The sequence below is a fragment of the Ruditapes philippinarum genome, unplaced genomic scaffold, assembly GCF_026571515.1.
Source record: "Ruditapes philippinarum isolate M1 unplaced genomic scaffold, ASM2657151v2 ctg4259_1_1_1_1, whole genome shotgun sequence".
Lineage (NCBI taxonomy): Eukaryota > Metazoa > Mollusca > Bivalvia > Venerida > Veneridae > Ruditapes > Ruditapes philippinarum.
Genome location: NW_026865087.1, coordinates 5964 through 78052, shown reverse-complemented (window position 1 = coordinate 78052; position 72089 = coordinate 5964). Strand labels below are relative to the sequence as shown.

General features: G+C 31.6%; 2 protein-coding genes across 2 annotated transcripts; both read right to left on the bottom strand.

Moving 5' to 3' along the window:
- Positions 1–36662: 36662 nt before the first annotated feature.
- LOC132727759 (uncharacterized) lies at positions 36663–48950 on the bottom strand. Its single transcript, XM_060713336.1, has 5 exons — positions 48869–48950; positions 46010–46075; positions 45115–45540; positions 44756–44873; positions 36663–37711 (listed from the first exon to the last, which is right to left on the bottom strand). The coding sequence occupies exons 2-5, from the start codon at positions 46050–46052 to the stop codon at positions 36856–36858; spliced, it is 1443 nt and encodes a 480-aa protein (XP_060569319.1). The 5' UTR covers positions 46053–46075; positions 48869–48950; the 3' UTR covers positions 36663–36855.
- A 432-nt stretch (positions 48951–49382) lies between these two features.
- LOC132727760 (uncharacterized) lies at positions 49383–64455 on the bottom strand. The gene is made up of 8 exons (XM_060713337.1): positions 64332–64455; positions 54349–54411; positions 53460–54091; positions 52070–52333; positions 51169–51438; positions 50396–50949; positions 50028–50201; positions 49383–49562 (listed from the first exon to the last, which is right to left on the bottom strand). The coding sequence occupies exons 2-8, from the start codon at positions 54363–54365 to the stop codon at positions 49383–49385; spliced, it is 2091 nt and encodes a 696-aa protein (XP_060569320.1). The 5' UTR covers positions 54366–54411; positions 64332–64455.
- Between the last annotated feature and the right edge of the window lie 7634 nt (positions 64456–72089).

Below are 72089 nucleotides of genomic sequence, written 5' to 3'. Positions count from 1 at the left end.
TTCATGTTTATTTTTATAAATTTAAAAAAAATAGGGAAATGTGTTTTGAAATCTTTGACTGTCCCAAGGAGATATAAAACGTTTTTCTTTTTTGGGGGAAAATTTTATTACAAAAAAAAAAATCCCAATAAAATTTTTCACCCTTCGATAAACCCAATTGTTTTTTAATTTTGCGGGTTGTTTGGAAATTCGCTCTATCTTGTAAAAACCCAAATTTTCGTCCAGTTTTTTTTAATAAAAAATCAAATGCCCTAAACTTTCTAAACCCCGAAAAATTAAATCTTTTTTACTTTTTCAAAAAATTTTAAAATACTTTTCAGGATTAAACATAGATTTGAAAAAAATTATAGGTGTCACATCGGGGGGAATTCTGAATTTCTTCCATCCAATTTTGTGTTTTACAATCAATAATCTTTTGTTTAAATTGACAAATAAATAGATTGATATCCCGAATTTCTTGACTTAGCCATACAAAGCCAAACCCATAAGTATACAATAAGTTTTTTACCGAAGTAGCTCAATTTTTCTTTCCAACATTATCTTGTCTAGTTAACATCAAATAACAATTTCTAGGGTATCCATGTGATGGCATACAAAGAAGTTTACACCAACATTTGATAATTTTTACATGATGATCAATACATAAAGGCATCCTTCCACATTCTCCCAGTGCAACATTATCATTAAGAGAATAATTTTAAACCTAGAAAATCTTTACAATATTGTATTTGATCTTGTTCAAGAATTTCAGAGATTTCGCTTTCATAAATTTCGGCACCATAGGTAAGTATAGGTTTTACCATAGAGTCAAATAATTTAAAATGATCAGAGTGTAAAAACTTTCCAAAATTTCTTTGATATGATTTAATAGCATAAATAGATTTCCTAGCTTGTGCAGCAAGTTTAGATTTTGCTTTTGTCCAAGATAATTTAGGTGTAAATAAAAGAATCATATATTTGTACATTGATGTGACATTTACTGAACTGCCGTTGTATAACCATGTTCATGTGATCTGAGCGGTCCCCCATTTCTAAATACAATAATTTCAGTTTTATTCTCATTTATAGTCATACCGGTATTATTACAAAATTCTGAAATTGAATTTAATTGAGACTGAAGTTCGATCGCAGTATCGGCGCAATTTGTAACATCATCAGCGAGAAGAATGCATATAATATCGGGAATTTAATCCGTAATGAATATACCGCGATGTCCCTTATTACGCAGAAAGGGAGATAACTCATTTATATACAGGTTAAACATAATTGTACTTGTTACGTCCCCTTGTCTTGTACCTATGTTACATTTAAAATATTCTGTAGTTTTGGTAGTACTTACTTGTTCACATCCACGCAGTTTTTAGTACTTTGATAAAAGAACACGAAATAAATTCCCCCTAACGCCACATCTGTTTATATTATTGAATAAATTAACATGTTTAAGTCCATCAAATGCTTTTTTAAAATCTACATAAAGAACATAAAATCGTCCGCCCGGTTTAATAATATATTTCTGTACCATACTTTGTAATTTAAAAACATTATCAATTGTAGAGTAACCGGCTCGAAATTCGGCTTGGGATTCTTCTATTTTATCAAATTTCTCAGTCCAATTATATAACCTATCATATATAATATTAGAAAGTATCTTATACATAACATTGTTTAAGGAAATTCCTCTATAATTAGAAGGGTCATCCTGAGGCCCAGACTTGTGCACGGGTACTATTATACTATCCCTCCAAATGTCTTGGAAAACCCCAGTACTAAATATCTTATTAAATAATTTACAAAGGCCAAGTGCGATTAATGACAAAGTTTCTTTTTTATAGAATTCTGCTCCGATGTCATCACTTCCCTGTGATTTTCCACATTTCAATTTATTTATACTTTTGATGACTTCATCAGGGGAAATTTCAGAATTTAAATACAAATTGTCCTCATCAGTATTAACTCTAAAGTCCCAATTATTTTCATATATATTAGGTTGGTTACTTTTAAATAATAACTCATGAAATTAATCAAACCAAGCTCCCGTATCCATAAATGAAGAGAGTTCATTTATATTACTATTTCTAGATTTTAACAGTTTCCAAAAGGCTTTGGAATTTGATCGTTACGTAATTAGTTGATCGCGCTTAGACTTTTGGTAAAGGTACTTTTTATAGCTGATGAAGATGCATATGGATATGGAGTATGAAGTCGACACAAAGAAAAATGAGATTGTTTTATCTATCAATATAAAACAGCGTAACACATCGATGTCATTATGAAATCTACACGGTAAACAAATGATTATAGATAACCTGGTGATAAAGGAGACCGTTACAATCGAGTTTTCCTATCTTTATTTCTTTTTGATTAATGATATTATTCTTTTTCAAAAGAATGTATGCACTTTTCAGATGAATGATGACGTTTGGTCTACTTGTCTTCTGCTTGAAACTGATGTTTCGTCAGTTTAGTAGATAGTATTGTACGATAAATAAAACATGCGAACACATTTGAATTGAAATTGTTTTGAATATCACAATTTCAATTTATAGAGGGAGCGTAAATTGTAATTTATTATAAATGGGCAAATAAAAAATATATATTTATCATTGTTAGAAATTGTACTATACTGACGAGATATTTTTGAAAGTATTCTTTATTCACTATAACAGATCTCAATTCTTATATATCTTTTCATTGTTCATTGTCCTTATTTGAGATAAATTACAGATTAAAGTCAATGCATATACATTTATCAATACAAATAAAAACGATTTTTAATTCTCTTCAATCTCTTGCAACAACAAAAGATGATACATTTGGACGGATGTTCTGAAACCGCTTAATCTTATTAACATAGACACCATAATAATTGTGTGGAACTCAACAGATTAAAATAGAGACTATTGCTTTTATATAAAGATTTGCTGCTCATGAGGTAAGTGCATCCATTTTGACTTTTTTCTTCAGCCATATGTATTTTGAGTTCAAAAATCTGACGTCAGATAAATTCCTCTTACAGACATAAATTTTGATAAATCAGAGTACTTTTATTTGTTAATATTACATGTACTAGATATAATCATCTAAATGTATATTTTGAATAGTTCTTTAGATCCGCGTCGGCCGATATTGTTGAATATAATACAGCGGTAACGATCGAAAGAATGTATGCACGTTTTAGATGAATGATGATGTTTAGTGTTTGAAACTGATAGTTGTTTCGTCAGTTTGATAGTTATAATTGTACGATAAATTAAATGTGCGAACACATTTGAATTTGTATTGAATTCCACAATTTCAATTTATTGTTGCAGCGATTTATTATAAACAGGCACATAATATGTCTTTAAGTTGTCTTATTAATTGTTATTCAGTTCTAAATAAGATATTTTGAGATTCACGAACTGCTAGGTAGACTGACTGGCCGTAATATAAGTACAGAAACTGCTTTAATCTATCACAGGAAAATCTTGACCGTAGACTATAATGAGTTTCTGAAAGCGTACCTTTACTCTTGTGGCAAATACAATAATCATGGCTGTATAAACTTCGATAAAATGGCGATTTATATATTTCAAGAAGCTTTAACATATTTCCTTTAAACCTTGCTTTTGGCCAATTAACTAATGAAAGGTATCACCAGAACCCACGAGCGCATATTCCATTAACTTTACATTCATCAGCCGTGAATAAAATCGGCTGAAAAAGTTTCGCAATTCTTGAACAGCAATGACATAATGTCCTACCCAATGATGTCAAGTGTAAAGGAAAAAAAAACAAGCTAAATTCTAAGTATTTTGAAAATGGCATTGACAATACTTATACAGTTTGTTGAACACGTTTAACCTACATACAAGGTCCCTAGAACCATACGTGTTTGTTCTCTCTATTAAAGGAAACAAACACGTATGTCCTGTAAAAATATTTTTATCTCTCTACATGCTCTACGTCAATACTGTTAAAATAGCATGAGCTCCATTCCTGTTATTTTCAATTTAAGGACGAACACGATTGTAACAGTAATATGATTTCATCATATCAATTATTTGTGACAAAATAATTTCCGAAGACTGCAAATGAAGTGGACGTAACAGGTGTCCCTTGGTTATATACTTCTTTTAATGTTACTTTTCTTTCCTGCATTACTTTTTAGTTGAAATATAGTTCTTAAACAGAACTTTTTAAAATTAAAAACAAAGTATATTTCTGAAACAGCACACCTTAAGGAAGAAAATCAGTCTGTTTATAATTTGAAATTCATAAATTGACGAAATATTACCTTTATCATTCGAACTTTGATCTTAAAATAAAATCCGAAAATATTTCCGATCTGTACAGATTTGCTTTTTAAATAGAGTAAACACTACATGCTGTTTGACAACTTCGTAATTAATGTTAAAATCATCGTGGTCTTTATTGACATTGTGATAACGATATCTAGCAGTAAAATCGTTTATTAGAATTTTAAAAAAAGTCATGTCATGGTCTATATTTTTACGATATTCACTTACAGTCTTGTTTAACTCTGTTTATTTTTTTTACGAACAAGTGGCAAACTTAAACAAAATACAGGTCTAGTTGCATAGATAGGTAGATTTCGTTATCATATTTTATTGTTCTTGAACAAAATGACTTCAATTTACCAGAAGAGGTTTTATCTGAAGTTTCCATGCTTGCTAAAAGACATTGGAAATGTAACTGGGCAAACTTGTTTTGTAGTCAAGTAACGAAACGTACGAGGATAACGGAAATGAAAAAAAAACGGATATCGAAAATGGTACTTATTGTTTTTAACAAAATCAAAGTCTTATCAGGAGCGATTCTGGTACGCAAATAGATTATTAATTGTCATGTTAACTTTGTGCCAGTCATGTTAGACTGATTGAAGGGTAACGTTATCTTAAAACTGTATTTATTGCAAATATTTACATAAACTCTTTTAACAAATTTTTCAGGGTGACACTTCTGCGTTGAGATGTTCTAATAGTTTTACTTTCTAGCAGGCTTAATAGCTATAAATTTGGTATTTTGTGTTCATGTAAAGACTCAAACCGAGTCTTCAATTTTCTTGTGTATTTTTTTTTTTTTTTTTTTTGATGGATCACATTTTGTCTAGAATTTTACAGTTTACAACAATAGGTGTCAAGTACTATGTGACAGCTTTTACAAGTTGTCCGTACTTCATTTAGTGTTGTTTTGTTCTTCTTGCCCGTCAGGATCATTGATTTCAACCCTTTTTAGAGTGCAAAATTTAGTACCGATTGTTTTTTTTCATAATCCCTCATATACAGACCCAAATCATACCGCGTCTTCAATTTTCATGTTATGCTGAGAAATGCTTCAAAGGGATAACACTTTGTCCAAATATTTAGACTTCACAACAGCAGGTACCGGTGTCAAGTGCTGTATTGAAACTGTTAAAATGTTGTCCGTACTTCTTTCAGTCTTGTAATATTTGTCTAGTATTTTCAGTTTTGAAAATCAAGTACCGCTTCACCCGGTGCTAGGGTCTTTCGGGTGCTGCTCTTTTTATTATGCTTTTGTCCAGATTCAATCTAACTAAGTCGGCAATTTTCATGTAATTTGGTTGTGATTAATGCTTCCGAGGGGTCTCACTTCGTCAATAGTTTTACACTTAACAACAGCAAATGTAGAGTAATGTGTGGCAGCTTTAAAAGCGGTCTAGATATTTACTTATGTCGGTAACTTTTGATAGACTTTTCTCAACGGTGATTGTAACAGTACGTGTGGCTTTTGTCTTGTTGTCACGCGGCGTCAGCCATTCTTGAAGAAAGGAAACAAACAAAAAATAAGAGCATGACCGGAATTAATCGAGATTGCAATCTTTTATTTACTTTGTCGGTAATACAAGTGCATAGTGTATTATAAGTTTTCAAGAAAAAAAATATTAAATGATCTTTATATACTTGTTTGATAATGACCGAGTAATAAATATATTTTAGATAAGTTTGCAAGAGGCGAGGGATGATTGAGAATACCCGTAATTCGTTTTTAAGTCTGATTATATTTCATGATGTCTTATTTGAATAAAACTATAGCGATAATCCAACAGCTTAAGCAATATGAAAAATCGTATATATGCCATCACTTTCAATTTCACTGTTACAGTCATGCGTCTGTCGGATTTAAAATCATATTTGACGGACTCAAGTCAGTATTTTAAATTTAATTTAATTTAAAATATTAGTATTCAGTTTTCATTTCTTGAATATTTTCTCAAGGCTCGTGTGTATTTCATTAAAAAAGTATTGAATAAATCTTTTCAAGGGTAAAATTTCACGACATTGAGCAAAGGGTTATCGGGATGTAGTTTAATAGACATTTACATATCGAACAACGCTTGTAATATAGTGTTTGTTAAATTATATTTGTTCATACAGTTTAAAATAAGACGTTATTTCAAGAATTTTTGGATCATCTGTAGTAAATTTGAGTATCTGTATTCCAAGGTTTCGTACCGGTATACTTTTAGAAGATAGTATGCAAAAAACAACATATTTTTATGTTCATAGAATACATAATATTCTTATGTTAAGTATACATTTTTTAGCTACACGTAAGCTACTTCTTCTGCTTTACATTCTACAACTTTCGAAATTTCCAACTATATATACTTACCGCAGCTTCTTCTATTATTTAATTATATCAATCCATAATTCAAAAGGTAATATACCGGAAGTGGAGACAAAACTGTATTCACACTTTTAATACGACAGGAAAAGATGAAACTGTTAACTTGTGCCGGACGTTAACCTTTATTTACATGATTTAGTCTATTCTAAAGAGAAAAAGCGGACATTTAAAAATATCTAAACAAGAGAAATGACAAATATGTGTTTAAGCGATCGCATGTTATCAGTCTCTAAAAGGTTGTTTAAAGATTTAATATAGCTTATCATTACTTTGTCCCTACAAAATGCAAACTGTTTAAAAAGGGTTTAAAACTTATCTCATTTAGTAGATAACCTTGTGTAAATGGAGTGGTTACGGCGAAGTCTTTTATTTGTATTTCGTCTGTCGTGAATGGAAAATAAATATATATAATATTATATCACTTAGATCGATACTCTGAAATAGTTATATCGTCTAGTATGCAGAGTTAGGAAAATCTCACTTGTAACTGTAATCAATAAACTTAAATTATTGGCTGCATGTAGCTTTTCATCATAAATTAATCAAAATGAAACGAAGAAATCAACTTATTTCTGAAAAATGATTCAATTTAATTATCCAATAAGTTCGACAAGAAGTTATTTTTGTTAAAAAGCAGATTCTTACCGATACTTCAAACACTGATTATTAACAAAAAAAACTATATATTTTTGATGTCCAAAAATAATTTTAAGTGAAATATGCATGCAAAGAACTATTTTAAAATGTGTAATATACCATTTGACGGACAGAAAAAAATATCGACCAGTCAAGTCGCGTTTTGCTTTCTCAAAATTATTATAACATGCTTAATCTGAAACGTATTATTCACGTATTGATTTAATGTCATCATCTTTTTTATTTTAAGAGATGGCCTTATCGAATATTCTGGCCCTTTTACAAATTTAAATGAAAAAATATGCAATGTTAGTTACTAATTTGTCATCAATAAAGAAATATTTGAGTTATTCATTTGCCTAAAGGTTTCCAGTTTTCAATAAACAACGATATGTCAAGTTCGGGCACGAAACAGGACATGATATTAAATAGAATTAAGTGGTTAATCGGGGAAATCTATATAATAAGATATACAAATTGTAAATAAGTTTATCAGTTGCGGCTCCGGTACAGAAATAGATATGATTTAATTGACGAAACAGCACAGGATATTAAGGTAGTAAATCTTTATACCCTTAATGCATAATCTCCGCTTTGAAGAATATTCAAATAGGCAAGGCTTACTGTAAAGTGCATTGAAACTGAGGGGCATGGGTTCAAACCCCAGAAATGCAACTTTTTTTCCCTCTTTTTATTTCTATTTAAGGTATTAGGACCCTAATGGGCACTATCAGGAACTAAAGAATTGACATCATAGGTCAGATGTATACCTTAAAGTACACCTGTATGCAAACTTTAAACAAAGTTTACCGTACGAAAATCAAGTTATGGCCACTTTTCTGAACTCAAGCTAGGATGTTATGAGGGCCCCTTTTTAGAAATGAGGAACCTTTAAATAATCTGCAATAACATTCTAATGAAAAATGTTTTCCCATGAATGTTTGGTAAGAAACAAATAGTACCATTCAGCTTACAATCCACATAAGCAAAATTATGGTTTCTACTTAAAATTTATGAAATCTGTATAAAAATGTTACCCTACCCCACCCATTTTACCACATGTCTGACCATTTTTCTACTTAGGTAGCCTAATTCAAAAAATTCTTAAAATTTACCCAAATGAGTGCCTGTTTTCAAAGTTTCGCTAAATTTTTAAAAAAGTATATTGGTTGATCTTGTAAAATATGAAATACTTTTACCGTCTAGTTTTGATTATATTACACTTTGAAAATATCAGGTACCATATTTATTACTAGATTTAGCATAACTTAGCCAATAAATACCTATATAAATTAAAAATTCAAAATTAAACACTTTTTTCTTTCCATATGGGACATGAGAGATACATAAATAATGTTAAAAGAAAAAAGGAAAGAAAAAAAAAGTTGAGTAAGACCCTTCTGGGGATTGAACCCATGACCCTCATTTTCAATGTAGTTAACAGTAATTCTAGCCTATTTGAATACTCTTCAAAGCGGGGGTAATGCATTAGGGTGCTAATACCTTAACATTATTTATGTATTTCTAAGATCCTTCATGGAAAGAAGAAAATGTTTGATTTTAATTATATAATTATTGTAGATATTTATTGACTAAATGCCAAATTTGATAGCAAATATGGTACCAGATATTTTCAAAGTCCAATAAAATAAATATGACAAGGTGACAAGTATTTTAGTATTTGCAAAATCAATTGATATACTTTTTAAAAAAATGCAAACTTTGAAACGATCCCTCATTGTGTTAGATTCAAGGGATATTTTGAATAAGGCTTTTAAATAAAGAAATAGTAAAATATGTGTTTAAAGTGGTAGGGTTACATTTCCAAAGATATCAAAAACAATTTGTGCAGACAAAATAACTGTTCGTGTGATTTATTCCCACAATTCTATTATTTGTTTCTTAACAATTATCAAAAAGAATCATTTCTGGAAAAGAGCCCTCTTATAGCAAAGTTTAAGTTCAGAAAAATGTCCATAACACATATTAAACAATACGTTTTTTTTCTAGGTTTGCAAACAGATGCCCATTTAGGGATATGATGTTCTTATGTTGTCAATTTAACAGTTCCTTTTAGTGCCCGTTACAAAAAAAAGATTATTTTTTAATTATTATTTAGTTACGGTTAATCATTATTCATATCCGTACACATATACTAATTGCATAACAATTGAAAGACGTGATTTAAAAAAAAGAGTTTTGTTAACCCATCCTGTTTTCAATTTCTTATGTCAACTCTTGATGCAGCCCTTAATTCCTTAATTTAAAGGAAGTGTAACTTTATTGTTTTATTCATTTCAAAAGTCTATTTTAACTGTCCTTTCGATGTCTTTGAAATTTTTTCTTTGTGTTCTTCGTGCATGTTGTAAGTCTATTATTTAGTCTTTATACATGTTAAACCTCTATTTCAGTTTAGGTCTTTAAAAGATAACGAATCAAAGTGAATTATGTGTAGTTCCTTTTTCGCTTGTGAAACAAGAAAGGATATCAAACATTAGCAACCGTTTTCAAATATGTTAATGTCAAACAAAATCATTAAAAGGAGAACATTAAGTAAGATGTGACTTTCACGTACAAACACTAGGGCAACATTGTCGCAAAATACGTCCGTCACAAAAGCTTTTGACAGAGATGTGGGTATTATAGATATGCATATAGGAGATATGCTCTGGGCAATATCCTGACAATATCTGAATATTTAATTCTCGCTAGTGACCTTGACCATACAAATAACAAACTTAAATTACATATGTCACACTTGTAGTAATAATAATTTATCATTTGTGTTACAATCCCTCAATAAATGATGACTAAATGATCCCTGTATACATCTTCTGTTTTATGGAATCTTTGACCTATGTGACATTGACATTGGTAGCATTATGCGTGCAATACTTGAATTATACGTGCAATAGTTAGTCTCACAATGGTGAACATTTATGCCAAGTTACATTAAATCCCCTGATGAATGTAGACGTTTTGCTCCGAGCAAGCATTTTTCAATGATCTCTAAGTCAGACCTTAACCTTTAACCTAGACACTTTGTCCATGCACACACACCACTGCTTCACATATTGTAAACATTTCTATAAAAGTTTAATTAAAATTCCTATATTTTATCATCTTAAGTGACCCTGACATTGCACATATTAACCTTAATTACACGTTTAATACACGCAGTCATAAAAATGACAATTTATGTTTCAATCTCTCAATGAATGATGGCTAAATGGTCAGAATACACATTTTAATATTTTTATCTGATGTCTGAACCCTATGTGTGACATTGACCTTGGCCACAGGGACCTCAATATTGCATGCAACACTTTGCCTACAATGGTGATCATTTTTGCCAAGTTATATTGAAATCCCTTTACGCATGTAGAAGTTTTGCGTTTTTCAATGACCTCTAAGTGTGAGCTTGACCATTAACCTAGAGACCTAGCTCATGCGCGATGAAACAGGTTTTCATAGTGATGAACATTTCTATGAAGTTACAGTACATGTATGAGATATGATCCGGACAAAATTTGACGCTGCTCGATTGTCCGCCCGTCAGGGGGGGGGGGGGTTAAAAGGGCGTAAAAAAAATCTGGAAAACGCGTAACCCCTCGAAAGCATAAATCACAACAAAATTACATGACATTACATACCGGTTTGATTGAGGGTGTCCATGAGGGATAATGATAAACTGTAACATCCCTCACGCCCCCTAGCACCGGCTTGAGCGGTACCCAATTTCCAACTAACTGTAAGCTTTAATTTATATCACAATTTATTGGTTTAAACTACAGCTTTTGATGTTATCTAAGATTAAACTACGTAAAAAAGCGTAAAAGTGAGTTTTCATAGACATATAAGTGTGTCTTATAGGACTAGTTGTATTAAGAACATCCAAAACATTAACTGTCTGCATTGCATATCATTCAGAATACTCTTTGGGCAAGTAAATATCTTGTATTTTAATAAAGGATCAAGGTATACCGTTGGAAATGTCGATTCTATGTATTTACAGCAATGTGACAAAAATGGAAACACTTTATAGCATTTAGACATGAATTCATTGTTTATTTAACAGCATATTTATCATGTTCAAAAAGTGAAAAATATTACCTTGTAAGAACGTCCAAAACAACAAAATTGAAAAAATGTTGTAGGCTAAGTTTGATTGAGCCAGTTCGGAAACGGTACTGGAAAATACAAGCAAACGTCCATGTTAACTTATTTCGACATTAAGCAGACAAACTATATCTTAAAATTATACTTATCATTACTTTCAATTTTCCCGAATTCAAGCTTAAATATTCAAAGGGCTTTCTAATGTACTTCACGAGTAATAAAACAAAAACAATGAGGACTTTTAGGAGATTTGATAACTAACGTCATTAACTTTAATTTAACTGGCATCCGAAATCAATTAGAAAAAAGTCTAAAATTGAAAATAATACAAAATTTACCTTTGAATCTACTAGACGAGAGTATCCAGTTAAATCAGCACGACCCTATTGCCGATCGACACATACTAATCAGAGCATAACTAAAAATATATAGATGTATGTGTGCAATATTGTAATGTAATAACCGTTTTTCGTTTTATTACTATTATCTGTACAGCTCATAATGTTTGAAGGAAGTTGAAAGGATACAAATTTAAACAGTAGGCCTGCGTAAGCTTACTTAAAGTGACCCTTAGATGGGTCTTTTTTTATTTTGGGTGCATGATATTTTTTATTTATTTTCCTGAAGAATCACAAGATACACAGTGTCAAATATCTTTATCATCTAAAATAAAGAATATTAAACATTTCATTTTAAAACAATTGTAAGAAATACTTTATGGTAGTCTTATGTTATCTATTCAATTAGTTTACAGTCTTTCACACAATTAGTCTCATTAGCATAGTCCTTTGATTTATTGTTCTCATAGGCTTGAATTCTTAGAGTGTATTGACCAATTTAAAAGCATTGAATAATAAAAATAATGCCACCTGTTGACAAACTGCACATGTGGTCACTTACTGTACATCGCAACTTTCAACCCTTACCGTTAATCTTCAGATAATGACATCAAAGTCTCCAAGGTACGAATACGGTATAAACATGCAAACAAAAAGTTTGTATTGTCTTGGCAATATTAACCTGGCCCCTTAAATTTTCTTGGGGGGTTTTTTGATTGGTTTACGTAATTCTTTAAAAAAATTTAAACCCAAAATTAAACATTTATTTTGAAAGCTAAAATTTCTCGATATTTTTAATTTGCAATTTTAAACAACCGGGGTTTCCCTTTTGTGGAAAAACCAGGGTTTTTTAAAATTTTCCCCTTCATCTTTAAAAGATACAAAACTTAAAACCCCCTTAATAAAAACCAAATCATTTTATTTGTTTCACTATTCCCTTTTTAATTTTTAAAACCCCTTTAAATTTGCCGGGAAAAAAAAAATCTTTTTGACTTTTTTCCCTTTTTTCTTTTTTTTTAATTTTGAAATCCCCCCTTTAATTTAAAAAACCAAATTTTAAAAAATTTTTCCAAAAATTGGAAAACAAAGTCTTTAAAAATTGTTAAACCTTAGGCTTTTTAGGGCCCCAATTTGTGTGTTTTTTTAAATTTAAAAGTTTAAACCATGAATTTAGACATTTACACATTATGCCTTTTACTGTTAAAATAAAAAATTTATACCAAGGGTCCGTTAATAAGCGAAAAAAATTCATTGACAAAAATCAAAATGTTTTTCCCCCAGGGTAAAATTTCCCCCATTTATAGATACTAATAAGTTGTATTTAAAAAAGTTTAAGGGTTTTTAATCCTTTAACCAATATCTTTTTTGAGTTTGTTTACCCCCAATTACTTTAAAAAATTGTTCCCGTTTTTTCAGATATTTTTTTAAAGGGGTTCTTTTTTCTTTTCCCTACCGGGCCAAAATTTGAAACCCCTAAACTCGGGGTTTTTACTTTTTTCATAATTTTTTCTCCCTTAAAAAAAAACCCAATTTTATTTAAAATTTAAACTAAATCAAATCATTTTAAATTTTTTCTTTCTTCTCTTTCTTTTTTTGTTTAAATTTAAAGATTCCTTCTTTCCCCTTTATCCTTCCCACTTGTATCCCAACCTTATTTTATATTTAAATGTTTGAATTAAATGAGGTGTACATCATCACGATATCAAACGTCATAATAAAGAAATTACTTTGATACAAAATTTCATCTAAAATTGCAAAGTTCTATCTCCGCTTTTAAAATATTTTGGCATATTTGAGAATACCTAATAAATTGTGAGACGGGTTTGTATATAACCTTTAGTAAACTTTAAGATTCGTAAGATGATACGGATGTTTACCAACATTCAACAACGTTTTTGCAGTATATATTTATACATCCATGATAACATTGATACTGTATATTAGTGATAAATCCTTGAAATATAGACTTAATTTAGTGATTTAAAAGGACGAGAAAATAAATACATTGTTGGACAGTAAACGAATTTTGCCATGTTAATTTCCTCACCTAGTACTGTTTGCGAGGAACGCTTTTTAGAAAAAACATATAACTGCAATGCATTGTAAAAATATGATTTTTCACTATTCAAAAGGTTTTTTTCCAACATCTTTTACACTCGATTTTAACGCATTAAAACCTTTTCTAGTTTGATTACAGTAGCACAGAATAACCAACAATATGTGAATATGTGATTTAAATTATTAATACCACTTCTGCCAAAAGGTAATTTGTCTGAATAATAATAATAATAATAATAATAATAATAATAATAATATTAATATCATAAACTCATTTTAAGCTAACAGTATGCTAGCGCTTGAGTTAGGTTACGTGTACTTACCTCGATTTGAGTTTGATACGTTTGGATACCTAAAACAAATCTGAGAAATATTATAAAATGTCCAAGTAAATTTTTTTTTGTAATTTCTTTATTCTATTCTAATCTATACATATGAATACAATACAACTTAGATACACAGACCATACCACACAATATATAGATTTATTTTTACATTATCGAGATGAGATGTATTTTTGGGTTTAAAATATTAGTATATTCTGTAAGTAAAACCTATACATACATGTACATTATCTAAGTTTTCTGATATTGAAATAAAAAACGAAAATCCTACTGTCTAACATCAAAACTGCGCACACGGGTACATGAATACATTAAGGAAGAAGAATGCATACATGAAGCGAATCTTATAACGCGTTGACTATGATCCATTACCTAGCAGTCAATTGCTTCTCGACCATGTATTATGACAGATAAATTATTTTAATGTTTGAAATAGTTAAAAAATATTGATTGCGTGCATTAGATCAAATATAGATAAAGATAAATGTCCATATAACTAAACCACTTTTAACCAATATATGTTTGTAAATGCTTTCTATCGAACTGTTTGAATTATTCTTTTTTATTGTTTCCCGTTCTATGCCTCTTATGATCGATACTATAATCCTTAGGTTGCAGAGTTTCTTAGGTAGAACCGATCCAGCCGAAACCCAACCTGACCTTTTGTTCGCATAAAAATGTGGTGTTTTTACTTGTAAGATGAAATGGGGAAGAAATAATTACATATTGAATACATTACAAAACTTAATATGTTAATACTTTTGGTTTGTTAACTACACCGTCCAGACAAACCGAGTCATGTAACCAGTAATAGGAAATCATACCCTCTGTTTCGAATCAAATATAATCTTGCTAAAATGTCTGAACAGGTGTTTTTCAAACAATTAGTTTCCAATGCATGAATTCCTTATAGAACGTTTACTACAATTTTTTTTTATTTTACTAAAATTGGAATACATAGAAGTATATTTTATACACATCAGTAATAGAGTAATTGCTATACCAACTAAACAACAACATAACATTTCTTTTTAATTGGATATCCTGTTAAAGTTAAATACCAAACATTTTTACAAATAAATAAGACATTCTTTTTATTTTGAAAAAAATAAAATTTTATAACCTCCTTCGAAATTATTAGCAATACCATTAAAATTTATTCAGACTCATTCCTATTGATAAATATGAATGGCTACGAAGTAAACAAGAAACCTGCAGCATCTGTAATATCTATCACAACAAGGGTGTCTCATAAAAGTGATTTGCTTGTCACAGCATTGTCAGAGAAAGGCGATAAATCACATGCCGAGACTCAAGTGGTGTACAGCTCTACTCATAACTGAAACATATCTTACCTTTATCTCAAACTAATTCTGAAGTACGTTTAAATTAGTTTTTTCAAATTATTACATCTGTTTGGTGTTTGTAATTAGCATTCAAAAACACGACAGTAACACAAAATTGAGTTTACCAGAACAAAGTTAGCCACAACATTCGTTCCTGCATAGTTGTCAAGCAGTTGACTAGTACTATTACTAATAACTTCTGTATGTGGCTGAACCCAACGCAGAGCTACAAGGCGAATGGCTGTGGAACGAGTTTCAGGATCGATCACAGCAAAAGCAACCTGCATCGTCTTCAAATCAAACAAGTGTAAGAAGGAATACACGATGGTTGCTCTAAAGGTGACATTCGCAAACATAATGAAAATTAATTTCAGTTTTTTTTTCATAATGACAAAGGGGCTATACGAATAAAAAAGGGATGGTTTAGTTTGCTACCAATCATGCGAAGTAAGACATATACTAATGTATTCTGGTGCAAGACCATTAATAAACATTTTCAGCCTGTGAATGTGTCGTTTCTCTTCTACAGATGGCCAACTCAATCCCTGTTGCAGTTTATGGAGAAAGACCAGCTTGGTTAGTATTGCCTAGCATGTCCTTTTCAGTTAAAGTGAAATTATTCCAAATTGTATCATAGTTTGGGGACCTCTCTGCTGAAAATGTGTGAGAGTAAAATCGTATACATATACATGCACAGTGCATAAACTGGAGTGCAGGTATTATTTACCCGCAGGTATTATTTACTGTATTATTGTAAATATTATCAAACCAAAAAATCATTTGAAGATGTTTTTGACGTTCTTCTTCCGCCATATTTTGACCATGCATATTTTGATATGGATGGATTTGCTGGTTAGCCATAGGCATTCGGACTTTGAACTGAATAGAAAAAATAAGAATCCCTAAAGAAAGTCCAAAACAACAAAATTGAAAATATTGCAGGCTCGGTTTGATTGAGTCTGTTCAGTGACAGTTATGTCAAGTAGTTTACTTTGCACGCCTTTAGCACCGGCTTGTGTAGAAGTCATTATTTGAACATGTAATGGTGAAATTTTGAATTTAGAAACATCCGCAGATGTGTTCATACGGCGGTAATCATGGAACCTTCAATGGGACACTTGAGTGGCATTCAATGAAAATCGGCGAATGTTTAAAGGGGATCAGATGTTATGGTACCCGAATTGAAGTCAACGTACCACACATTAGCCCATTCAGGAGTTTTAAGGACATCAGAATGCATGAGTTCTGTAGCAACAAGATATAAACTGGCATCGTCAGCACAAAACCGGATGTGAATACCAAATTAAACAAAAAGCAAAAAGTAGTAGTGTAAATGAAGTGCAGCCCATGTTGATTGAGAACCGGTAGGACACCGCGTTCACGTCTTTCGGAGAGATGAGAAATCAGTCTCATAATTTACCCGAAATTATCCAGTTTGACCAGTTTGACCAACAGACCTTTGTACCACACCTTAACAAATTCCCGTCTTATGTTAATGAAGCCCGTCCTTAATTCAAACCATTATCGAGCGTTTTATAAAAGGTATCGTAAAAGTGTTAGTTAATTAACTTTCGGGTCAGCTGGTCTGAGTCCAGACAACAAGCTGATGACTATTATGTTATTGAAAATGTCTTTGAAGACGACTTTTTAAAACACTCTTTTCTATGCAATTAGGTAATGCAAAATGTCAGTAGTTGGCAGGATGGCAAGTGTCACTCTTATTATGAGTGCCACGAGCATTTGTCTCCTTCCAATTTTCAGGGACGAAAAACAAGCGAAGGGAGTGATTAATTGTTTGTTTGTTTGTTTGATTGGCTTTTACGTCACACCGACACAGTAAAGGTAATTTGGCGACGTTCCAGCTTTACTGGTGGAGAAAGACCTCAGGTGCCCTTCCGTGCATTATTTTAGGCACGAACGGGCACCTGAGTAAAACCACCGACGTTCCGTAAGCTGGTTGTATAGCTTCCTCACATGAAAGAATCCAAAGTCCGTCGGGATTCGAACACACAGTGGTGAGGGGCAAGTGGTTTAAAGACTTGTTACTGCAATTGGTGCGGCATGACTCTTTAGAACAAATGCATATGGTTAAATAATGTGAATTATGATACATTATTAAACCCATTAATTTTTTTAATATCTTATCCTAGAATGCGTGCAACCCATTTATTATTTACAGTGCATCAGGAATAAACGTAAAACTAACTGTATTTAATTATTGTAAATGAGTTTTAAGAATCGATCATTTGACGAATATTAGCTTTTTATTTGAATGATTGCATTTGCGCACGGCTATGTATTCTAGGTACGGCTAGCTTCTCGAGGAGAATAATTGAATTGTAAAAGTTACAAATAAAATCAAGATTGAAAGTTCGATAAACTTAACTAGATATTTTGTTTCTGCACATCGAGATATTCCTGATACAACTCTTTTGTTCTTATCAGAAAACTAACAGAGCGATACATATACTTTCAAAGGTAGCGCAGTGTGAGGTTTACATATTTACATGCTTGATAACTTGACGGTAGAAAATCTACTCAAACAAAAAGTATGCATTGATAAGTTTAAAATTTTAACCTTTACATCATTCAGGCTTATAAAAAAATTTTGACTATAGAATAGAATATCATTTTTTCTATTTTTAAAACGTGACCTCATAACGGTTATATGTATCATGTTATTTTGATATAAAATCATATTATTTGTATTCTAGCATTGTTCGAAGTTGATCATAAGGCATTTCAACTTAACATTAAACTTTATATTGGTAATATAATGATTTATTTCAATTATCCTAGGATATGCTTTTTAAAATGCTCAAACTTATATTGAATGTTATACTAAAAGGTGTGCACATTAATACAATCATGCAAAGCTCAATTTAAAACACTGAACATTAGTTGTTCTTTGTTAGTTGTAAAACTCCACTATCTTCCTGAGTTTTTGCAAGGTTTTTACTCTCTTTTTTAATCATTATTTAACAAGAAAAAATAAATAAATTACAAAAGAATATAAAAAGTGAGAAAAATCTACTTTTCTAAATATACGTCGATGTATCTATAATACAAAATGAGCCGCGTCATGACGAAACCAACATAATAGGTTTGCGACCAGCATGGATCCAGACCAGCCTGTGCATCCGAAGCATGGATCCAGACCAGCCTGCGCATCCGCGCAGTCTGATCAGGATCCATGCTGTTCGCTTGCAAACCGTTACAGAGGTAACGCAAATTAAATAGAAAACTTAATAATATATTATGAATGTTCAAATGTGATTTTTCGAGATACTGATGCTAAATGTAATCGGTCTCTTTGAAATTTATAATAAACATCTGTTGAGTACACGCAGAGAAGATTCATTCCAGTTTAAGGTAAACACAGTGTCAGCACATAGTGTCATCACGAGAAAATGACAAGTGTTTTAAGAAATATCAAGTTATTTTCATCAGTACTAGAGAATGCAATTTCGTAAACAAAAAGTGTGCATTCATTAAAGTATTCATATTTAGTCAGAATTCCAAGATTTCAATTAAAAAAATGCAATAATCAAGATGAGAATACTAGTATATTTTAAGTAAAACCAAATTATAATTGAGTATTTAATCAAAATACTGAAACGCCGTATTTACGTTTAAAGTGAGAACAAAATATGTCAAAGTAGTAATTTGTAACAAATTTTATGCAATATGGCTGAAAGAGTTATCCACCTTAACAGTATGTAAAACCTTAGCGCTTATAGTATATTTATTATCACTTCCATCAACAGAACTTTGGAATGGTTTAAATTTTCTCAATATTCCTTAATAATAGAATGGAAACGACTTTACAAGGAATTAGATATAATAAACTTGTATAAACTATAAGTTAAATTTTTAACAAAAAATGAATATTCAACATATTGAAGATAAACCTGAAAAATAGATCCATGTTAGAATTTGGAAATATAATAAGGAAAACAGAAAAAAAAACATAAATGAAAAACAACTGCACATACATGTACACGTTTTTCCTAATTCTGTGTCTTTTTAAAATTTGTTTTTAAGTTGTTTGATGTTTGAAGTGACACTTTTGATTGAAACAATTAACAAGTTTCTTTCAGTAACATATTTGTTATTTTTAAATGAACTTATTATCATGATCTGTTTGTTTGAAGAACATGGTCTTGAGCATCAGTACTTTTTGTTTATCATGAATAGAATATTGTGTACAACTTAAGATAGACCATTGGCAATGGGAAGCGGTCAAATTTCAAGAGTGCAGAATAAAATCCACAAATAGTGAGTAGCTCAGACTCTCGGCATGATTAAAATTGCAAGTATAAATTGCTACTTTATAGCGAAAAGCAGATTTCGCAATAACAAAATAATGACTTAAATTTTTCCCATGCAGACCTCAAAACGCATGTGCACCACATCATTGCACAGTCCAGTGTCATTAAGTTTAACGCAACCTTTGTTTCACGTGTTGTCGTATACAAACCTGAATTCTAAAAGAAATAACGTTTTAAAGCGTTGTCTTTAGACGTCGCCCTGGCATGACGTTTAACAATAGGCTTATAGCTATCGGTATGCTCAACGATGGCTCAACCATTAACCACGTCACACACCATTTTCAAGTGCATGAGTGCACATTTTACCGTCGTCAGTCTAGGTACAGACAAAAACAGTGTTAAAGATAGACTGTGTTCTAGAATACCAAAACATAAACAATGCAACGTGAGGACAGGTACCTGGTGACGTCGTCGCGACGTTATAGGTTTTTGCCGAGCACTGAACTATTAAGCCGCTTACATACTACAAAAAGAGTTTTGTTCGGCACCGTAAGTAGCCATCTCAAAGATGCATGAATACGGCCCAGACGTTTGTTGGTTTGGGGCGCCGTGTTCATCAATGTATCAAGATTCAATCTGCAGGCAGCTGGCAGAAGACTGCGAATACGGAGGCGAAATTGAGAACGTTTCGACGTCTCAAACATTGTACAGCACGATCGGTATGGAGGCGGAAACGTGATGGTATGGGGTAGTATATCATGCACAGGGACTACACAGCTGGTAACAGTCAACGGTTATCTGAATGCTATTGGATACCGTAACGATATCATTGGGCCAGTGGTTTTGCAACTCATCTCATTGTCTACCACAGGGCAAGGCTGACGTCCAGCAGCATTATAACGTCAAACCACACACTGCTCGGGTAGCATGGGCCTTCCTGAGGTAGAACAACGTCACGGTGCTCAACTGGCCAGCCAGATCCCCGGATTTATCTTCAACAAAGTACCTCTGGAACAATCTTGGCCGCAATGTACGTCAACTTAATGACTTAAACAACCTGAGGGATCTATAAAGAGCGTTACCTGAGGAATGATTGCCATTCCATCCCATGGCATTAAACGGCTCATCAACAGCATGTGTAGGCGCTGTTTGGAAGTCATATATAAAGCAGGAGGCCACGTCCGCTACTGACACTCCAGAATTTCACTTTCAACCCCTAGATGCCAAAATTACTTTTAAAAAAATGTCTTCTAACAATTGATTAAATTTTGTTCTCGATGAAATGGAAGGAGATAATTTACTGATTTCGATAAAAATGTTTTCTGTTTTTTTTTTCTACAGAGCTTTTATGAAATAGTCCTATCATCTTTGCCTACTGACTTAACTATTTTTATTGAAAATACATGTATTGTATTGTTCAATAAGAAATAAAAACTATTTTCATGATATCAGAAAATGAATTTATTACATCATAATTGTATACAACAGAGTATCACATTTTAATAGTAATACTATTATAAATTGATGTAAGATAGCACAAAAAGCAACATTTACAGCGTTACAAAAGCACACACCTTTTAAATAACTTTTAAATAATTGAGCGTCTGTCTCAAAAATGTAATTCTTATGAATATAGAAACATTTTTTCATGCATCAGACATATACATGAAAGATTTATCTATGTTAACTTTAATATAAATAATTATATATGTATTTATGTATAGGCAACACTTCATTCAACTTATGAGAGAAATAAATCTTAAATGAAATGCGAGATGAAAACGTTAAAAATAAAGCATTTTGTAAATTAATCTTTACTTCTTAAATTAAGAATTATCATATAATGATAGACAAAACTATATCATTTTTCAGTTTATATAATTATGTATTACTATGATTCTTAATGTCATATTCATTGTTAAATATAGTTCTCGAAATACGTTAAGTTAAAAACATGAAAATTGTTTTATTTTCAAATAACAACCAATTAATCATTGATCGAATTGTATTTTAGTGTATGTTTTATAATGAAAATTACATAATTATATTAAATGAAAAAATCGCAATTTAGAACTACAGTGTAACTTCCGAATTCCGGAACTTCTGAAATCCGGAAACTTTTAAAAACCGAACAATTTTTTCGGTCCCGATTTTTTTCCTTCTATTTTCTATTAATATAATACTTCTGAATTCCGGAACTTCTAAATTCTGAATTCCGGACGATATTTTCGTAACATTAGAGTCAAATCAATGCAATTTTACCTCCAAAAACCGGAAATATCCAAAGGTGTGAAATACATTGTAAATTGAGAATGTTTACCCTGCAGGAAGATTTAATCTCCCTATCGATTGTTTACTAATTAGCGGTGATCGTGTAATTTTACACGCGTTAAAATCACAAACTGTGAAATGGTATGTTTGAAGTGATGGGGTTAATCAAAGTAATTTACAGCGGTCAGTTAATTTGAAGTGTTTATAAGCGGATTAAATGACAATTAATTGGACAATGTATGCATCAAACGTCTTTAGGGATTTTATTGCATTTGATGTGATAATTAATTAACTAGCATCGGACGATATGTAAGTTTATGCAATTAACAATAATTCTACCAACTGATAGAAATTCAAAAGCATTTGCAGGTAAGATAAAAATGTATTCTTTTCATTCACATCTTTATCTTGATTAAAAGACTATTATATATGATATTACAGTAATGGCCACATCTTCCTTGACATTTAGTGATATTAAGTGGCTTAGTCTTGTCCACATTATCATAAACCTCTGAATTCCGGAAACCTCTGAAATCCGAACTTTTTGACAAGTCCCATGGGTGTTCGGTTTTCGGAAGTTACACTGTACATACTAGTCAATTCAATATATACCATCAATTATGAACAGATTTATAAATATTCAATCATTGCAAATGTATTATAACTGCTGTCTAACAAAACATTAAATGAATAAAAAAATGTTAATTTATTTTACTTTTTTCAATATTTTGTCGCATCTTGTAAAGAAAATTTCACAAATATATGCCATCCCCTATAACTCATTTTTCAAAGTATCTTACTGAGTTTCTTACGTACAAAAAATAGTATACATGTATGGGTCGAAATGTCTCGCCCACTAGGGGTCGTAAAGGGGTCTATGAGCTGAGGGGTCTAGAAGATACCTTGATAACATAAGGGGTCGAGAAGTCAAAGTGTCTTACTTGCGTTTTGATTCATAATGATTTACCTTATTAGTAAATATGTTATAAAATTATATTCTCAGCTCTATTTTAGAAACCTATTTTATGAAATGCAGATTTTTTAAATATTCATCTTGTATAATGACTTCTTTCTTTCGAAACGGATGTCATGAAAAAGTGGTAATTTATCCGTTGTAGTAACTATATAAAAAAGTGTATGGTTATGACATATAAATATAAGTAACAACTTAAGTAAGAACACGAAATTCTCTTTTACTCCAGATTAATGAAAGGACTGATTAATTGAACGCAAATTCTCAACAAATATGCGCTAAAATATTACCTTTCCTGTTACAAAACCTTATCGTCACACAATTTTTTACCGCCGTGGAACTTTGTCAATAGCTGTTGATAAAGAAATATCGATACGAATTTGATTATATGTTTCGTGTTTGCCTAGACATCCGCGAAATGATGCATATTTGATAGAATAAGTGTAATGAAAAAAGCAATAATTATGTATTTAGGAAAAAATTGAACACAAATTAAATTTGAATGCCTCACATAAGTTACAATACAAATTTTTGAGCCACATTGATTGAAATTGAACCTCACTACATATCATATCAATGTAAGCGTTATTTACGGAATGCTGATGTCCTCAGTGCTTTCAATTTTGGTTTGCTTAGCAAATGTTGTCACCTATTCCAATGATTATAAGCACAAGTCCATCAAAACATATTGTACTAGCCTGAAAAATTGAGTAAAGCTAGATTAAATTACTATAATAATTTGAAATTTAACATGTTACCTTCGACATTGTTATCCCAAAATACGCTACCACTTCGCTCAACTTTTTAAATAGGTGCTAAAATTACTAATGGACTTTTAGCAATTCAATGGGCCCAATATAGATTTGTTTTTGGATATTTCAATCTTTAGCGATTGAACTGTATATAATATTAATACAAAAGCAAGAACATCAAATAAGCTTTCATGAGTTATTTAAGGTTCGGCCAAATTTTGCCAAAGGCTGGTGAAAAAGAAATATCGATACGTATTTAAATATATATATTTTTCATTTCATGAATGCTCCGAACCTGGCCACCTAATATTATGATAGAATATGCCAAAAAGGTTCAGAGGAAGCAACCCGGAGAGAATAAACCTTCTACCAAAATAAAGTGTTATATCATTATATACTACCATGGACAAATTTCCACCGTCTGTCGAATATCTGTTTAGCACTTTAAGTTAGTAAATATACAGCTATGTCTAAATAATTTTAGGATAAAGAGTAAACTGTTTAATTGGTATTTCCGATCGAATTAAACAGACAACTTGATTGATTGAAACAAAAGTATTAACTATCTCAGATTGTGAATGAAGACTAGCATAATTTAATATCGATACAAAGTCAAACCAATTAAGCATAGTAAAGCCCTAGGCCCTACATATTGAAATCCACTTGTATTCCGAAATATTTTAAATCCATTTCATCAATATTTAGATATGCTTAATTTCAAAGATAGATTGTGGCCGAAGATTTAGGTCCCAAAACATTCCGTTTTAAAAAACCTGCCTTGATGGGGTGGTAAATCACACGCAAAACACAGGTCCATCGCTCAAAGGTAGATTTCACATTGGGGGTCGGCCCAAAACTAAAACCAATTCTACATGGTGGTGAGATTTTGATATAATGTGGGATGAATGTACTCCATAGTGAGTCGCAGTGTTGCGCAAACAATTAAGGTGTCTGTTTCAAAGGTCAAGGTCTTACTATAGACCCTTTCATTTAAGACCGTATTCAAGTTGTCGCCCTTGGATGGCGTCATTGGGAGGATACGGTGGACAATGCCGATACGATTAAGGGATATAAAGATCTTAATCCTTTCTCTTGTAAGATTGGCGGATTGAAATTGCCAAAATTTTGTGTAATTGAATCAGATATTACATAAAAATGATGGTAAAATGAATAAATATGTTTACTATATAATATGGTTAACGATTTGTTTTAATAATTGACCATATTCCTAGGTAACTGATCATGATTACCATTCTCGTTAGACTCTTAATAATGAAAATTTTACCAGACAGTTAAATCGTACTAACTTGCTAATACCAGAGATATAGATAATGTTTCTATGTCTCTGCTAATATACAATACCCAAACGATATTTTGAGTTTCAAAAATGTAAGGATTCTGTAGTTTCGTTTAAAACAGTTGCGTAATTATTAATTGCAAGGTACTTGTTTATTAAAAATCATTTTGATTTAAGCATTACTAAGACACAGAAAAGAAAACAATATAAATCTATGTAATTTCAAAAAGAAATGTAAAGGCATAAAAAGTGAAAATTCTTTTGAATGTACATGACTGTATACTATTTGTGTCAGCAAAAAAGATGCACTCTCAAACAATCGTACATCACACCAATATATTTAAGCTGGTAACGTAATATTTTCAACTTGATACTTCTTAATTCATACTCTGCTTATCAAATATTTAAACAATCAAATAAAAAAAAAACAATAACAAAAATAAGCTGTGAAACACGTTCACAGAAATTCGTTATTAATTCAACTGAATTATAATTTTACGTATTTTTGACTGTGTCAGTTGGTAGGACTCTGGATCGAGTATCAAATCAGTAAGGCATGACCAATAAAGTCCCTAGGATGATCCATAACAAATTCGGACCATAAATATTTTGACAACTAACAAAAGTGACGTAATCTGATGTAATGATTATGTTATAACTCTAAAAAATGCACCCTGGTGATTTATGATATCACAGCCATGTGCCGCTTGTATATGCAACATATGTACCCTGTTAATTAATATGTTACGGCCCAGTGGTGCTTATATATACACATCTTTTTATCTATGAAATAAGTTACTGGGAAAAGGTCTTTAAAGAATAGATTTTTAATCAAAATTATTCTATTATCGTCTGTTACGAATCTAAAATTAATAAAGTCAATGCCACATGGTTTTCGTTCTTTCCGGAATATTTATAAAATTATATCCTTCACCGGTTCTTTGAAATATTTTTTATACGGCATAATAAAAAGAATCAGTAAGTATTGACATAATGCATTCTGTTATTGTTCTATTAAATCTTGAAAAACAATCATTAAAAGACATTGGCAATCTTATTTTCAGGTTTGTCACAAATACACCGGAATTTTCTGAATGACAGAAAATAACACAGAAAACTAGAAAATGGCCAATTAAATTTATAATAGGCAATTTCAGTGTGTATGGGTGTTTATAAAATATTAAAAATTGATAAAGTTACTAGCTTTTTATCCTGGTATTTAAGAAAATCTAGGTCTAGTAAATATATTAACTTTGAAATTTCGCTGTTTCTTTTTGTAGCGACACGGATTTAGCGAGAATTAATTTCAATCTTTGCTTTTGTATTTTTTCTATTGTCTTGATATTGAATTTATGTATGCATGGGATAATTTTTACATGTTATAATCATAATTGAACGATCAGCATTTACGCATTTAACTTTTCAATTAGTGAACTTTCTATGCGGCATGCATAGTTTTATCCCCCATTTACGTCACATCCGGTAAGGGAAGTAACTCTTCACTGACTGTTATCGCTTAAATGAAAGGGTCTATAGGGTCGAAGGTCACATTACAAATTAAAATAATCATTTCTGAGTATAACTTCTATAAACATGGAGGAATATTAGTATTACTTAGACAAATTAATCCCCATGGTGAGTTGAGTTGTCTTGGTCACACAAAAATATCAAAAATTGTTTCTCAATACAGCATCCTGCATATAAATGCTTTAAAGCATTATGCTAATTGGTCAAGATACTTCTGTCGAGCTCGCTTGCGCTAAGCTCGACTAATTTGTCAAAATGACTATTCAGTGCTTGGGTATGCTTGTGTGCGTTAAAACTTTTCCATCTCATAACTTCTTTGTGCATGGAGGAATTTTCAAATAACATGAATTAAGTGTTTAAGGAACACAAATGTTCATCATGAGACTTCGTGCCATGCACATTAACCGAGTCGCCGGGTCAGATGTCAAGGTCACCTAAGATGATGCACTGTCAATGTTTTGCCTTAACAATGAAGAGTATATGTTCCGCACAAATCACTTTTCTATACATCTTCTCTTTGATCTAAATCTTATTTAAAAAAGTTTTATACTCTCAAATTATCATGAAACCATATTCACTAATTTCATGTTCTAATGCCTTTTTAATACCTTGTATTGTAATCCCCGCCTTGTCTGTGTTTCTATTGCATTTTACAGTGGACTTTATTTTCTTTATTTGAGAATTCGGCCAGTCTGATCTCCGTTGTAAATCTTTGTATACATATATCATTATTTCAGTGATCATAATTCATTTTGTGAGCTTAGTGGCTACTTATAAAAAAATAATTTTCTCATCCTGATTATTGGAGAGGTCAGCAGACTGATTGCTGGCGGCATCCATTTTTGCGTATCTGATTTTAGTGTTAAAGCGTAAAATATTAAGGAGCAGTCTATAAATATTGTTTTGCGCATGCTCCGTTTCAAAACACGACTTAACTTAAACGAAAAATTAACATAAGTGTCAACAAATCGGTACATAGAAAAATCGGAAAATATCATTTACGTTACTTAATGCTACGTGGATGTTTCATTCCGTTTTAATCTGTTAAACTGTATAAATCGATTACCGTATTGTTTTCTGAATAGCGTTTTACTATATTATGTTCCGATGAATAGTAACAGTGAACATTATAGCTACGATATCACCATGCACTATTATATGACCGAGTGAACCGTGTACCGAAACTTTGCTGCTCCTTAAACTTTTGAACCGGTATGACTAACTAACGCAACGGATATTATTTGGCGCAAATGGTACAAATTTTACTCAAGTTTGATTTTCTTCAAATATTGTGGTTGAAGGCATGCAACTTGATATACTGTTCATTCCAATCAAATGATATAAACATTTGTTATTTAAATCCAAGACTTAAAATTGTTTGATTAACATACTTTATGCCCGTTTTGGAAAATGTAGAGGACATGTTTCCATATACTTACCAAAATATTAACCGAAAATTTGCTTATTGAATTTTGCAAGACATTTTTATTTTGATACTACTTTTAATATATATATCGTTTATTTTGAATTCAGTTTCCTTTGTAAAAAAACTATCACTAATGCGCCAAGAAAAGACTCCATTTCTCCGGCATATTATCTTTAAACAGACTTTCATTATGATACCATATTCAATATATTTAATAAATTATTTTTTGTTAAATACTGTAAGTTATAACCATTCATTGTGTCCTTTATGCAAAAATATCCCCAATTTTTTCGCATTTTATCTTCCATAGCAGCAAAAGAAGACCTCTCGCATGCTTCTTTTTAAATAAGCAAACTTGTAATGGCAGTGTATAAGGTATTAATGTTACCGGCATTGATATACATCTTCGTCATTACCAAGAATCAAAATCTTTTGCGTACAACGTTACTAGTACTTTTTAGTCACATTGTAATTTTATCCATTGCACAAATTAAGAAACATGGTACAGCGTACCGTGATATTAGTTATCCCTGAGCTCTTGCACTTGAAAACGTGGGCTGGAGTAAAATATGAAATGTGTTAAACAAGGCAGAGCGGCTTTCACAGAAGGCAAACACCCGACAAACTTAAAAATGAAGAAATAAGGCATTAGAAACCTAAATAAAGCCACGGAAATGAAAGTTGCTGGCCAGACGTTGAATGGAATAAAGACGACGCGGGATGAAAATTCTATAAGATATCGTTTGGATTGGGACATGAAAGTAATATTTTGTCCAAGCTTTAACGATTCACCAAACCCTCCCAATAAAAATGTGCAGTAATAAATGGGATATTATGGACAATTCAATGTGTGCGTTAGGGTATCAAAATGTAGTGTTTCATTGCATTTAAAATGATACTGAAATATACCAACGTGAATATAAGAATTATTTCTGCAAGATGCGACGTGTCATGGTTATTTTTTTTTTCCTACCTTAACGATATTATGTTACCGAAGTTGACCATTTTTGCTGGTATATTTTATAGTCGATCTGTTAAACATGCGCTGATATACATTGACATTATAATTCTACTAAATATAGTGAATATAAAATAACTGCTTTATTTTAGATATTATGAAAAATCTGATCCGTATAGCTCAATTGGTAGAGGATTTGACCCATAATCGGTTTGATTCCCGGACGGTGTAGCTCACTTTCGTTGCGGTTGATCATACAATCATTTCCATATTCAAGTGCATTGCATGTATAGAAGAAGTAGCAGTTCCAGAAGGCTATAGTAATGGTGAACTTCTTGATGGCTTGCTCAGTAACCATGCAGTTGCAGAAGTAAGATCTGGTAAATTCAGAGTGGCTTACGAACGTGATTCGGAGGGTTACGCCAAAAGCACCACAATGCAATTGTAAATTTGATTCGACATTGTCTATCTAAAATAAATAATGTTGAAATCGCCGAGTGATGAAATTGAAACCGTCTATTTATCAAAATGTAATCGTTTATTTGTAATTTTTTCATATAAATTGTTGTTTGAAATTGAGTTTTACGTCGCAAAAGGTATATCATAGGGAGATTTTTAAGCTTTACTGGTGGAGGAAGACGTTAGGCGCCCCTTTTTGCATTATTCAAGGAGGAGAAAAGGCACCTGAGTATAGGTAAGCTAGCTGGGTAGCCCTCCTCACATGAAACACTTTAAGTCTCTCTATTTTTAACAAGGAAAGTTCTACAGTGTTTACGGACTGCATAATGAACTATGGAACAATTATACATAATTCTACAGTAAACCTCAGCATTATCCATTTTAAGAATATTTCAAAACATTGCTTAGTAGTTTAGCTTTACTTGGTAATGGTTAATAGCAAAAATTAGATATCTTATGCTGTGACAATTTCATAAAATAAAAGATCATTAATTGCCTTGTACCATTACAGAGATTCAGGAGGGTGGTGTTGGGATTATTTACCATTATCAAAATTGTAGTACAACTGATATTGCAATGAATAATGAATGTATAGGTTAGTAGCTTGTTGATAATAACACATAATAAAATTGTGTTAAAAATAAAATACAATGATAACACAATTATTTTAATAATTACCTGACAAATATCTCAGTGAATACTTTTTTTTATATCATTACCGTCTCAGTTTGTCAAATTTTAGTTAACAAATATTTGAATCACGGACTAAAGCAAACATTATTTGTCTAATATAATCATTACTTACTTAGTAAACGAAACTATCTTTGACATCAACGGAAATCTTCCATACGCAAATAATCACTTCCGTTTCACGTCTTAAACAGTTCAGTTGATTTTAAACAACACCACTATCACCTATATATACGATTATATCTGAAAAGAGGTCCAAAACTTGAACTGAAATTTCCTTTTTAAAAATATTTTTCTACGATTTAAAACGTATTTTTACATTTTCATTAAAAAAACATAATACGTGTCTGTTCTTTAGTAGTAATGAAATTCAATATTGAAATCAGAATATTAGAAAACTAACAAAAGCAGCTGTATATAGTGGATAGCAATTATTCTAATTTTGTATTTTAAGCACAAGTAAAACAACTATATACATCTCTTTTCAACTCCAGTTAAAGTTCAAATACAGCGATAATCATAGTTGTAAAAGAACCATATTCATTGTCAAATAAATCTCCAACAAAAAAGACTAATTAAGATAATGTCGACGATTTCAGGATATTAGAAAATCAATAATTTAAGATCTAGTATTTACACTTTTGTCAAAAGCACAAATGTCTGAGTGTTCAATTATGAAAGCTTTAACCACAATCGAAGTCATTTTAGTTACATTTAAATACCGTCAATTTCAAAAGGGTTATAATTTTACTTTATTCTATCATACTGTATAATTACTGAATTTACTGCGCGAAATATACTTTCTCTGTGTGTATTTAGAATATGTTTAAATTTGTACCGTAACTTGTTGTATTTAATTCATTACCTCTTTTTATAAAAGCTTAGTAAACGGCGACATTAGCAAACGAATCGTTGTTGCAGCTTATGAAATATACTTTGCTTGCTTTTGCCACCGGAATAAACCAAATGATTTAAACATTGACATTTTTACTTAAATTCAAATTAATTACACACATGTTATGATGATGTCAATGAACATATTCATTTTCTGACAATGTTTAGATAATTATGAATAAACAATATGTTTATAAGAGTTATAATTTACTTAATTAATTATTGAAACTTATAATTACTTGTTATCTGATTAATTAAAAAAGGACATCAAATCAACATTCAGTTTATTGTGTGCTTAAATTCCAATCTTTTAACTATTTCTTACCTATTTCTAGATGCTGATTTCAATTGCATACTTTATTTATAAAAAAAGGTTAAAGTAAAGGTCTTCTTTATTTTAGTGTCACCCCTACTGAAAAAGCCAGTCACTTCTGACTTGAAACACGTTTTGCTTGCATACCCTGCACCTCCAAACTCATACTACTTTGCAAGGCGCCAGGCGGATAGAAATATGTTACCATTTATTTTATCTTCCTCGCGGCTCACGAAGCGGCAATGTCGGCACGAGTCCTACGAGAAACATACATCCATCAATTACCCCCCCCCCCCCCTGTTGGGCTCGAACCTTTGACCTCCTGATCCAAAGGCGGACGCGTTTACCACTGGGCCAACGGTACCGGTTTATAAGAAACTAAATGTGACGAGCACATGCTAAAATATCAGGAACTTACAAAAGATTTTATACAATCATTTCAAAAGAACAAAATGTTAACATACTGCTCGTATTAGCTTCAAAATTCTTCTACAAACAGAAATATAACACTTTAAGCAAAAATAACGGCAATAAGAATTCGTGCAAGTTATGAAATATATATTTATTATCATTTTGTAAGTGTAATAGCAACAAACAAGTTAAAATAATCAATGATTCCAAATATATCGGCATTTAGTTTTCTTTCCTCTAGCAGTTTACTTTTTGCTCGGATAACAATTACAATTGTCGTTGTGAATTCCATTATTATAGTTTTATGATCAGATCAGGTTGTCTAATCTATTCTCTAATTTACATTTCTTCTTTGAAAACATTGGTTTTAAAAGAAAAATATAGAGCAATTACTTGGGAAAAAATACTTATTTAAAATGTTGGAAGGGCGACAGTTCGATACCCACTTAAAATTTTCTGTTATGAAAAGTATGCTTTATTTTACCGATAGCTTTAGGTGGATAGATTTTATCATCAAGCATGAAATGTCATAATTGGATATATCAATTATAAACACATTAAAAAATATCGGTAACGTCGTCAAAAGAATATTTATAGACCACTTTATAATAGCCAATTCATGTAGGGGTTCAAATATAGAACACAAAAACATTTTAAGTTTAAAATTCTAATGACAATTTGCTTTATTCGGTTTTCCACTCGAAAGAGAGGGAGGCGTATATTATTTTATTCATGTGTTATCATAGCGGTTTGAACACAATTTTTTCACTTGACCACGATCACATGTAGTTTTCAAATAGAAGCGTAAATTCTGAAAAAAATATATTTAATTATATTTTTCTCAGATCTTGTGGAGTTTGGTATATCCATTCACACGTTTACTATTGTTTAGGAAAATCCGCAAAATTTGTTAGTAATTTTTCCATCTTTGCAAGCGCCGAATATGAAATTGTTTTACTTTATAATGGTTTTACTTTAACGGACGAATGCTTGTAGTATGTTTTCTTATGACAATTAACAAGCTTATTTCTTTTACATGCTACAAATCGATACTCATTTTTGTAATAGTGACCTTTTTTAAACTGTATGTTTTATTATGCAGGTTTTTCATACACATGTTTAATAAACGTAAGATAATAACGACGTTTGGAAATATTTTTTCTTTAACTGCAGTCATAATTAATGTTTTGTAATGATGACCAAAGATTTATACGCATATTCTTTGATGATATTTGATATGAATAATATTTTCAAAACATTATAATTTTATTCAAATTTTAGCCATACTGTTGAACGTGACGTGACTTAAAATAGTTGTTGTTTCCGTTGTTTATTATATTTTGGTAATTACTAATAAGCTTAAATGTTGTGTTATATCTTTAAAAAACTAGCTACCTTCTATTTTGAATGTAATATTATCACCAGGTCGTAGTTCAGATTCACTCAATGCAAATTCACCGGAATTAACGGGTTTCCATGTAGCGACAGCTTGAACATTGGTCACCTTGGGTAAAAAAATTAGGTCACTCTGGCGAAATATGGAAAATCTTGATAACACTCTATAGTTCACATTTGAGACTCAATTGTTATCAAACTTAGTCAGGATAACTGTCTAAGTAATTGCTTGGATGAGTTTGATGGGTTAGGGAAGCTATCTAGGGCCATCTTGTTTATTGAAAAATTTGAGGATTGCAAAAGTCGTGGCCCGTTGCTGATTCTGTCCAAAAAGTTTGGTTATTATATTTTTATAATTTCTGAATGGATTGTCTTTATACTTGTACACTACAATCCTTTAGACAAGACTTGAGTTGACTATCACTCATTACTGACATTGACCTTTAATTTCAAATTTATAATTTTTGCTTAATTTTTGCTTTTTGTGGCTAGTATTTTCATAAAATGGGTCATATTAAAGGAACGCAGTGTGAGGTGTCTTTTGTTTGTTCTGAGCACATCTCGTACATGCATGAAGGTATTTTAATGACATTTCATAGAAATGTTCACCACTATGTGAAGCTGTGTCGTGGGCATGGACAAGGTCTTTAGGGCAAAAGTCAAGGTCATACCGAGGTCATTGAAAAATGCTTGTCCAGAGCAAAACTGCTACTTGCATTAAAGGATTTCTATACTACTTTGAACGAATGTTCACCATTGTGCAGTGGACTGTTGCGCGCAAAATTTAGGTCCGAGAGGATTAGGTTAAGATCACATAAAAGGGTCAAAGTTCAAATATAAATATTAAAATGTGTATTGGGACCATTTTGTCATCATTTATAGAGGAATTATAACACACGTTCATCATCATGACAACATCTGTAATACTTGTAATTTAGGTAAATCTATTCAAGGTCAAGGTCACTAAAGATAATGAAATATCCATATTTTTCTGCAGAGCATATCTCCTACACGCCTAGAGGGATTTTAATGAAACATCATAGAAATGTAAATTTCTTTGAGAAGCTTTGACGTGCCCATCAGGTATGTAGGTCAAAGGTTAATGTCACACAGAGGTCATTGAATTGAAAAAGGCTTGTCCGGAGCAAAATCTCTACTTGCATAAAGGGATTTTAATTTAACTTGGTACAAATGTTCATCATCGCGAGGCAGAGTGTAAGGCGCATAAATTCAGGTCCCTGCAGCTAAGTCTATGTAACACATCGGGGTTAAAGTTTATATAAAAATGAAGATGAGTATATATACCATTAAGTCATCCTTTATTGGGGGATTGTAGCAAAAATATTGATTATCATGACAAACGCCAAGACACGTGTTTTTTAGGTCAATGTATGCAAGGTCAAGGTCACTTAAGATGATAAAAAATCCGGACTTGATCAAGTGCATATCTCCTATATAGAAGAATTTTTATGATAGTTTGTAGAAATGTTCACTGCCATTAAATGTATTATTTCATTAATTATCCAGTTCAAAAATCAAGAACACACTTGGAGCTATTGCTATGCATATCTATAATGCCATCATGTCTATCAAAATCTTTTATGACGGGCGTCTTGTTATTAAAATACTGAACACAATTATAACTCAGCGCAGCAATTTTGAATATATACATGTATACCAACGGGAACAGTTTAAAATTCCCAGAGATATTAGCAATACTCTTTGAAATCTGCGACATAAAATAGAAATACCTCCGTAGTTTAAATCTAAGACAATCTATGCTAATCAAGGTTTCGTTTGGGCATTACAACGGTGATTGACATAAAAGGGATATTTATTTTTTATGGCTGGTGGCATATACTGTAGTTTCCGTTCATGTTCATTATCTCTCCAATAGTTGTACACATTCAACTCAAATTTGGCATATGAATACGTCTAAGGAATGCCCAGGTCAAGATCCTATTCGGCCGATGAATTTTTACCCCATTAACTTTGAGAAAATAAGAGAAATTTTCTTTTCATTATCTCGCCAACAGTTGTACACTTTCAACATGAATGTCATAAGAATAAGCAGGTCAAGTCCGAATTTGGCCATGGTTCAATGATATTTTGACAGATTTATCCCATTTGACTTTTGGAAAAAAAAATAATTTGGAAGTTTCCGTTCATTATCTCTCCAACTGTTGTGCACATTCATCTCAAATTTGACATATGGATACGAAGGATAACGCCGGTCAAATTCGAATTTGGTCAAAGTTTGATGTTTTCTAGCAAAGTAATGCCCCTTTTACTTAAAAAAATCCTGTTATCTCGCAAACAGTTATACACGTTCTACTTAAATTTAATATATAGATATGTCATAGGAATACGCAGGTTGAGTTTGGTTATGGTTCGGTGATTTTGAACAAAGTTATTCCTCTTTAACGTTAGATTTTTTTCAGTTTTCGCACTCTCACTTTTGTAGAAAAGTATGTAGAAGCTTGAAATCGCATTTGCAGGTATTTGACCATAAAAGCCAAGTTCGAATTTGTTTTTTGTCCGATGAATTTTAACAGAGTTATCCTTTGTTAACTTGGAAAAAATGCAGTTTCTGCTCTTATTTTTGTAGGATTTTATGGATGAGGTTGACATTGCATATGCTGGTATTTAAAAAAGTCAAGTTTTAATTTAGTCATGGTCAGACGTTTCTTGACAGCTACCCTCATAAACTTGGAAAATATTTTAAAATTCACAATTTATTATCATTATCACAGCTACAAATATGCAATTTGCAAAAAAAACCATGAACAGTTATAAAGGCTTTGGAACCACAAGCTCGAGTATCAGACCTGGGAAGAACAAATATGAACGTATTGATGAAAAAATCCTGTGTTAATCTTAGTGTTTAAAAAAAAATAAGAGCCCCCTCAAAATATACTCTTAAACTTAGTATATTTTAAGGGGCTCATATTTCACAATTATTTTTTATTTTGGGGTTTTAAAACATTGAAGATGAATACAGGCATTTTGTTTATCAATCTGGTCATTTTTTTCTTCCTTAAGCATAAATCATAGACAAGGTCGTACATAAGAATATTTTTTTTCTTTTAAATGAAATTAAGTTCTTATTTTAGCTAGACGTTATCGGAGAAAAAACAGCAATTGTTACAGCTGTTGCCATTGCTGTAACCCTTGCCTTCCAAACAAATTAAGGTTGGTCACATATCTTTTTGCAATTTCCAAATGTATAACTTTCATACTTGGACACAATAGCACTTTGACAAGACAGTCAAGTTGACCAAACTGAAATTGACCTTCTCTTACAAATGACATTGATCTTGAAGGTCAAAACTTGAAAACATATTTTGAGTAGGAGCAAAATTGTTGGGTAGGTAGGCAGGAGGAAACAAATTAAATTTTATTTTAGGCCTTAGTAGAAATGACGATATGCGAGATAAATTCATTCGTTGGTCCTTCAACAAGTTTGTGTTAGTGTTAAATAGTCTCAATTTAAATTAAAAAAAGTTTCAAACTCGTAACTATTCAACCTTTATTATGCAAAAGTTATATAATATATACAAGTCCTTACAAATACATTCAAGGTACTTAAGTGCGATATCAAAATATTAAATAAATGACTCGATGAAGAAATAAGCAAACATACAAACTTATAAATTTAAATAAACAAAAGTAGATAAGCGATGCATTTTTCATTTGGTTCTTGGTTTATCAAAACAATTTTATTAACTAACTTGGCAAATATTCGCATTTGTAAACATGTATCTTGTCTTGACTACCACCAACAATAAGTCTACACCTTTTTCTGTCGAAACACATAGAATACGAAAAAAATATATTTAATGGCATGCTAACTACAGTCCGATGCTTTTCCCCATTATAATCCAGCTGATGAACTTTGTTTGTTAATACAAGAACAATACCTTCACCAGCAATACATATATCATGTAAGCAATAACCGTCAAATTGTGAACTGAATATATGATTTCCTTTGGCATCTATTGTAGTTAGACCTGTATCTGCACTGAAGTAGATTCGCTCACCATTGTCACTTACAGCAATGAAGGGACTGGAGATTGTGTTAGGATAATGATAGAGAACTTGCTTGTGTTTACAGTATTTGTCATATGTGTAAATTGTGTCTTTACTGCTAACATAGAGTGTGTCACCATGACAAGCTAGACCGAGACAATCATGATCTAGCTTCAATAATTGTCTTAGGCTTATATTACTCGACACATTAACGTACTGTATGGAATTGCATCTTAAAACAGCAACAACTGTATCGTTGCCTATATAACACACAGAAGTGGGACATTCAGGTACATCACAGTGATTTATTACCTTGTACGAACTGTTCAATTTCTTCAGTCTTTTATTCCTGAAGTCAGCAAGGAGACCTTCACTATTAGGTAGCATACACACACTAGTGATACCACACTTATATTGATCATTGTAGTCTCTATTTATTAAGGAATTACCTATCCAAACGTTATACGTTCCTTTTATACTTTTGATGTTGAGACGACGTTTCTGTTCAACGTAAGACCTTTCAGATATAACTTCTTTTATTCCAAGACATGTGCTGTATGAATAAAAAAAAAAACAATTATTTTTTTGACACAATTTCCATTTATGATTATGAAAACAAAATATATCACGAACAAAAATATCGAAAACACTAGCTATACAATCATCTAGCATAGTGCGGAAAGTTCTATGGACTTTTACACTAGTTTTAATGACATGACTTCAATTATAGACATTTAATAACATGGCTAACATTTCAATTTGACAATTGTGTGTGTATACGAGGGATTAACCAAAAATTCGTTGACTTTCTTTGTTGCTTAAAATATATATGAGATATTAATTTGAAATTCTAACACTGCTTAACAAATAAACATAGAAAAAATCATGTAAGTAGCTTCATATATAACAACAATATTTAATTTAACATAAACACAAAAGTCATGTCGGCGACAGCGGCGCACTCCAAAATAATTTTGAACGTTACGCAGTCAATGACCGTTACTGCTTCTCAAACTAATTTCCATCACTGAATTTCTTATGCCACTTACATCACTAATGATCGTGAAATTTTATTTTATCTTCCCGCCTGCTGATTGTAATGTTTTAGTAGGTATCATTCCCAAATTACAACAAAATTTTATGATTGCGCGATTTTCTAGTTTCTGCGTGTCCATTATTTTCCCGTTGTTAACAATAACGGCGTTTTGGCGTTTCTAGCGATATCAACAAAAATTAAAAGAAATGACGTCCATAATTTTAAAGAATTTTATTTAAATGACGTCCTAGAAGAAACATGCGATGTTGAGCGGGCGGCTTTCTACGTAAATTGTTAGTATTTAGCAAAACATATACGATGACTAACTGCACTTTTCTATCTTGCACCGAATGCCGAGTATGTGCTTATCAAAAGCAATATAAAATAATTATTTATTGACGCATTTAATTGTTCCTTTCAAAATGTGTCGATTATAATCTACAAGGTATGCTGATAAATTTTCATTACAGTACACGCTGACGTTCAAGTAATATTTTTTTGAATGACCCCTCGTACGTTGTGTTTATATGGTGTATATTTAAACTGTTTTTTCATTGTAATTATTGGAGAGGTCATCAGACCTCTCCATAGTGTTCAGACTGATTGCTGGCGGCATCCATTTTTGCGTATCTGATTGCAGTGAATGAATCTCATTTTAAGCGTAAAATCATTAGGAGCAGTCTACAAAAATTGTTTTGCGCATGCCCCGTTTCAAAACACGGCTTAACTTAAACGAAAAATTAACATCGAAGTGAACAAATCGGTACATAGAAAAATCGGAAAATATCATTTACGTTACTTAACACTACGTGCATGGACGCTTCATTCTGTTACTGTATAAATCGATTACCGTATTGTTTTCTGAATAACGTTTTACTATTTCATGTTCTGATCAATAGTAACAGTGAACATTATAGCTACAATATCACCATGCACAAGATATACCGCGTCCGTGGTCGAGGGGTTAATGACGATGACTTTTAATCCAGTAAACTCTCTGGCGTGGGTTCGATCCCCGGGATATGCTTTTTTTTGTTAGTTTAGCGCGGAGGAAGGTTGTCTAGTACTGGTGTAAGTCTCCAGGAACGATGGTTAGGAAACTACCCGCCTATATGACTAAAATACTGTTGGCAAAAGGCGTACAATGTTCAAAACAAACAAACATATTATATGACCGATTGAACCGGTATATCTAAATAACGCAAAGGGAGATTTTTTTGGCACAAATGGCACAAATTTCTCAAGTTTGATTTTCTTCTAATATTGTGGTTGGAGGCATGCAGCTTTATATACTGTTTATTCCAATAAACAGTATATAACAGTATAACAGTATATAACAGTATTTACTGTTTACTCCAATCAAATGATATCAACATTTTTTATGTAAACTTGTTTGATTAACATACTTTATACTCGTTTTGGAAAATGTAGAGGAAATGTTTAACAGTGGCCGAAAATTTGCTTATTGAACTTTACAAGAAACTTTTATTTGAAAATACTTTTAATATATATATGATTTTTCTACAAAGGGAACTGAATTTAAAATACAAATGTAAATGATATATATCATTTAATTTACATTAAGTAATTTTACATTTTTTTTTGTAGAAAAAGTATCCCTAATGCGCCAAGAAAAAAGTCCATTTCTCCGGCATATAATCTTTTAAAACATTAAAAAAGATGAAATGTAAAACAAACTTTCATTGCAATATATATAATAAATTCTATTTTGTTTAATAATTGTAATTGTGTCTGTTATGCAAAAATATCCCCAAATATTGTCGAATTAAACAAATTTCGACAGCAGCAAAAAGACCTCTCGCAGGCTTCTTTTAAAGAATCAAACTTGTGTACTTCAGCTGTGACCCACTTGGAAGATCGGGAAACCGAATGTGTAAGCCTCGTTGAATAAAGTCGTTACTTACAAACTAACAAACAACAGGTTAATTTCAAATTAAATTAACTATGAACAATAACTATTAATACAATATGAATTTAAAGGGCGCGTACGTTAAGATTTGAACATAGACAATAACTATGGAAGGGAATATTTTCCAGTATATTTAATATGCCTTGTGACATTACCACTGAATTCTTCCTATGATTTAAACTACTATTCGAATATCATTGTTGTTTCCTGAATAAGTAATGTATATCTATTAATTAAAATAGGTCGCTCATTGTTGCCGTATACAATGATTTCTCCCGCTTGAGAGGTAACGGTGCCATCGATAACTAGCACAGGCAGTCGGTGCGTGGCTTGGATAGTATACATGTACATGACCACGCCCACTTATTTTTATAATTTTTCTTTTCACTGATAATATATGTTTCACTTAAAATGTTCTTAAAATATCTTATTTTAAAGTTACTTTTAAAAATTCCATCCATAATATTTTATAAATATAGTAAAGGGAGAAAGGTTCGCCAGCGGAACCACCACCAGGCTTTATTTCACCTCCGTGATCTTTGTTGTCAACCCACCAATTTTCACCAAATGAAGTGCAATCTACGCAGAAATGATTTATATTTCGAAAATGTACAATATTAGACCAGTTGGTACGACAAAAGATGGAATTTAAAAGCGAAAATGCACTTTTTGTCTAAGTCGGACATCGCTTGACCGAGCCGAAAGAAGACGATTATGAACATAAATCAATCTTTTTCTTAATAACAAACTAATGTCAGTGCATGCAAACAGTTGAAACAGAAAATGCAGTTAGTTATTTGCAGTTAACTTTTTAAATTTTCCCACATTACATGTATACAAATCCTGACCGTGATATATCTGATGCGGGCCCCGTTTTGCATAGTCAGGATTGAGCGAAGGTCGGTACCGGCGTGAATATCCGGGTCAAGATTTGTATGCATGAAAAAGTTACAGCCCGGACATGAATGTGTGTACCTGTTTAATAAACTCTAATTGTGATTAAATGAACTTCAAAAATAGTAGTGTGACCTTGACCTTTAAGGTAGGGACGTGATTATTGGACGCGACACATCGTCTTGATGTTGTAGACATTTATGCCAAGTTATTTTAAAATCCTTCCAAGCATGACAAAGTTACAGCCCGGACACGATTAATTGTACCTAATAATTCTCATCGTGATAATGTGAAACCTCAAAATGTAACCTTGACCTTTAAGGTAGAGACTTAATTCTTAATCGCGACACATCGTCTTGATGTGTTAGACATTTATGCCTATTTATTTTAAAATCATTCAATGCATGACAAAGTTATAGTCCGGACACGAATGTGTGTACCTATTTACTCTAATTGCGATAATGTGAAATTTCAAAATGATAGTGTGACTTTGACCTTTGAGGCAGGGGTGTGGTTCTTAGACGCAACAAATTGTCTTGATGTGGTAGACATTTGTGCCAAGTTATTTCAAATCCCTCAATGTATGACAAATTTACAGTCCGGTGCGATTATATTATGCCTCCATTCGAGGACATAAAAATGAGTAGTCGTGTTCATGTACATGTATACTATCCAAGCCACGCATCGACTGCCTTTGGTAAGTATTAGTCCATTAGATCCAGCGTAAATCAGTTCATAATTATTATGTATCCGTCATTACTGGAAAGAATCAGGGCAATCTGTTCCACATTAAGAATGCTTCTATAACCAAGTTTATTAAACATTAAGTGTGCAATCAATTTTTGAATGTACATTGTTATACATGTACCCGAGATTAACAGACATTAAAAGTACATATACACTTGTTTGCAGTGATTTTTTTCCTGCATTTTACAACCGAATAAAGGCTGTTTCCCCTAGCCCTAAATAGGTATATTTACCCCTAAAATGCTACTATTTTTCCCCTTAAATTCCCTTTGCACATTTTTCACAAGAGCCATTACTTAACAGCAGCTGACTTATATCAGCTTATTATAAGTCAGAACACTGTCCCTACAGATAGGCCCTGTATGTATTATGGATTTTAAATTGAATTGAAATTAAACATTCTAAAACATGTGTTGGTTAACCATCCTCGGTTGTTAGAATTTGATCTTCCCCTTTCCTGATTTATCACGCTATATTTTCCCCTTCAGAAAGCCACAGGTTGTTTTGAAAATTGAAACAATAAATCACTGGTTTGAAATACAGGCAACGGTTATTATGGAAGCGTCCTGGTGCCAATTTAACATGTTCTATAAAAAAGATAACTCCTACGTAGGAATTTGTAACTCCTACGTGGGACTTTATAACTCCTATGTAGGAGAATAAAAAGCCTAATAAGGAGTTTGTAACTACTACGTAGGACTAATAAAGTCCTACGTAGGTTTTTATAACTCCTACGTAGGACTTTATAACTTCTACGTAGGAGATAAAAAAGCCTAATTAGGAGTTTATAACTCCAACGTAGGACTTTTAAACTCCAACGTAGACTTTTTAACTCCTACGTAGAACTTTATAACTCCTACGTAGGACTTTGTAAGTCCTACGTAGGACTTTGTAAGTCCTACGTAGGACTTTGTTACTCCTACGTAGGAGATAAAAAAGCTTAATTAGGAGTTTATAACACTTATAAAGTCCTACGTAGGAGTTATAAAGTCCTACGTAGGACTTTTAAACTCCTACGTAGGACTTTAAAACTCCTAATTAGGTTTTTTTTATCTCCTACGAAGGAGTTATAATTAGGTTTTTATATCTCCTACGTAGGAGTTATAAAGTCCTAATTAAGCTTTTTTATCTCCGTAGGTTATTGCAATTCTGTCCCACGAAGATTTAAAAGGTGTGTATTTCCGGGTTTATTCTATCAATTTATGTTGCACGTACAAAATTTGGGGAAAACTAGTTCCACACCTAATTTCGATTATTTTCTGCTATTGAATCATTTTTAAAGCGAGCAGAAATATGGGTTGAATTTGCCAAAAACTTGTGTATAAAAAGAAACCGGCCTCTGTTATAACCAAATGTATGTACACATTGTGTGTACCTATGATTCTGTAAGTTTCGTCTTTATTTATAAGCATATGTTCAAAAGGTCTGCACCCCTTTCTTCTATCAATTGTTAGTTTGTTTAACTAAATGACAGACATATTTGTATAAATTGACAGCATGTACGTTTCTTAAAAAATGCGACAACCAAGATAATCGGCGATATTTAAATGTAGGTAATTATGGAAAACCGTTAAGTCTACGTGATTATACGACACTGCGATAATGCGATGAGGACAGTACGAAAATGCGACAAAGCGATAGTGTGATGGCGACACTGTGATAATGCAATTACGACAGTGCGATAGTGCAATACGTTTAGCTAGTCATCATTATTTCGCATGACGTTCAGTACATTAAATCTGCTGACCACGATGACCTCAACGGTATTCCGGAGGTTATAAAGACGTTAATATTTAGTTGTTGTCCGCCGTGTGGTGATAATGGACACCGAGGGTTTGGATCCTCGGGTCATTATGAACATCGTCGGGCCATTATCGCACAATGGCGAGCAGCAACCAAGTATTCACCTCTAAGAAATGTGTTATACAAACTCGAAGTGAAAAAAATCCTCATGCTAAGAAAACGGTTGTTACATTCATAAGATGTACAAATTATCTTCCCTATAAATGAAGTGCCAATTACAGCGCAAACACATAATAACCAATGTATGAGTAACTAAATTACACAGAAGGGTGTTGATATGATGTTTGAATCATAGGTGCATCACATGATTTTAAAGAGCTTATTTTGATTACTGATAAGATAATAAATTTTAATAATAATAATCATGCAATAATAGTTTACAGGTTTACACAATAAAATGAATATGATCAGTTTCAAGACAAAAACATGTGTGATAACAGCAATTACAAGCTTAAAAATGCTATTTGGTAAATTATAAAGAATAGGCATGTCAGAATATCACAACACAAAAGACAAACCAGCGGGAAATCCCTTAAATAAATACCTGGAATTAAGGTATTATTCTAATTAAAAGTTAACTGGTTAATAAATATAAAAAACCTATAAGGAATGCTGGAATTTGCCGATATAATAATATTTTGTTAGTTTTGTTTGTCTGGTTTTGCGGCGTACTGGTCAACACAGTTTAGGTCATATTGCTCCGGAAACAGAAACGAATAATTTTGGCTAACCTCGGATGCTATTAACGTCAAAGCAACAGCGGGGTCAAAACCACATCACGGGATCAAAAGAAACTATATAGTCGCTCACTGTATCTGAGTGTAGACTAAATGTTTTATCGGCCAATCGCTATTATGAAAAGACTTATTATTCTGTCAACACTCGAATATTTATCAAAGGTGATGTCATTCGTCTTTCTTACCAAATAAATCTAAATTATTTCAATATGTAAAATGAGGAATAAAATTAAAGTGTCGGGTCAATAAAAGTATCAAATTATTATTTTTGTCAAACAATAAATTGTTTGAATTTGTTTACACATTTTTAAGTGAAATCAAACTTAAATGTTTCTGACAGATAAGTTGTCAGTCATTGTTGCACGATTTTAAAATTTGTTTCTTTAATTTGATACCTTTTGTACTATATTAATCACTATAAATTACTGATTGTAAGAAATGTATAATTACCTATGTCTTGATTCTCTGCATGCTGTACATATAAACGTGTTATGGTCAGGACAATAGAGAGTACATTGTGTATTTTGATGCTCGGCACAAGTCAAAGTTTTGGTTACGTCAGTAAAGTCTGAAGACAGTAGTTTTACGTTTTCAAATATCTGTACATATTTTTGTGTTTACAGAATAAAAGTATTAAGTTTTTCAATAATCCTTACATATCTTAACGATATATAGCAAACATTCTTTTAATTAATTTTGATTAATAAATTACTATTAATATGCACTGATTGCAAATGCACCGACAGGAGCAGAATACACTGTTAAATATAAAATATATCAAATATCATTATTATCCATATTTAACTTACGCAGACGTTGTTTTGCTTTATCTATGCCATTTGATGAGCAACTGGCAATTATGTCATTCGATTCGATGTTATATTGCACTTGTAGCCATCGTCTAAGGTCAAACAGTTCTTGTTGAAATTCGTTACTGATGATGGACTTCAAAACATCCTCCATGGTCTTCGAACTGGGGCAGTTGATTTGTATGTCTGTTGACGATTGGTCAGTGGTAGAAATACCAACGATACGGCATTTCTTTATGGCCTTGATGAAATCTACGAGGTGATAGACTGGTGTATCAGTTGATCTTCCATCAATAGACGAACAAGTCATACTATCGTTATCTTTAATATAGTCCCTCATTACTTCATAAATTCGTTGATTCCCTTCAGCAGATTTTTCACCGTTTTTAGCAATAACTTTTATCTGTAGATCAGGCAAGTAGTGCTCTGGAAAAAAACATAACACGGTTTGACTTGCACAAAAATATGCATCTTTTAATTTACGCAAACATTGTGTATAAGCGCCATTCTTAAATAAGTTACAATTGCGATTCGTTATTTTTTTGTCTTATAAATGTATCACAGATTTCTCTATACACGTTTTCCATGGCGCCCTGAGTCATGCATATCATATTGAGTGATTATATCTGTTATAGCATGTTCCGTATTCGTTAATATTTACCTACGTGCGCAGTTCTTATGCAAGAACAACAAGGAACAGATTTTGACCATGAAATATTGATGTTTTTTAAATATAGCTAGTTCAACTCCATTTAAGTTTTCAAACAAGAAAATGTATTAAATAACAAGAATGTTCTTAATTTGTTTTCTTTTTGTCTTCTTTTTAATGTTCACAAATCTTTATTGATTAGAGTGGAGAATTCGCAGATATTTAAGTATTATTTTCATTAAGTACCTTTAAGATTCTCTTGTTTTCCAGCAGATTTAAGATTTAGCATAAGCCGAAGCTCATTTTCTTTATCTGTAAATGAAAACACAACTAGAGCAATTACGGAAATTTATGTAAATAATATTCAATAATGCTTAACAGAATATATTCGTGTCCTATTTTAAGTAATTCGGTATGTATATGAATGGAAAGTATATATCTTTAGACCAAATATTTTACAGCTTAGTTTCTAAATGACCAACACTTGTTTGTAACTTTAAAACACCCAAACTGTTCAATATTTATTGAATATTCTTCAACAAGCAATACTTTATTTTATAGAAATTTGATGTTCTTTTTTCTTAAAGGAATAGGAATGGATAGATTAATATCTGTCTTATATAAATATTGATCATTTGAAAAGAGGTACCATGACAGTTTTTCTGTTGAAATCAACCGTATAACTGAGAAATTCATGTTTTAGACACTACTTTTTACTTGATAAATAAGTTCATGGGCGCCGCCATTTTGGCGTTTTTTTACTCTCGCGTGTCAGACGAGACTTATTATTACGTATTACACCCACTTACAGTATAGGTGTACACGCTGGTACAACAGAAATATATCTTGATGAAGAACTTATTACTCTTATTACGTACATTATTATCACATACATGCATGTATTAAAATGATTTTACAAAAGTGCGATGACAATAGTATAAATAAGTAGTATAATTATGTAGATATCGATATTGAAATTATTGCATGTTTAAGACTTCGTTAAACTAAAAGTTTTCTCCGATAATGGATGGTTGTTACATGTACGTTTACTTAAAAAATTATCATTATCTTCAATTCAAGTTTTTCTTTATATGTTATAATCAATCAAGTTATGAAAACATCGTATTGAACTGAATTGCTTTTATTTAATTAATAAATATTAACATTTGTCCGATGACCAAGCTTGCTGATGATCCTTGACCACATAATTTTAGCAATGACTGCTTAATTTTCAAAGATAAACCATTTTATTCATTTGGTCAATTTAATTCTGTACTTTAAGTAAAATGGGGGAGAAACACATTCAAATTGACGATAAATCCTTTTATTTTGTACTTAATTTTCGCTAGACAAGCTGTCGTTTGTATGTGTGAATCGGGTAATACATCGTCGGTCAAGTATCTTTTTTTCAGTAAATCAAATATGCAGAGATCTGCTGAGGACTCGATTTTGCGCCATTGTCGCTAAAAAAACGAGAATGGCGCAGGAAAATCGGCAGCCAGACTAATATCGTATGAAAACAAAACTGTCCGTCGGGTTATTTAGTCATCCAGTCAAAACTGGTACCAACAGATTTCCCTGTAATTACGCATATTCTCGAGTTTATCTTTTTCCCTATATAGCTTTTTTCCACGTTATCAACTTACCCAATCCGTTTCCTTTTCTACTACCGTAAATTTAATAAAAAAAATCATAAATCTACTTAATATCTAAGATTATTATTGGTAACTGAAAAATATGTGTTGCTATTTTAAGAATGCTGTAATTTACAGTATAATCTGACAGGTTTGCATCTTGATTTCCCCCAAGGTCACTCAAGTTCACTGATGAAGTGTAAAAAATAGATGTCTATTTCGTCATCAGAATATTTGACAGGGTGATTAACCAATCAGGAAAACATTGTGCATGACTTTTTAATGATCAATAGGTCTGTCGGTGTATGCTTTCTACACAGAGGCATACAAGGAGCAATACAAATTGTCAGTATACAGTGTGACAGGGACATTTGGTGGAACAATTAAAAGTATTAGACATAAGTAGTAAGAGAATAAATTATGCAAATTAGATTTTTGAGCAGCCAATAAAAATGTTTTACCTGCAATTAATATTAGTTAGGCTACGATAACGATGTATAATAAATACCACGCATCAACATACGTTGACCCCTGATTGACAAATATTTTTACAATTTACTTTTAAATGAGTTGCTTATATTTTTTTAATATGTACATCAATTATAATCTATTTTCACACCTTATTATTTGAAAGTCAAACTCAAACTGCAAAAATTTAATTACTATTAAGAACACGATTTAGTAGGATTTTTATAATAATGATAATTATTGCCGTACAATAATTAACAGCCGTTATTCGTTGGTGCGTTTGTTTGTTTATATAATTGCATTATTGTGAAACTTTGTTAAATAGTATCATGTGTATTTATTAAATCTGTGAAATATTCAAAATTTGTTTAATTACATATAAAAATATGAGACTTTAAAGGGACTCGTCTGAATTTTTTTGATATGATGGAACTGAAAAATCTTTTTCCATATAAATGTACCATTTGATGTAGGTTTAGACCTCTAATCTTTGTGCAAAATTTCAGATCTTTCGCGCACTTCGCTTTTCCAGAATAATTATTCACATTGTAAATAAATGACCCAAAATAAAAAGCGTTTCACTCAAATCGGACTAAGACAAGCATATAAATACGATTTTCAATTATTTCAAAGTATACTTCTTAACTATCTTTGTATATTTCTGTCTAAAAGTACCCCAGCTCATTAAGGTAAGAAATTAAAATGTTATGTTTTTAGGCTTTTAAACCTCAGTGGAGTCCCTTTAATGAACGTAGCATTGTTTGGAGTAACAGGCATCACTCATCTGAAGTGGTGCGACCGGTAGACCGTTGATTTTTTTTATTTGTTTCTTTATTTTTTGATATTGTTATTCTTTTCAAACGGACACAGGATTTTTGAACTACACTGTAACATGTTGCTCGAAATCACGTACTTTTAGATTCAAAACATGGTCTCATGACCTAGTAGAATTTTTGCATAAGGATAAGCACTTATTTGTTCAAATTAAAAGTCAAGGACAAACCTTTTATCTGTTGCTCTATCAGTTGAAGTTTCAGTTCACTCTGAAGAAAAAAGTTTAAAATGTTGAATTATACATATTTTTCGAACCATTCGCTTATCGTGCATAAAAATTCACATTACGAAAAGGAACAAAAAATTTAATTATATCTATTTTGGTAATATTTATTTAATTCCTTATTTTCTAAAACCCAATATACAGAACACTGGAATAGTCCGGATACCACCGTCTAAATACTACATTTGATTACCTAAGATAGAAGTCAGTAGGTAAGAACTGACCACAAAGTATATGTACGTAATGACACTTTTATGTCATTCAAAAGTGTACTCTTTTCCATTACTAACGAATGTAACAGAGAGACATGTAACAGTGACAGGTAAAAGGCATCTGTTTAACATCTTTCTCAGTAATGATTCGTATACAATAAATAGACTAGCAACTTTAGAATCGCAGTTTTTTAAAAGACTTTTTGAACTTATTATCCATTGTACTAGCTTTGAAAATCAATATTGCCTTATGTTAATATTGCCTTACTCGGTCTTGAAAACATGTTATAACAATACTCAAATGCATAAGCTATAAAATTTGCCTGTTGTTTTGCTGTTTGGTAGTTCTCTTCTAATCTAGACATCCCATGCTCTCTCAGTTCTATCATCTCATGTTCAAGGTTAATCTCAATCTGATTTTGTTGCACCTGTAATGATCATTTTTTACATTCTGTATTGTTGCAATCTTGTTATTACTCAAACAATTGACTGTGTATATCTGTGAGAAGCCTAGAATTAACGAACTCACGTTTGCAAGATGATACAGATTGATCCACTACAATGTTACAACAGATGAAGTGATTGTACTTACTATTATAGACAATAATGTTCTTACTTTTATAGTCAATAAACGTGTTTCACAATTATGCAAAAGGACCTGAACGCATTATTATTATTATACATGTATTGCAAAATAACAAGTAGTTTAGAATTTAGAAAATGCTAAAGTATATTTTGCAACAAATATTACAAAATTGATCAATATATTCTTAATTAATACATTTAGAAAGGATACGATTTATTATATTATTTACTATTAGTATAAAGAACCAATACAATGTATCCAAATTCGGCTAATTTTGTCTTTATAATTACTCTTATAGGATAGTTACCATATCTAGTAAATGTAAAGCATTTGCAACGCCTGGCTCCTCTTTCAGAGGTGTATTGCCATGTTTGTCCTTGATTTCTAGTACTTCTTTGAATATTTTGATAAACTTGTTTAGTTGATTTTCAGACAGATCATAGTTTGGACTATGAAGAATATCATTCCGCGCTTCCCGTGCCTATAATAATAAAACTTCAATATTTAAATTCTCATTTTTTATTTGTTGCTAAAACACTCTATTTATGAATTAAGCAACTTTAAAGCCAACTCGAAAAGGCTGTTCTAGAATTGCACTTAATTGGCATAATATCAAAGAATGTTCAGTTGAGATTACAAACAACAACAGGTGATAACTGTGGTTGAGATATTTACCTGTGCAAACGCATCTATTTTCCCATCGATGATAACTCCTCCAAGCATCATTTCTATATCAATGTTGTTTATACACATACTAAGTAAACCAGAGCAGTCGACATCTTTAGCTGATTGCTTGCCTTTGTAGCCAGTAGTATTTATAAAGCATGCAGCAACACTCCATGGATCACTGTTCCATTTCTGGACATCCGTGTTCGTGAATGATGGATCTTGAAAGCGATGATTACAAACTATTTTATTATAAACGTTGCCACAAAATCCACCATTTGGACACATTTGTCTTGGCTTTTTTTTCTGAATCTTAGTACATAAACATTGATGTTTTCCTTGCCGTGGGCATTGGTCTTGTTTATGTGGGAGAAGACTTCTCTCTGTACAAGTGTTGCATGTATTTCCAAGAGTTTTCATTAGATCATGATGTTGTTTTGTAACAGCCTTGTCAGAAAAACCCTCTAAACCTTTTTTCAAATATTTTAATGCTAGAGCTCCTCTCATCCAATTTCTGTACAATTCGTGTGTTATCTGTTTTCTGTGGATTAGGTCTGTTTCAACTAAAATACATTGAAGAAAATTGCATCAATTATTTTCTGGTATATGTGAAATTGGTATGAAATTAATTACAGTGTTTGCTTTTAAGATTAACAAGCTATTACCCAAACCATTTGAATAAAACTAACGACTTTTATGTAAAGGACCTGATAGAGATTAAAACCTACTGTATTAATAGTGTCGGTATTACAAAAACGAAGATAACATTCATATATGTTTACCTTGTATTTGAACTGTTGTTTTAGATGAGACATTCCCAAAGTCAACTGTATATTCACCCTCGTCGTGTAGTGTTACATTCATGATCATCAATGTGTGGGTAGTACCATTTGCTTGTATAACCTTTCTACCAGATGATTGTAGAATTTCCCCTTTGTATCGCCAAACAGGTTTACTCGTAAGTAGGTTCACCTTACACTCTATATCAATGTTTCCATTCTCGGTAACCTCAATTTTGGCAGGCAAATCAACGACCACACATAATGCTTCATCTGTCAAATTAATTAGATAATGCTAATTGAACGAATCACACTTTATTTTTAATTGCTTCGATCATTCGACATTGAATCATATATTGCAATTTTTAAAAAATACACACATATTTGTATTAAAAATAAATCATACATTAATATGATATATTGTATGAGGCAAACTTTTTTCGTTCGCAATGATGTACGCAAAGAAACCAAAAATAAATGTTGTTACAACACAGTTTTCCTAGCTGGTTGTTTTTCACGAAGGTACAAATATTTACGCTTCCAAGTCCTTGTAATCAAAGTTACAAATTTTATTTCGTTATGGAATCAACTGTCACTAATATTCGCCCATGTTACTTTTCATACAATTACATTTCACTTAATCAATTACTATCTTGATTATTCTTATTCCGATTTTAACTGTTCAGTTACAAATTATATTAAAAAATGTTAGATTTCCAATCAAACTAAAGATAAAACCTAATCCAAGATCTAAATGTTATAATTATAATTTTTGGTTACTAGATATAAAAATTTGAATGTTATAAATAGTAAATGCCAAAGTAAGGTATGATTATTTCTTTATCTGTTTCTTAGCATTGAAACAGAACACAGGCATTGTTGTTATAATTCGATTAAAGCATACCTATAACAGTAAGATCAGCTGTAGTTAAAATATGGCCATATACACACGAATATTGACCCGTATCTTCCAATGATGCACGGGAAATCGCTAACCAATGATTGCCATTCTTGCTCATGACCATTAGATTGTCTGAAATTTCAACCGGCTTGTAATCTTTCCTCCACTCAACATTTTCATATGTTGGAAGGTTGAGTTTACATGTCAAAATAGCTGAATCATTGATGTAGACATATTTGTTCTGAAGTTCTTCAGTAAACATTTGGCCTGAAAGATATTGTATTTTGTTGATAAGATTATAATTCACCTATATCAAGTTATTGTTTATTATTACCCCTCACTTTTTGGAAATGTTAATTTCCCATAAGTCACTGAGAGTTATTCATACAGTCAATGCAATTGAACTACGTAAATAAAAAAAAATGTACTGTTATATAGGTAATATTACTTTTTGATAGTATAAAATTGGGTCACTTGGTTTATTTTCTAAAACAAATATGGCAGCCATTCGTTTTTCTCTATTCAACCTCTAATTTTTCGATATCCACCAAGAATGTAACCTTTTGAAAGGCGGGAATTTTAGTTGTTTGGATCTTGAAGGTATTTCGCGTCTTAATTGTCTTTTGGTTGAATTATTGAATTGTAAGAAATAAAAATTAATTTTCTTAGGAAGTAATTGCATTGGATTAACTATGTGTGAAAATGGAACAAGCAGACGATTAAAGCTGCAAAAAGAAAAACGAATATAATCAGCGAAACATCACAGTTGTGGTAGACAGATGTAGGATACCATCGAAATGGAAATGAAAGCTTATTGAATGTTTATGACTGGTAGATATACTCAATCATCATTCCCTTAAAGAATAAAAGAACAATAACGTTTTAAGTCCTCTTACAACTTGTAAGGCAAGGACAGTTGAGTTATTGTTAATCTTGGTTCAATTTTGTTACAGGCAGATTTCGTTGAAGTTTTCAGATCATTGCAGTATTCATTCGGGGTAATAAAATAAAAAACAAATTTGTGAGAAACAGTAAACATATCATCCCTCGTAAAATACTATTACCCGAGGCGTTATACTGCTCGTGTCATTATCAAATTGAAGACGATCTCATATTTTATTATATACTTTGAATATAATTGTATTGTATATCATTTGATTGACCATGTATTGTATCAGTTTGACTTATGCTGAATACAAATTAAGAATATACACACATGAATGCTCACTTAATATTATATTCGATCCTGTCTATCTAAAACAATTATATCGCTATAGCTAAAGATGAACACTATTTGAAAACTTGCATACAAACATGTTCATGAAGAAATGTATTTTGATACAAGATAACCATATGAATCAAATTAAATTCATACTGTAACACAAATACTTACCATTGGTCTGGAGCTTTTGGTGGTTCTCTTCGCAAATGATATCATTCTCTGTTACGACATCTACATCCATTGCAATTTTAAGATGAGTTTTGATATCATTTGTCTGTGTTAGTTTGTCTATCTGTGTTTCGCTCAATTTCATTGATTTTGGTTCAAATGAAAACATCATACGTTTACAATCAATTTTAGCTTGGTCTTCTATGAGTGTTATCAACTCGAGTAATTGATCGTGCAAAAAATGTTGTTTCTCGTTGTAGGTTTTGAATGTCAGGGAGGCACATTCGGTGTATTGTCCAATATCTTTCCTCTGTTCATATATACATTGAATGGCTTTAACTTCTTGTTCAGTTAGATCAGATTTAAACAAAACTAATGTCCCAGCACATAATTGAAGTGTGTCCCACGTATCAATGTCGTCATTGACATCATCTTCTTGAATTAATTGAAGAAACTCTGTTTCGTATTGGGTTTTAAACCCATCTCTATTCTCATTTAGCAAAGTACCAATACTTTTTCCACATTTTTTCTCTTCCTTTTTAATTACGGCCTTCAATGCGATGGGCGAAGCTTGTTCCAGTAATAATATAATGACAAAGGTAGTGTTCATGCCCTCTAGTGATATCACAGCTCTTCTGTAACAATGATAAGAATAGTTTTAGAGGTTTGATTTCCTATAAATGCATTTCAAAATTCGATTTGAAATTTCATTTTGTGCAACCTTGTCCGCTTTTTTTACTTGAAAATACCATGACATTCCGTTTGGATAGTTAAAAAATCAGCACACAAGCATATCAATAAGATAAAAATAAGTAATAACAAATATTGTGCAACTATATATTATGCGTAATCTATAAAGGAATGTAAATACAAAAATTATGATAAATATTACCGATGGTTCCATCTCATTTGTTTAAATTCCAATTTGTCTGATCAGGATGATATGTTATTGTCTCTGAAGATAGAACAATCATTAATATTTTATTTCAATAATAATAATAACAACAACAACAAAAAATAAATAAATGTATTAATTTAAATATAAGTGTTACTTCTCGAGTTCAATAGTGCAATGTAAGAATTCATTTAATGCATGCTAGGATTTGTAACAGTTAGTTAAAAATTCGGTATTTATTCGTGTTAATGAAATGATAATGAAACACATAGGTTTGTGAGAAACAGTAAAGATATCATCCCTCGTAAAATTCTGAAACCATCAGCATTTCCCCGGGATGTAGAGTTTTATTGTAATAAATTTTTGTGTCATTTTTACTAACGACTTTGGTTTTAAACAACATTGTCTTTGATATCAAGACTGTAAACAGTTCATACATATATTTTACAGTTTGTTATATAAAGTGCACTTGGTTATTTGTCAAATTCCCCTGTTGATGAAGCTATTGTTGGAAATAGTTGAAGCAAATAACCTTTAAAAGTCAGTGAAATGTAACTACCCTTCTTTACTGTTAAATCAGCTCAAATAATGTCACAAAATATTGTATCTTAAATTGAAAAATTTGTTATTTATATAATTGCTAAACTGACGATTTTGCTACATATATTTTTTATTCACAGTGACGTTTTCCGTGATAATTTCGATGCAGGGCAGTGTAATGTGATTTGTTTGTTTTGTTTTGTCTTTTTTGCATCTCGAACAAATTTCAGAAAGACTGCAGTTTATTCATCGTCTATAAAGTTCATGTCAATTCTAATTTACCAACAAGAAACATATAGTTGTATGAATAGTTTCCGTGTAAAAACAGTTTAAATGAAATGAAAGTAAAAAAGATTATGTACCTCCGAAATTGTAACTTATATTGTTTCTTGTTATGAACTTGTGTTCAATTTTTAGAGTGTGTAGTAATTGCATAAGTCACAGGCCATAACCAAACCATGTATATAACCACAGAAAACGTTCAAAAACAATTTCACTAAGTAAACAGTATTCCTTTCTAATTAAAGGATAACGCTTTTTATTTCGTATACATATGGATCAGGCGTACTAGTACTAGTTTCAATCACAATGTTTTATGGGAAACAAAAAGCAGGCCTAAGACTCAATAGCAGAAACTCGTTTTATATAGACCTTGACTCCTTCATACCTAGCTAGGGAAGTGGGTTTTACTTTTTATATATAGAATTTTATCTTTTGAATATATTGTGGTGTGTTCTGATCAAATATTTAACAATTTTCGTCAAAAGCAGGCCAGATAAACGCTTAATTCTAAATATTCATAACATTCCCCTTTTTGAACAGCAAAGTGATTTTACAGTTTCTCAAAAAAAAACATACATGCTTTTATTAATTCTTTTGACAAATTTAAAAGGTAGGAAAATTAAAACCGAATATTTGCTTTGAAAATGACAACTTACCTAGCTTGTGTAGGCGACGGACCATTTGAAAAAAGTGATCTTTAAAATAAGATATTACACATGCCATTCGGTTGTGATAAATCATTTATAATATGCATTGCTTAACTTTAAGTTACAATAAAGAATTTGTTGTAAATATACCATCTTTTGTAACATAAAGTGATATTAATTATAATATATACATGTACTTGTGATAAAATGAATGCCTTTCCAATGCATTTTCTTGTTTGTTTTACTTTTGCAAATGTGTGCTGGAGCAACAAATGTACCATGGCAGATATTTACTAACTTGCCATTGCAAACTTTAAAAACATTTTATTTGGTTACATCTTGGTTTTATTTCCACCTATCTAGCTTTCATGAAAATAAATAATTCTGATTTTCTCCGCAAATGATTGACTACTTACCGAACATTTTTTTAGGCTGTGGTGGGAATCAATAATGGCAATTATGAGGGTCATTAAATAAGTTCTGTCATTGGGTCAAAATTTTGTAACTGTTACTTTTTTTAGAATGGTGTTTATTTCAAACATTTAAAGTATGCATCCACTACCGAACTACATGTTTAGCCTGCGGTAGGAAACAATAATGGCGATTAAGAGGGACATTCAATAGGTTCTGTCACTGGGTCAAAATTTCGTAACTGTTACGTATTTTTGAGAATGGTGTCTATTTCAAACATTTAAAGTATGCATCCGCTACCGAACTACATTTATGTTATCTCTCTGTCAACTTTCAAAAAGCTGAATAATAAATTATTATAAATAATTATTTTTGGAATTGTTGTAGACACTGGAAAAAAAATGCGTTGCTAAGAGAACTCCTGTTCGTATTTCTTTTACCAGAATGCATATTTTAAGCCATGAAAACAGGAACAAGTCGCAAGAACAAACATCAGGAGCATAAAAGCATATGTTTGTATGACTAGATTGATAAGACAATTGAAAAATTCTCCACTGGAATAAAAGAAATTCTTCTCTATATTGATGTTCCTTTTGGCATAACAAGACCTTTTTATCTTTTCGAAAACACTGTTATTGACATTTCATCAACTGTACGCAATAAAGACATAATCCAAAAAAGACTTTTTTTGTATGTTTTTAGAATATCGTTGGAATATTTTAAGCGGGTGCTGTTTCTGTTTGCTCCTTTGTGAGAAAATGGGGTACTCATCTCTAGCAAATCTTCTGTGACCTAAATGCTCGGTCAGAAAGAAATGAATACTTCTTTCTGATATTTCAGTACAACACATATATCCTTTACTGACAATCTTGAATCATGCTTTGTTATAACCTTTACAGCAGCAGTGCTTGCCATGGTAAACGATGTTGAAGGCCTACCGGAACGAATGTTATCCTTCACACACTATTTCCTAGATTTTAAAGCTTTGACCTATTCAAATACCGTGCGCTTTGAAATGACGAAATGATCAGAGGTCCATGTATAACACACGAATTATTATATGCATGCAGCTATATCAAGTCTCGTGCGACATAAAATATAGCTTTAGATTTCAGTATTGTTCTTCATTGTTCAAATGGTCAGTAAATTTGTCAGTGAATATGAGTGCCATTTAACGCCTCATCTCAGAGCAAAATGTTATTTAAGGTATTAGCCCCCTGTTGGGCACTTTAAGGAACTATACAATTGACAACATAGTTTATATACCTTAAAAGACACAAATTGCAAAATTTAAACAAAGTTTACCGTATAGTTTACGAGTTATGGAGATTTTACTTAAGTAGTACTTGGCTATAAGAAGGGCTTTTTTAGAAATGAAAAACTCTAAATATTCTGTTTTATAATCATTATGAAAAAATGTTTTCTTATAGAACATTTTTAAGAAAAACAAAAACAAAGCATTCAGCTAACAAATGACCCAACAAAATTGTTGTTTCTACTCAAAATGTTTTAAATATGTATATAAATGTTCCCCTACCCCGCCCATTTTAAGTAGTTGTTTGATCATTTTTCTACTTGGAGGGCCTTATTCAAAATATCCCTAAAATTTTCTTAAATCAGGGGCTGTCTTAAAAGTTGGCATCAATTTCTTTTAAAGTATATTAGTTGCGATTGTCAAATATAAATTACTTTTACCGTCTAGTTTTTATTTTATTAGACTTTGAAAATATCAGGTACCATATTTGATAATAAATTTGACACAATTTAGCCAATAAATACTAAAAATAATTTCATAATGAAACACTTTTCTCTTCTCAAAAGTGATCTGAGAGATACAAAAAATGTTTGAAGAAAAAAACGAAAAAAAAAAAGTTTTCTGGGGTTTGAACAAGCGCCCCTCAGTTACAATGCAGTTGACAGTAGTTCTAGCCTATTTGAATACTCTTCAAAGTGGGGGTAATGCATTAGGTGGATCATACCTTAAGATAATATAAGATAAATCTCGTAATACTATTATGATTATGATCATGATGAAAGCAACAGTGACGATAATGATGAGGTCGGCACGGCAACGCTGATAATGATAATGATGATGCCTAGATAAGTATAATGTTAATGATGACGATAGTGATGATTAATTTCAGTTCAGAAAATTAAAAGAAATGCTTTTTGAAAAATCGTTTTATAGTTGAGATTGCCGTTGAAAGTTACAAAATTCAGAGTTTTAAGTTATATTTTAACAATGGCTCGTAAAGCATTTGTTTGAATTAAACGTTTTTAAATAGCAAGGCAATTGTAAAATTTTCCATGGTAAATAAAACTTTTCATGCATTTTTACAAAAAAAAAAACAACAACCAAAAACAATTAAAACAGTAAAACGAAAATAAAACTCTGCAACCTTTTAATACATGCATTAAGCAATTTAAGATAATTAACAGTTTTCTAAAGCGAGCCAAAAATGTGGGTTGAATCTGCCAAAAATGGGCCTGGCAAATTGAACCCGTTAGCTTTTAACTAATATCGAGATGATTTACTAGATGCTTGCGACGAAATAAGCCACGCATAGTATGCAGAGGAGGATAGTGTTATTAAGTTGAACGCTTTACATAATAAGAGTTAAAATTGTAGGAGTGACATTGACTGAAACACTCTCCATGTACACTTAGATGGGCATAGTTTCACTTTCTGGACGGGGTCAATATTGATTTAATTGGCATGATTAATATCATATTTGTAGCTCAGAACATCGTAGTTTCATAAAGTGAGACACAAATATGTTTCGCTATGAAAATATAATATAAATCAAGTGATCGCCTGGTTGGAGCAAATATTGACCTTAAGGGCATGGTTCATATCAGTTTTGTAGAGGTCCACAGGGAAATGCTACCAAAATATCTTAACTTCAAAATAATGTTCATATAAAAGTCAATGTAAACGGATCAATATTGACCATCGGGGCATGATTAACATCAGCTTGATAGTGATCATCAACGCAATTCTGCATACAAAATATTAACTAGGCTCAAACTTACAATTGTCTCATTATGACTAACGTTTCTGCTAAAAAGGCCAGATCAACGGATGAATGACAACGTGCATAACAATAAACACCAATTTTATTTATTTTGTATTTGGGGGGGGGGGCGTATTGAATGGAGAAGTCACCTTTTACCGACTGTAATGAAAACACACGCAATACTCAGCTGATAAGTAGCACAAAACATGGTAAAGTGGATCTAGGAGTAGAATGGCTTGACTTGGCCAACACCTATACATCTTCACAACATTGTGTAATTTTCATAACCACCCAACACTTCTATCAATTTCAGAAAATCATTAGAAGTAAACTAGACGTTTTACGTTTAATTATGATGTCAAAGGACCTAACAGGCAAAAGAAAGCTCAGTAAACAAATAAACGAGAACTCGGCAAAATTAACAATGTTGCAGGCTGGGTTTGATTGGACATTTCTATGGACGGTACTGGAGAGTACAAGCTAACGTCCACGCTGCCTTGCATTGGCTGAAGAGGAGTTCAAATATTGATATAGTAACAGTTTGAAGCTTTAAACATCCACCAATGTGTTCACAAAGTGGTTTTCATAGACAAGTATTAATTATAAGACAGGCACTAATTCTGAGAGGCACCTGGACGAACATATCTGTAAACGCTCTATTGTTACGCGTTCTGGAAGGAAATAGTCAGAATCAAAAAGTTTGAACCGGTAAAATCAAGACTCTTTTAACATATGACATAAAGATGGAGAAGAGGTGATTCAGTCATAGGTCAAATGGTTGGTTAATTCAAATAAAAAGCGGAAGAAAGGGGATCACATGGAACATTTATCATGCGAAACACCGCAATCAGGAAACAAAAATCTGGAAACAAAGCGATCCCTCGGAAGCATTAATCACAACAAAATTACGAGAGAATTGCAGACTCGATTTGATTGAGTCTGTACATGAGGGATACTGAAAACGTGCAATATCCCTCACACCCCCTAGCACCGGCTTGAGCGGTACTCAATACTCAACACTTAATAGTGCTGACATCAATGATCCCCTAGGACCAGAAAAATATAAAAACACTGAAGTGAAGTACGGGGCATCTTTTTTACAGCTACCTGGAAGTTTTCAGGGTTGTCATCTTGAGAAATAAAGTTTTTTATTGGGTCCGTTTCACCCAATTGTATTCGGCGTGAACGGTTTGACCCATTTAACTGTTTTTCTCTTCATACTGTCATAAATGAACAAGTCTATATATGTAGCGTTATTCACATACCGTCTTGTTGGCAGACTTTAAGAAATAGATTGGTATATATCGTCGTTATTTTTGACTGTACTGTACAAAATTACTTCAGTTTTCTAGAAAAGGTTTTGACAGACGGTTCCATGCTTGCTAAAATACATTAAAAATGGGTAAACTTGTTTTGTAGTTTCGTCACGGTATGAGAATAAGAGAAATGTAAAAGAATATCGAGTTAGGTACTTGTTGTTTATAATGAAATCAAAATCTTATCAGGTGCGAGTTTTGTACAAAAATGTAGAGGTGTATGTGCCTGTCGTGAAAGTTAGACTCTATTGGAGGGAAACGTTATTACGTGTTACTATTTTTTGAATTGCGCGTTTCTATTTTTAGAATTGCGTGTTTCTATTTTTAGAATTGTGTGTTACGATTTATAGAATTGCGTGTTTCTATTTTTAGAATTGCGTGTTTCTATTTATATAATTGCGTGTTCCTATTTTTAGAATTGCGTGTTTCTATTTATAGAATTGCATGTTTCTATTTTTAGAATTGTGTGTTACTATTTATAGAATTGCGTGTTTCTATTTATAGAATTGTGTGTTACTATTTTTAGAATTGCTTGTTACTATTTTTAGAATTGCGTGTTTCTATTTATAGAATTGCGTGTTTCTATTTATAGAATTGTGTGTTACTATTTTTAGAATTGCTTGTTACTATTTTTAGAATTGCGTGTTTCTATTTATAGAATTGCGTGTTTCTATTATTATAATTGCGTGTTCTATTTATAGAATTGCGTGTTACTATTTTAAGAATTGCGTGTTTCTATTTATAGAATTGCGTGTTACTATTCATAGAATTGCGTGTTGCTTTTTATAGAATTGCTTGTTACTATTTATAGAATTGCGTGTTTCTATTTATAGAATTGAGTGTTTCTATTTATAGAATTTAGTCTTTCTATTTATTGAATTGCGTGTTTCTATTTATAGAATTGCGTGTTTCTATTTATAGAATTGCGTGTTTCTATTCATATATATATATATACAAAATAGATAAATAAAACTAATGTGACAAGACAGACCAACTTAATTTATAAAAAGGAAACGTTAAGATATGTTCAAACCTTTCTATGTTTGCGTTTAGAAAAAGTAAAAAGTCGAGCGTTGCCCCCGCCCGGCGGTGGCTCTTGTTTAACAAAATTATAATCTCGACAAGGTTTGACAAACGACTCAACTCTGAAGGTGCTGACATGTAACTTATACACAACACATTTCCTTCATATACTTATCATGTGTAGCAACGTTTACCGAAATCCCGCCATTCACGTAATAGTAATGCACAGGACACAAACACCAGCTGCACGTTAACTAAATGACAAAAAAATTAAATCCCTAGCTTTGCCCTTCACATGCTAAAAACATGGGTCTTCCACTCGACACGTTGCCTATTTATGATGATCACACGCACAAACAGCACGAAATTATATGAAAATACAGTTCAAACCTTACTGTGTCCTTGACTTTTTTAGCTAGAGAGCTTGTTCATGCAACGAAAAATTCTTTAAATTTCTTGTGGATGTTTTTGGTGCCAATTTCATTTAAATCCAACGATTCATACAAAAGTTCAAACACGAACTTTTCCTGATATCCAGACCATATGAATAAATACATTACTCTTCAATTACCAGTTCTGACATTGAACTTGCAGCTTTGCCATGTGTCTTGCGCAAGAAACATTGTCTTTTGCGGTCTTGTGTACATATTATTTTGAAATTTAGTCATGCATGCAAATGTTATGGCTCGTCAACAAAGTACATGCATATATTTTTCAAATAAACACATGCGCATATAGCATAAACAATCACACACACATACACACGCATGGAAGCACGTACACACACATATTGATTGCATTACGATAGATGATTGAATGAAAAGCTAGAAGTTTGTTTTGATAAGAATCATTTTCCATGAAAACATTCTTAACAAAATCAAAATATTGTATATGTGCAATTAATTTTAAACCAAATGTCAAAAACATCATTAACCTTCTTAATTGATGATGAATATTTCTTGATTAAAGTAATTGTAAGAAAACTTTTCTTCTAACTTACTGTGTTGTTTCCATGAATGAAATATTACAATATGGATATAGAGTCGACACAAATAAAAAATTGTTTATGGGTATTATCTATCAATATCTTCTTTTATTTGAAAACAGCGTAACATTACTTTGTCATTATGACATTAACAATGTATACGTAAACAAGGGATTATAGATAACCTGTATATATTATAATTATGAACAATTGTACGAAAGTGAAGAGATATTTTTGAATTTCTTTCTTTATCATAGATATATAGATTTCAATTATTATATACTTTCTCATTGTACGTTGTCCTTATTTGAGATTTAATTACAGATTGAAGTCAATGCATATACATTTATTAATTAAAAAACGATTTCAATTCACTCTTATCTGTTGAAAAACAACAACAGATGATACATATATGAAATAAGAATTTGGACGGATGTTCTGTAACAGCTTAATTTTATTAACTAAAATAGAAACTATAATTGCTTTTACGAGGTAAGTGCATCTATTTTGACTTTTTTCTTATCACCCATACGGATTTTAAGTTCAACAATATGACGTTAGATACATTCCTCTTACAGACACAAACTCAGAGTACTTTTATTTGTCAATATAACATGTACTAGATATAATCATCTAAATGTATATTTTGAAATAGTGCTACACATCTGCGTCGACAGATTATAAAACGGTGGTAACGATCAATAGAATGTATGCATTTCAGATGAATGATGATGGTTAGGCTACCTGCCTTCTGCTTGAACTGAAAGTTGTTTCGTCAGTTGTCTTATTAATTGTTATTCAGTTTTATATTACATATTTTTTAGATTCACTGCTAGGGAGACTGACTGATCGGGTGACGGATCATATTGAAACAGCTTTCATTATATGTTTATACAGGAACTGATGTAATAATGTATCAGCGTAGACTATAATGAGTTTCTGAAGGCATACCTTTACACGTGTGGCAAATTTTAATAATCAAGGCTGCTTAAACTTCGATAAATTAGCGATTTATATTTTTCAAGAAGCTTTAACATCTTTTCTTTAACGCTTGCTTTTGGCTAATTTACTAATGAAAGGTATCACCAGAACCCACGGGCGCTAATTCAATCAACTTTCAATCATCAGCCGTGAATAAAATCGGCTGAAGAAGTTTCGCAATACTTGAACAGCAATGACATAATGTCCTATCTATGATATGAGGTGAAAAAAACTAGGTTCTTAGTATTTTGTTAATGGCAGTGACAATACTTATGCAGTTTGTTGAACATGTTTAGGATACATACAAGGTCCATTATACAATAAGTGTTTGTTCCCTTCATTTGAAAACAAATATGTTCTGAAATAAATATTCAACTGTCTCTATGTCGATATCGTTAAAAAAGGTGCGAGGTCCTTCATGGAGACTGTCATTTTCAATTTAAGGACGAACACGTTTTTGTAACGCTCGACTTGAGTTTAAATAGTTGTAACAGTAATATGATTTCATCTTATCAATTATTTATGACCATAATTTCCAAGGGCTGCAAATGAAGTGAACGTAACAGGTGCCACATGGTTACAAAGGAGGATTAAAAATATACTTCTTTTAATGTTATTTTTCTTTCCTGCATTTCATTTCATTTCAGTTCAGTTCAAATATATTTCTGAAACAGAACTTCTTTAAATTGAAAGCAAAATATTTTTTTCTGAAACAGAATACTCAGGAGAAAAAGTTCAGCCTGTTAAATTTTAATAATATAAATAAACAAAATATTACTTTTATCATTCGTGAAACAAAGTGCCTTACCGGGCTTTTGAACTTCGATGTTAAAATAAAATCCCCATATATGTCCGATCTTTACAGATTTGCTTTCTAAATAAAGTAAACACTACGTGTTGTTTGACAACTTTGGTATAAATGTAAAAATCATCGTGGTCTTTATTGACATTGCGATAAGGTAATCTAGCAGTAATATCGTTAATTTTAAAAATGACATCTCATGGTCTATATTTGTTACGATATTAACTTACAGTCTTGTTTAACTCTAACTTATGTTTTTACGAACAAGTGGCATAATTAAAAAAATACAGATCTAGTTGCATAGATAGGTAGATTTCGTTATCATTTTTTATGGTACTCTAAGAACAAAATAACTTAAATTTTCCAGAAAAAGTTTTGTCTAAAGGTTCCATGCTTGCTAAAAGACATTAGAAATGTAACTGGGCAAATTTGTCCTATAGTCACGTAACGGTACGAGAATAAGGGAAATGAAAAAAAGATATCGAAGGTGGTACTAATTGTTTATAATAAAAGCAAAATCGTGTTAGATGCGATTCTGATACGAAAATAGATTATTTTTGTACATGGTAACTTTGTTCCTGTCGTGTAAGTTAGACTTGATTGAAGGGAAACGTTATCTTAAAACTGTATTTATTGCAGATATTTACTGAAACTCATTGAACTTTTTTTTTCAGGGTTACATTTCTTTGTTTAGGTTATCAAGTAATTCTACTTTTTAGCTGGCTCAACAACTGTAAATTTGGTATTTTGTGTTCAGTACGCCATGTAAAGACTCAAAGCGAGTTTGCAATGTTATTGTTTTTTTGTTGTTTGTTTTTTTTGTTTATTTGTTTGTTTTTTTTTGTTTTTTTTTTGCCTTTTTTGTTGTTTTTTCAAAGGATCACATTTAGTCTAGATTTTTACATTCCACAACAATGGGTGTCAAGTATTGTGTGGAAGCTGTTAAAATTGCCCGTACTTCATTCAGTGTTGCTATATTTTTTCTTTTCAGGATCATTGATTTCAACACTTGTTAGAGAAGAAAATTTAGTACCGATGAAGCCAGGGGCGAGAAGGATGTTGCTCCTTTTCATTGTCCCTCATGTACAGACCAAAATCACATCGAGTCTGTATTTTTCATATTATTTTGTGAGAAATGCATCAAACGGATCACATATTGTCCCACTTTTTAAACTTGACAGCTGGTGTCAAATGCTGTATAGAAACTGTAAAAATGATACCTGTACTTCATTCAGTCTTTTAACATTTTTCTAGTCTTTCGGGATCGTTGATTCCAACACGTTTAGGTTTAGGTTACCCGGTGCTCGGATGTTACTCTTTTACAGTATCCTTTATGTCCAAACTTAATCTAACTGACTCGGCAACTTTCATGTAACTTTGTTGTGATTAATATTGCTTCTGAGGGACCACACTTCATCCAGAGTTTTACACTTCACAACATCGGATGTCAAGTGCTGTGTTGCAGCTGTAAAAAGTGTCCAGAATTTTATTCATGTCGCTAACTTATTGAATATTTTTCTCAACGGTGATTGTAACAGTACTTGCGGCTTTTGTCTTGTTGTCACGCGGCGCCAGCCAGTCGTGAAGTAACAAAAACAACAAAAACAAACAAAAAATCAACAACAATACTCAGAGCTTGACCAGAATTAATCGAGATTGCAAATTGTCATTTAATTTGTCGGCATTAAAAGTTGTTCAGCCGAAAAACAGAGAAATTTCTTTACGAAGAAATAATGAATAAATATGCATGCTATTTACTTTTAAAACTGTTATTATTATCTCAAAAGACTATTTGTTCAAAAAATCTGTGAAATGTCAAATATGTTAAAGGTGCAATTATTTCATGGTTTAATAACATATGTTAAATTGATAATTATGTAACCGGACAATTAAATTTGTCCAACCTTTTGTACTTAAAGTTTTATTATCTTGAGGTTTTAATGTTAATTAAGCTGTTTGTACTTATTAAATTGTTAAACCTTATGACTGCTAAAATGTGCAGGTGATGAAAGTTTTTTTTATATATTCCATGTAGCTATTTTAAGATCATTGTTTTATCTACCGATATAGAATAGCGAAACATTTCTTTGTCATTATTGTATTGAAACCTGATTAGTTATTTTGTTATTTAAGAAACAAAGATGTTAAAACTTTATTGGACAGTGTAAAACAAAACCGTTTTTAGAAAGTTAATAAAGAAAGAAAATTGGACAATTACATTTTGGATTTCCAAGAGATATCATTGTGGCTTTCCATTAGAAATAGTTGTTTCTGTTTTAATATATTTTTGTTAACGTAAGAATAACCTGTGCATATATTTTATACTATTTGTGGTATTCTACTAAGAAAGTACATTAATTTATAAAACGGCACATTGTGTTGTGATTAATTTAACATATAAGTTATTGCATAATAGTATTATAAACTTTAAAGAAAAAAACATAAAATGATTTTCATATACTTGTAGAAAATTGACCGATTAATAAATATATTTAAGTCTGGTTTGCAAGAGGCGAGGAATGATTCAAAATACCCGATCTTCGTTTTTAAGTCTGATTGTATTTTATGATGTCTTATTTGACTATAAACATATTTAGAATTCAAACAAGTTAAATGTTGATGCTGCACATCAATGGCGCCGCCAGATGATGTGAACAGTCAATCAGGATTGAAAATCGAATATGACAGTTGAATATCCTAAACAAAAATATTTTTTTTTTCGCCAAGTTCTTGGTATGTGGCTTTTGTTTCATGATTAAGTTCCATATTTTTGTGAAAAAGTAGAACCTAATGCATACATTCACAAAGTAATGCCATGTCTAAGATTCTGAAATGTTTGTCTGTTGCGACAAAGATTGAAATGTTCGGTCGAAGCACAATAAATTGGATAACAAGTAAATTGAAATGATTGGTATACTTAAAATAAATTCAAGACAATGTTGTCGAGAATATGTCCATTTAAATATTGTTGCGAATTGCAAAACGTTCGAATGATTTTAAGATCGAAATGTTCTGCAGTGGTCTCCCCTAACTAGCCGTAGCGAAACCGGTGCGCAGAGTTTGGGCTACTTTCTTTACGGTTGAGAACCGCCTCTCTGATAGTTGGCGTGGTTAAGGCTTTGTAACTTGTAATTTAGTGATTCGACAAGTGATATTGCAAACTCCCCGCTGCGGTTACTTCCCCTGGTCAGTACAGAAACAACTGCCACCACAAGTTAATTCGGTCGTGAGAGAACCGAATATATTTTTTTCACTTTTAATTTTAAAATAGAATACTTTATATCGTTCATTAAATTGTTATACTTAATGTACAAGAATGTAAAAAAATATATGTATAAAATTTATTTTGTAAACATAACTAAAGCTATTTTCACTTTGACACCGTATTTATAGTTAACAATGGCTGAAGTTAGACAGTTATTGAACGATTGCGCCAAGATTTTGATCCGGCACTTGTTTTAAAGTGTAAACAAATTGAGTGATTTGAACATATTGCCGATTTCTGTCTTCACAGAAAAAGCAATTTGCATTTACCCTTTTCCATGGCGTTCTGAAACTTGTCGCCATGTTTTTGTCACATGATACAACTATCGTAACGTGGGTTTCAGTGGTTACAGTGGTTAAAGTAGCAAACGTGACTTAAACCCTTGAGGAGTTTGGTTATATTGATCAAAATTGTCCTGGTTCCCTTCCGTCCCGTCAACGGAGACTAAATGCTAGCATACGGAGCATTATATTAAATTTGGCGACAATTTAAGGCAGAGCCGAACTTCAATAGAGGCGGATCAAATGAAGTGAGTGACACAGCCTAAGTCGTTACCTCTCTCAACGGTTAAATTTTAGAACAATCGACTATAGACTGGCTCAATTTTGTTATTTATAAGGTCGATAAAATTAGATAATGATAAAAAGAATATGATATTCAAACATGGCACTATTACTTCAGTTAAACGTTTATTCTAAACCATTTAAGCTCCGTGACATGGTGTACATAAGAAAAGCTATTTTTATTAGAAAATTTGAAAACAATTTGATTTTGTTTAAACAAATAAAAATTACACAAAATTAAGTCTAAAATTTTCCCTATTGCTATATAGACAAATGCATATTTACTAGACACACGTACACGCGTCGTCTAATTATTTAATCGTAGCAATGACAATACTATTGCAGCTTGACGTGTGTCTGCCATTACTTTCAGTTACTTCACTGGCTTTTGTCTTATATGTTACAGTCATGCGTCTGCCGAATTCAGCAGTCTGACGGACTCTGTGCAAGTCAGTATTTCACATTAGTATTCAGCTTTCATTTCTTCAATATTCTCTGAAGGCTCGTGTGTTTACCATTTGGAATGTATTGCATATATCTTTTCAAGAGAATGATTCCACGAACTTGTTCAAAGCGTTATCGGGGTGTAGTTTAATACATATTACATATCGAACACCATTTGTAATATAGTATTTGTATCATAGATACCGTTGAAAATAAGACGTTATTTCCAGAATTTTTGGATCTTCTGTTACAGTAGTAAATTTGTGTATCTGTATTCCAAGGTGTCGTACCAGTACACTTTTAAAAGATAGTATGCTAAAAACAACATATTTATATGTTCAAAGAATAATTATGTTTCTTATGTTAAATATACCCTTTTAAGCTACACCTAAGCTACTCCTTCTGCTTTACAGTTCACAACTTTAATAATTTCCAACTATATGTACTTACCGCAGCTTCATATATTATTTAATTACATCCATCCAGTATTAAAATGATTATATACCGGAAGTGGAGACAAAACTGTATTCACACTTTTAATATGACAGGAAAAGATGAAACTGTTTACTAGTGCCGGAAGTTAACCTTTATTTACTTTATTCTAAAGAGAAAAAGCTGATATTTAAAATATTTAAAAAAGGAGAACTGTCAAATATGAATCTAAGCGATCGCATTTTATCAGTCTCTATAAAAGATTTTATAAAGATTTATTACAGCTTATCATTACTTTGTCACTACAAAATGCAAACTGTTTAAAACGGGTTGAAAATTAATCTAATTTAGTAGATAACCTTGTGATATATGGAGTGGTTACGCCGAAGTGTTGTATCTGTATTTCGTCTGTATAAAAAATAAATATATATACATTTATATTACTTAGATCGATACCCTGAAATAGTTATATCGTCTAATTTGTAGAGTTTGGAAAATCTAGCTTTTCAACAGAAATTGTTCAAAATGAAACGAAGAAATCAATTTCTATCTGAGTAATCATTCAATTTCCGTATCCATTTAGTTCGACTAGAATGTGATCAGTATATCATTTTATAGACAGAAAAAAAATATATATCGCCCTATCATGTCGCTTTTTTTTTTCCTCAAAATTATTATTCCATGTTAAATCTGAACCGTGTTATTCACGTCTTGATTTAATGCCATCATTTTTTATTGTAAGAGACGGACTAATCGAAAATTCTGGTCCTTTCACAAATCTCATTGAAACAAAAATGAAATGAAATATACATGCAGCGGAAGTTACAAATTTTGTCATCGATAGATAAATATTCGAATTTTTCATTTGCCGAAAGGTTTTCAATTGCCAATAAACAACAATATGTCAAGTTCGGGCACGAAACAGCACAGGATAATAATTAGAATTAAATGGCAAATCGGGGACTGCCATATAAGAAGTGTTACAGATTGTAAATAATTTTATCAGTTGCGGCTCCGGTGCAAAAATAGATATGTTTTAATCGACGAAACAGTACAAGATATTAATGTAGTATACCCGTTAACCAATAATGCATTACCTCCGATTTGATGAGTATTTAAATAGCCTAGAATTACTGTAAATTGCATTGAATCTGAAGGGCACGGGTTCAAACCCCAGAAAGGCAATTTTTTTAACATTATTTATGTTTTTTCTCAGATCCCTAATTATGTAAGAAGAAAATGTTTGATTTTAATTATAAAATTATTGTAGGTATTTATTGACTAAATAATGCCAAATATGATACCAGATATTTTCAAAGTCTGATAAAATAAAAAAAACTACAGGGTAAACGTATTTTATATTTTGCAAAATCAACCAATATTCGTTAAAGAATAGGCTTTGAAAACTTTGAAAACGATTCTTCATTGTGTTAAATTTAGGGGATATTTTGAATAAGGTTTTTTTAAATAAGAAAATGATAACATATGTGTTAAAAGTGGGTGGGATAGGGTAACATTTTCAACACATAACAAAAACAATTTATGCAGAAAAATAACTTTGCTCGTGTGATTTGTTACCACAATGGAATTATTTGTTTCTGAACAATGATCAATAGGTAAACATTTTTCATAATGTATATAGAGTTTCCACATCTATGAAAAAGAGACCTTCTTATAGCAAAGTTTTAATAAAATGTCAATAAAACATAAACCATACGATTATATTTTTTTTAAATTTTGCAAACAGATGCCCTTTAAGGCATATAACATTCCTATTTTGTCCATTTCACAGTTCCTTTTAGTGCCCATAAGCGGTGTGGTAAATCGGGGACTTCCATATAAGAAAGAATAAAAATTGTAAATGATTTTATCAGTTGTGGCTCCGTAAAAAATATATTATTTTTTAATTATCATTTAGTTTGTGCTAATCATTATTCAAATTAGTACAGATATACTCATTGCATTACAATTATAAGACTTGATTTAAAAAAGAGTCAGTGAATCCTGTTTTCAATTTATGATGTCAACTCTTGTCACTTTATTGCTGTATTCATTTCAAATGTCTACTTTAACTGTCCTTTCGGTGTCTTTGAACTGTGTTCTTTGTGTTCTTCATGCAGGTTGTATTATTTAATCTTAATACAAGTCATGTTGAACCTCTAATTCAGTTTAGGTTTTTAAAAGATATCGATTCAAAGTGAATTTTGTTCTTTGTGTATATTATTTTTTAATTATGATTTATTTTATGTTAATCATTATTCAAATCAGTACAGATATACTAATTGCATTACAATTGAAAGACGTGATTGCGTACAGCAAATAACTGAAATGTTCACATTATGGTACAAGTTATTAGACCTTTATTTTTAATAATGAATATGCATATTTATGAATGGCAAGTTTTAAATTTCTGGTATCCCTTTCGGGAAATTATTAGTTTTTCCAGAAATCGGCCATTTTCCACTTAACGGAAACAAGTTATAACTTCCAGCAAGCATGGTATCATTGTCAACAAGCGTGATGAAAGTGCAAGCATGCATAATGACTGTATCAATACGCACAAAAGCAGTGTCAATGAGTAAATTGTAACAGTAAGCAGGCAGTGTGTAATTGTCAACAAGCGTGATGAAAGTACAAGCATGCATAGTGACTGTACCAATAAGCATAGTAGCAGTGTCAATGAGTAAATTGTAACAGTAAGCAGGCATTGTGTAATTTTTACCTCAATATCATTCCATAAAAAGCTTCAAAATTAAATTATTTATGATGTTCACTCATCCATAACCTTGATATATAAATTTGCTAAAAAATGTTTTTTCTTCATACTTAAGCACAATTTTTAAAGACAATGTGTTTAAGGAAATCAAAATCAAATTGACTTTGATTCATAAGTGACCTTGCATTTGAAAGACAAATTACTGTAATTTCACTGTTTGTTGGTATAACTGGCTAAAACTTTGATAGTCTTCATACGTCGGCATTCCAATACTTTTGAGTTAATATATACAATGAAATAAATGTTTTTATTTA

What these genes read in the sequence shown, in the direction of transcription:
- LOC132727759 (XM_060713336.1), bottom strand. Translation starts at nt 46,052, where the DNA reads ATGCTAAATCTTAAATCTGCTGGAAAACAAGAGAATCTTAAAG. An exon ending in AAAACAAGAGAATCTTAAAG is followed by an intron (nt 45,541 to 46,009) that starts GTACTTAATGAA and finishes GTTTTTTTCCAG; the next exon opens with AGCACTACTTGCCTGATCTA. An exon ending in TGCAGAGAATCAAGACATAG is followed by an intron (nt 37,712 to 44,755) that starts GTAATTATACAT and finishes TTATTCATACAG; the next exon opens with CACATGTCTTGGAATAAAAG.
- LOC132727760 (XM_060713337.1), bottom strand. An exon ending in CCAAAAGCTCCAGACCAATG is followed by an intron (nt 52,334 to 53,459) that starts GTAAGTATTTGT and finishes AATATCTTTCAG; the next exon opens with GCCAAATGTTTACTGAAGAA. An exon ending in AACAACAGTTCAAATACAAG is followed by an intron (nt 50,950 to 51,168) that starts GTAAACATATAT and finishes AATGTATTTTAG; the next exon opens with TTGAAACAGACCTAATCCAC.